Here is a 63946-nt window from a genome sequence, read left to right on the forward strand (position 1 = left end):
CTCCAAAAATAAATAAACTCTATATTTAAAAGAAAGAGAGAGAGAGAAAAAAAAGGACTCGCAAAAGAACGTTTTAAAAATGACACAAAATCGGATAAGAAATGAGGAAGATTTTACATTTGGAAATTTCACTTTTTTTGGAAAACATCTTGACCAGTCATTTCCATATGAATATTCTGAGCGAATTCATGGTGTCAGATCATGCCCTCACTATATTTTTTCATGCATGCTATATTATAGAAAATTCGAAAAAAAAACCGTTTATCACTTTTAGCTAAACAGGTAAAAGCATGATATTATTCCCATACCAAAATATATCAGATTAGTTCTTTTTCGTTTTGATTTTAATGCAAGTTTTATATCTCTACAGCTGAAATATGAGATTTTTGTAATTTCCGAACATAATAAAATGAATAAGAAATTGTGAGAGCAGGACATCATCAACTTGATGAATTGAATATTCATAACTGGTCAAGTTAGCGCTTGTTTTTTTTTTGTTTTTTTTTGAGGGGGGAGGAATTAAATTTCAAAATGTCGTAACCCCCTTCAGTTATTTCTTATCCAATTTGGATCATTTTTGCACTGTTCTGCAGGGTTTTTTCCCTATCTTGTGAAATTGATAAAATTCTGGAGCAGATTTCTTCTTTGAAGAGCGATTCCATGCCAAATTCCGGTCAGCTGTAATAAATAGAGATAAAACTGCAAAGGTTTCACCAAAATCAAACCAGTTGAAGTTTAAGGTTTCATGTGTTTTCGCATAGAAAAGTATAGGGCTTAATTGCCATCTCAGAGATATGTGTTCTTTAAAGAGTGGATGATCATCACGCAATGATACATGAATCAATTGTATTCCTTCTGTGAGGCAGATCCATTTTCGCACATCCTTCAAATATTTTTGACTGGCGGCATCGAATATGCGTGGGTTCGAATAGGGAATAAGACAGTTGTGATTCTAATCCCAGTGAACCTCATAGATAAAACGAAATCAGGTCAACCCAAAATACAAGTGATGTTTCAATAAAATCAGTGATGTTTAACTATATCTCTTCACAGGACGTTTTGCATGTTGTGATGGTTACAGTTCATTATTCCGATGGTTCGTTAGTCAAAAAATGAAAAAAAGGTTTGTTTTTCCGATTAAGGTTTCATATAGGCCTAATTCAGAAAATGAAATGAGGCTCGTTATTCAGAAGGTTGTTCACCCGAAATCAATAAGTACAGATTCGTTATTCTGAAACATCGTTAATCAATGAAACAAACAAACAAATTAACAATCATTTAGTGACAAAAGACGGTGCTATATAAGTTGTTATAAAACAGATAAGACATTACGCAATGAAAATTTTTGATGAAAAATACGCAATGATAAATACGCACACACACATCACACAAACACACAAATCATACGTACTTAGGCCTAAACCTTGTTGACGATCAGTACAATTGAAATCTGTCTTTATGGCGTTTTCAGTATGGTACTAAAAATTATTCCATTATCAATATCATGATTATTATCGTGATCATTAGTTTAAGAATGGTTTTCTCATAAACACTGAGAGGATGCAAGTATGGTTACACGGATCGAGGTGCTCACCTCTCTGTACACCTGACAATGCGAGAACAGTGTTACTTCTCTAACATTCGTTCGTTATTCCGAAGGTTCATTAATTCGAAATGAGTCATAAGGTTCGTTAATTCCAAAATGTAAAGACGGTGCCAGTCCTTTATACAACGAACTTTCGGAATTGCGAACCTTATTTCGTTTCCTGACCAACAAACCTTCGGAATAACATGACCCTGTTTACATTTTCGGATTAACGAACATTCGGAATATAAAACTGTAGGGCCTATGCCCGCCCGGAGAGCATCAAAACATTCCCTCGGCATGGATCCGCCACTGTATGCGACCCATCATGCAGCCTCCTCTTTTTGACTCCAAAACACACACACACACACACACACACACACACACACACACACACACACACACACACACACACACACAAACCAAGAAAAAAAAAGACTTTCCTTTCAATTTATAGTGATAATTCTGGTGGAGTTCAATGTTAATAGGAGACTTGTGAAGTGATGACATCATTGATCACCTCCGTATTAATTTGATTAGGCCTGTGAGGTAGCATGATCTTTGAAACATGCAAAATCATAAAATTATATTTTTCACTTTAGGTTAGATTTTCATGAAGCCTCTTCCACTTGCGTTCTTTTTCTTCTTCTTCTCCAGAAGTTCAATCGTTATTGTTCTTCTTCTTTAGAAATTCTTCTCCTCCTTCTTCTTTCCCTCCATTATTCTAGGCCTTATACAGTCGGTTGAGTCTATAGGCCTTCTCTTATCAAACCAAAGAGCTACTAGTACTTATAGCTCTTTGTTCAAACTATCTTCAACTGGGTATGGAGTTGCTCTTTAATTCTGCTGACATTTTGAACCCTTATCTGGTCGTTCGAGTCACACGGTAATAGTTGGAAAAAAATAGTGATGATGATAATGATACCGGGAAAACTTTAATGTGATCATTAAAACAAAGCGAAAAAAAAAAAAACTTTGAAAAAACCGCTTCATGACGTTATTATAGAATAGAAATGCACCCGGAAGCTATTCCTCGCGGCCAACTGACATACGTGTAGGTGTTCTCTGTGCATTGCATGCTTATCGCTTGGGTTCACCACAGAGCTCCGCGAGCAGCTCAACGTAAATGTGGCATGCCAAATTTCTCCTCGCGTAACAATATAGTTCTGCCACATCTATGAAAAGATATAGCAAAAGAGTTATTGTATTTCATAATTTATCGTATTACACAAGGAATTACATTGATATGGTTACTATCTACTCTAAATGTAGCCAGCTTTGCTTTATGAGATTATTATGCGATAGAAATTATTTTTCCCTAATCCGGAACTACTGCCGATTTCTCTTTACTCATGTCGGCCTGCTTCATCCTACTCGGCCGCTGCACCGTATCATAATTTCTGTATTAATTATCAATTTCTCCGCTCATAGAAATAAACAAACTCTTCTGGTTATCGGATAGCAAATCAGTGAAAGATGTCGCAAGTTTTGCCCATACGTTTTCAGGAGCATTTACAGGTGAGTTGTCTCGATTAACGGCTACCAATAATCACATTTCTCGAAAGTCTCATAGACTCTACGTGTAACGGGCATGGTCGTCGTGTGTAAGGAGTAAACTGGAGTGGATCCTGTGTGTGGAACATAAAGATATACGCCCTCCAAAGATAGTGGCCGATTATAGACCCTGATTATGCCGGTATCGAGACAAACACAACATATCGTGAATTTGTCAAAATAACAGGCAGGAAATCATACAGAATACATGTCTCCAGTATTATTTAACTCATCTTAGTCATTATGAGTGGGGGAAGTGTATTGTGAGTTTGTTATTCCAGGTTGTGAGTAAATAAGACAACTCGTGGTTGAAGCCATGATATGAAGGGGAGGTGTCTACTTGTCGGCCATAGGTCGGTCCCCACCGGATACTCGGTCGAGGGCTGTGTGGGGAATTTTGATTTTCATTTGTGGGTTATGTATCTTTCATAACACTGTTTCAAGCCACATGGCACTGATCTACCACTCATTCTCAATGTTATTCAGATGACATTTGGATGTAGTTGCCATCCCCATGCATAATTAAGTCATGCTGTTGTAAATTTGTAGTCTACAAAATGTGGAAATAAATTCCTTAAATATATGGTTTGTCAAGACTCTATTTCTCATTCATTGACATTGCTTCACCTCGGGAGGAAGGCAACACTAACGGTTATGAAAAACCCGCTCTAAAAGTTCGACCTCCTGTACCAAAATTTGATCGCTCACAAAGCCGAAAGGCATAGGTTTGTACATGTAGCAGGTGGTCAAATTTTTGATGGCGTTAGGGTCGATTTATGGGTAGAATCTAGCTTGCTTTAATTCCATGAGATATCTACGGGTTGTTACTGTACAGAGATTGGAACTCAAAAGGCACAAATGATCAATGAGGCATAGTAAATATAGACCTACTAACCCCTACTCAACTACAACTGTATTAAATGTATGAACATCCATGGACACCCTTTGTTAATTTTGAAGGTAGGCATGTTGAGTTTGTAGAAGTTTATTCAATTCTGAGTTTGTTTTATCATTAAAAATACACACAATGATTCACATGCTACTAAATAATTTTGCTAACCATCAATTTTGAATATGGGCAACTATCTCAATTTTTTTCCCCGCAATTTTCCACTCTAAATCAGGCATTTACAAAAGAAAAAAAAAAAGAAAAATTGAAGGATAAGTTTGTTTTCCATTATGCCCCTTGCTCGTGTGGTACTACTGTATAAGCATATATCACAAGATTTTGATATATAGTGAATGATAGAGGTGCGTGGTATAGAACAGAAATACTGCCACCTAAACTTGCTACAGACAGGGTCACCCCCAAAAATAGGTCACATGAAACAATTATACTCTACACTGTATTTATCTGGGACACTGGCTGTACAGTACATCAGGTCCCTGATTCACTACAAAATAATGGTACTGTTCCTCACCTTCCATTGTATCCACGTTCTAGCCCTTCTTTATCTAATCTGAACTCGTAACCATCCGACAACCATGTTGGTATGCCCTTTGCTCATCTCGAGGCACCATACCCCTTACTGAACTATCTGCCTCCGAAGATGCTATCCACACTTGGCGATAGAACATCACTCATAACTGTTGCTCCCAAAGTGTGGAATAACTTCCCAGATTTTTTTTTTTTGTTTTTGTTTTTGTTTTTGTGTTCTGTTGCTGTTGCTGTTGCAAACAACAGTTCCTCAATACCATAAAAAATTATCAAAACTCACCTCCTCTGTTAATTAATCATTGCAAAGTGCACTTGAACATGTATGTTAATAAGACTGAAAATACATTTATGATATACGAACATTTTAAATTTGTAATAAGCAGTATAAAGAGTCCATAGGGAGGACATCCAGTGTAGCAGCATTTTGGTCCTAGATTTGCTACACTTTATGAGAGTTTGTTTGGCTGGATTATTTGTGTCAACCTCTGTGTTGCAGGAGAGTCTGGTACAGTTGTAAGTGTTACATGTACATGTCTAGATGCTGTTGTAGGAAATTTGTTAAACCCACTGTTTATTGTCATACTACAAGTACCTGAGCCAAACTTACTTGGCCAGGTTATACAAACCACTGGATGGCGACATCCATAACTGGGCTAACATACATGTACATAGCAATCATGTTGACACTGTTAAAGTACAGGTTATCATAATGTGACTGGTTGCCGTCACATATGAAATTGCGTGTGCCATTACTTTCAGTTGCTTTTTACAAAGGCTGTCTGTGCCAGAAGATGAGGCTTGTGCAAATCTTGAAGCTTTGTACAGGTTTCATTATGATGTATCACGTAACTAAATGTTCTCAGGGATTTCTAAAGACAATGGTTTTTATGATAATTCTCAAAGAAATACATGTTATGTATGGGAGACTGTCAGTATCTCGAAGCCAACGCTTAACGGGTCCCATGGTCCCACGGTCCACAACTGATAAAAATCACTGTTGGGACTATAACTATTCAGGAATTGCCAAATTTACTAGCCTGACATGACCATTGAAAAATAAGATAATAACATCGTATACTGTGGACCAGCAACAAAGAGAGAGAAAAAAAAAGAAGAGGACCAGTAAATTTTTGGTTCAGACCAGTGTAAATGGAAAAACTGGGTAACGTACAAAACTGTCCGATAGGGATAGGTCGGACCAGTAGGAAAAATGGGTTAATGTGCAGCCCTGTCTTAGCTGTTTCAGATTCTGACACTGTCCAATTGCCCACCTGTGCCTTGCAACAATGCTTTCTGGGTATTTTGCCCTTGAAGTGGCAAGTCACAGTACTTTAAAGGACAAGTTCACCTTCACAGACATGTGGGTTGAGTGAATGCAGCAACAATAGTAGAACACATCAGTGAGAGTTTGAGGAAAATCGGACAATCGGTTCAAAAGTTATGATTTTTTTATGTTTCTGCTCAGTCACGGCTGGATGAGAAGACTATACCTTGTGATGTCACATGTGTACAATGATATAAAGAAAGAATAAAGAAAATTCAACATATTTCCACTTTTCTCGCATAACAAAAGAATACTCGACTTCTCTCTTTCAGAAGGCAGGGGGAATAATGCTACCCTTAACATACGTCAGTAACAAGTCGAAGAAATTTGCACTTCATTCAAAAAATAAAGTTTTGTGAAATTCTCTTTTTATTTTCCTTATATCATTGTACAGTGTATGCATGTGACATCATACACTGTAGTAGTCTTCTCATCCAGCAGTGACTGCGCAGATGTTTTAAAAATTCATAACTTTTGAATGGATTGTCCGATTTTCCCCAAACTTTCACTGATGTTTCTTAGTATTATCGTTGCATTCACTCATTCCACATGTATATGAAGGTGGACTTGTCCTTTAACCTGTTGAAGGCTAGTCCTGAGTCTTCTTGGGCTGGGGTGAGTGGAAAATGTGTGTGATACGAAAATCAGTCCATCTTCAAGGGGTTAATACACTGTATGAGTGAGAATGGTAAGGTTTTGGATTCCCCACCCCCCCCCCCCCCCCCCACCCACAAGAGACACTTGGTTTTGTAAGTTATAGCAGTTAATCTTTGAATGGTTGCCACCATGTATGCACATTGCATATCATATGTACATGTTTGTAGGCCTATACAAGCTGGCAGGAAACAGCCCAAGTTCATTGTATAAGCACAGTCTACCCGGAAAAGTTATCAAAGCTTTCGTTTCTAGGTTACAAAAAAAAAAATCACAGGGCTTCAAGGTAGAGTGAATAATGGGATTGATAATGATGTGGGAATAAGCGCTTTGTTTGGATGATTCTAATCATGATGATTACAATTTGTATACACTTTCTAAGAGTTAAAGAACATGTATGTGATGTACAGCAGATAGCATTTACAATGTACTTTTTATTTACTTCAAATAAACATGAATTCAATGAATGCAGAAGTACTTGTGTTAGTACAAATGTGGTACATAACACAGTGAAGTTTTGAGGAAAATCAGTGTTCAAAAGTTATGAATCTTGAATGTTTTAAATCCATGTGCCATCAATGGATGAGAAGACAACAATTTCTTATATCACAGTAGGTCAGTGATATATAAAAGATATAATGAGAATTCCACTAGTGTAACTTTTTAATGAAAAGTACAAATTATTATGATTTCTACTGATATCTGTTTGGTATAATATTCCCCCTGCCCTCTGAAAGATGTCAATAAAGTGCTGTTGCTTTATGCCAGAAAACTGTTGGGCCAGTTACCCTGCCTATGATATACATTTGTAAATTGGTCTGATAGAGACTTAGACACAGTGTACATCAACAATTTATATTGTGACCAAGTCATTATTAATTCAATGACACTGTCCAACTTCTTTTATATTAGAAAGAGAGAATACATTTAAAGAAAGTTATGACTTGACATGAATGAGGCCAATAAAAATTATTGTGAACCTCATCCTGGTCTGAAGTGAATGCATGAGGAAGAGATCACTGCAGTATCAGAGTGGAGCACCTGTGGTCTGAGCTCATTTATGCAGCTTGTTTCGAAGATATTCCATTTATTGTATTAAATTGTCTGATGTCGTGGCCAGTGGCTCGTCTGCCTAGTGGGCTGTATGCAAGATGCACGGAATGCTCAATGTTTAGCACATCTGGTATTTGAGAAGTTTGCAGCAACAAATTCAAACAAAAGTTGACAATTACATTGTACAACTAGAGAGGGGCCGTCAAAGGCGGCAGACCCACGCCTAAGTACAAAGTCGGGGTAAACATAATGTGCATTCGGTCATCTACCAGAATTCGGCCACTTAATTGCCAGTGTGCTTTATCACCAGCCAGTGAGTTCTACCAAAGATCGTACACTGAAGTGTACGATCTTTGGTTCTACAGTCACATCACACGCAAATCACATCATTACACATACGGTATTAACACTCATTCACGTACAGGAAAGTCTCTAAGTCTCCTCCAAAAATCCATCGAAAATCCCAAATTCCACCGTCAAAAGTGCAGAATCGGAACTTTTCCAAGCGTGCGCGAATTAAGTCCAGTTTTAAGAGTATTGTCTACGCGACGGGTCGCGGAAAAAGCGCTAAAAATCGAGAAATACGCCGTTTTCTTGCGGGATATTTTGATTATAGCAAGCCGAGAGTGTGATGATATCAAAGGTCGTATGAGTGTACGATCTTTGATGGTATCCACAAAAGCAAAAAAGAAAAACAAAATTTACGTACCCACTAGGCAATTACCCCTATGATTAGTGTCTACGGGAATTATTCAATGCAAGGGTTGAATGCAAATGTCTACTGCACCAGTATTCGGCCACCAACGAGCGCCGCAACGTCCCCGGTGCAATTTTGCACCAACAGTGTAGAGCGCGATGCATTTTCAGCGGCCTTGCACACGCATTGACATTGAGCACGCATATCGTGCAGTGTGACTGCGACCGAGCAAAATGCTCCTCCAACGAAAAAAACAATCAATGTTAATTTGAAAAATCATCAAATATCAAAGGTCGTATGAGTGTACGATCTTTGATGGTATCCACAAAAGCAAAAAAGAAAAACAAAATTTACGTACCCCCTAGGCAATTACCCCTATGATTAGTGTCTACGGGAATTATTCAATGCAAAGGTTGAATGCAAATGTCTACTGCACCAGTATTCGGCCACCAACGAGCGCCGCAACGTCCCCGGTGCAATTTTGCACCAACAGTGTAGAGCGCGATGCATTTTCAGCGGCCTTGCACACGCATTGACATTGAGCACGCATATCGTGCAGTGTGACTGCGACCGAGCAAAATGCTCCTCCAACGAAAAAAACAATCAATGTTAATTTGAAAAATCATCAAAATACGGGCCAGTTTGTGATGACGGAGAACGAACTTTCATAAATCTAGAAGGACATAGTCCCTCAAATAGGCCTAAACGTAAATTTCGGAATTCTTCCGAACATTTGAGCAGCGAAGTGGGATCGTTGGGGAGTTTATGTGTTCGTATGGTAGCAGAAAATCGCAAAGTGAGAAACGGGAAATTTTCGGAATGGTCACTATACCATGGGGTCAAAACTTCAAGGTCACACAGAATTTGCAAGGGTCAACCGATTATCACCAAAATCTAATCGATTCTTTCCTGTCATTATCCAAACATTCCCTGAACATTTCGTGCAAATCCGTTTACCCGTTCTCTTGTTATCTTGTACACAAACAAACAAACAAACAAACATACATACAAACAAACAAACAAACAAACAAACAAACAAACAAACATACGGAACCCTTTACATAACCCCCTGCCGATTTTCATCGGCGTGGGTAATTACACTTTACAGTCTGTCATATGCTGCATGATAGGCACACCTTTGCTGATGTGTGCACATTATAATGGGTGTCCTTCCATAAAGATCTTCATGCATCATGTCAAATACCATGTACAGGTTTTACTAACAGGAGATCGATGCCATATGTAGCTTCCATTCCATGTCTGCAAATCAAGCCAATCATTCATCAGCATAAGAAAACACCCTAATTACTGCTTGAATACATTGACTGTTGGTGACGTAGAACGTTAAGTTTTGCAAATGTACACAGTTGACTCTTGCTCAACTGTTTATGCTTGACACTTTCCAGCGCAAGAAATTCATTGCTGGCTGTAGGGATAATTGCCAGGACTTTAGACTGCTGTTATGATAGTCATAAATGTTGAAAAGGAGATTTGAATTACACACTATATAGATAGGTTCACGCATCCGATGAGAATCTCAGTTCAGGTGTGATTTGTTTTTAAAGGGATGGTTTAGTATTGGTGGAGATGAGGATTGGGCTTTAAACTTTTTGCGAGATACCAAGAAACCACTTATGAAATAATAGTAATACAGAGCATACAATTCTAAGAGGAATTCAAAGTTTTTTAGATGAAAATCAGTTTTGGAATGGCTGAGACTTCAAAAAAAAAGTAAAATAAACCAATCCTAATGAAAGGTGGGTCCCACCTTTTATTAGTATTGCTCTGTTTTGGAGATCTCAGCCATTTCAAAACCAAATTTCATCAAATCAACAATGAATCCCTCTGTTAGTCTTGGAATTACATATTCTTTCATATTTAGGTTTTTCATTATCTCACCAAAAATTGTGGCAAACTTGAAGTTGGGTCTCAACCAAAATTATATGAGTCCTTTAAAGTTACTTTTGTATGTATCACACACTCTAGTTCTACTCTGTCATTGCACATTTCCATGGGTGAAATGGCACACGGCTTCCTCTCTGTGCCCTTCCTAGTCAGACGCGAGGATGAGGTCATTTGTAGGTTTGCTGTTAGTCGGATATTTATGAAGTCAGTGCCTATTTATACCATGCGTCCTGGCCAACTCTCGTGGTGAAAGAACAGACTGTCTTCTTTCTCCCTTTCACAGCCTATCTTTGTGTGTGCTGTGGGAGCAGCTACTGTATGAGTTGCGTGGGATCAAATCTCTTTAAATCAGACAATTTAATCAACGCTGTCATGCATAACGTGCTAAAACTGTTTACATAACCGACATTGAGGGAGACATGAACTCTGCTCGCTTTCATGTTTGCCTTGCCCATAAAATAAGAAGGAATGAACTTGTGAACTAAATAAACTACAAAGATGGGCCTGTTCTAATAGCATCGTGACATATTTATGTCTGACATTATGGAAAATTGGTAATTTGAAATGGGTTACCGTATGTCACTCAGTAATCCCCTGTCATGAGTGTTGGCATCTACTGAAACCGTGATCATTTGATGTAGACAATCTGTATACAAGTCTTTCTACTCTCTGTGACCTGGTACATCTCCTTTGGGATAGGAAGGAACTGTCCAGAAACCCTGCTTTCCAAGCCATGAAGACCAATACAATGTTTCCTCTCCCAACATAAACATTGAGACCAGAAGGATATCCCATTGACAGAGTGTCCGCTCTCAGATATCAAGTGGCTTTGATCATTTGAAACACCTTGAGCAGAGTACTTTTTCTTACAATTCTTGTGATAAAAATTGACGAAAGGAAGCACGTACAGTAGCTTGTGAAATTTTCTTTCATTCAACTCAGAGAGAGAGAGAGAGAGAGAGAGAGAGAAAGTTGGGGGGGGGAGAAAGACAGACAAATATACAGACAGAAAAAGATGTGCACAAGTTCAGTTAAAGGGATCGTATAGTTTTGGTTGAGACCTAATTTCAGGTTTCTAACATTTTTTGATGAGATAATGAGAAACGTATCACGAGATATGAAAGAGCATGTAATTCTATGAGGAATTCAACGTTTATTTGATGAAAATTGGTTTTGAAATGGCTGAGATACCCAAAACAGAGCGATTCTAATAAGTGTGGGACCCACACTTTTTTATGATCGCATTGTTTTTCTTTGTTTTTGGATGTTTCAGTCATGCCAAACCCGATTTTCATCAAATAAACTTTGAATTCCTCTTAAAATGGTATGCTCTGTACTATTTCATAAGTGTTTTCTTGGTATCTCACAAAAAGTTAAAAGCCCAATTCTCATCTCCACCAATACTGTACCATCCCTTAAAACACACCAATTACAGTGTTTATGAACACATTTACTGTAACTGAGCTTTAGAAACATGAAAAATGTTACAGAGCACCACATAATTTGCCAACAATAGTATTACTCTGCCTGTACTCATGTCACTGTGCAGCTCCATTGTACAGTTTGACCTATGGAACAAAGATGTGTAGTTGGCAGTGGATGGTGTGAGCAGGTCCAAGCTATAAATGCATTTCAAAATGACTTTGGTTATATCCTCTCCACAGAAATGCGTTTCTGGCACAAACGCGTTTATGATCACACTTTTTTTGGCGTTTCAAAAACAGGTTTCTAACCCCAAAATCAAAACAGCTTTGTCTCCTAATATCAACTGCCCAAATCTCCCTGAAAGTTGTTCGGAAACTTTAATTTTGTGCCAGAAGTGATACGTATGAGTTGAATGTACCCATTGAGAAACCTCTTATGAAAAAAGAACATACAATTTGAAGAGGAATTGAAAGTTTATTCCATGAAAATCTGTTATGAAATCGCTGAGTTGTCCAAAAACAAAATGGTCCTGATAAAAATTAGGCCCCAACTTTTATAGGTGTTTGGATATCTCAGCCATTTCAAAACTGATTTTCATCAAATAAACTTTGAATTCCTGATAGATTTGTATGCTCTTTCATATTTCAGAAGCGGTTTCTCATTACTGTATCTCACAAAAAAGTTGAAATTTGAAGCCCCATCTCGTCTAATACTATACCATCCCTTTAATGCATATCATACAGCGTCATTTTTTAAAAACAAAACACAACAACTACTCATTGAAATGAGGCAAGGATTGCAAACTACATGGTTCTCGCAGCAATTCACACAATGAGTGTGCATGCCTTTTTAGTCACTCATTCACTTATGAAATGGAAGATACTCTTGTCATTTGCAGAGGGTATTCAGGCTTTTCTAAAGTCAATATTTGACCTCCTATGGTAGAATAAACATGAAATATCTGCATTTATAATTAGCAGATTTAATGTGCAATGTCACTCAGTCACCAGAATTAAAGTTTTGCTTTTTAAAGTTTTATTTTTTTATTGGAAAAATGTAAAAAAAAAAAACACACACACACACACACACCACGATTTCAAGTTATATCTAAGATAAAGTCTCTCCTTGCGAAGTGGGGTTATGATGTCGAACCCAAATAATCTTGGATGAGCATGATGTATATTGTAATTCATTTTATGACCACAGTGCATAGTCTTTTAAACGCACAGTCACTAAATTCATGACTGAGTCTTAAAATTTGCAGTGTAGGTACAATGTTGTAGGAGATAAGATTTCATGGTTTCCTCAAATTGGCAAACTTTTGTACTTTTTTCCCTAATTCTTGCAGGTTTAATCAATTCAACGCATTCAAACCTTTCATCTTCTTATGAAAGATATGCAGTGGAATTTAGTGGTTCATTTGTACCAATTTACTGTTATGATGACAAGATAATAACTACTGCAACAAAATGCTCCCATGACTGTATGGGTGAAATGCCATTTGAATTTCACTCATGACAATACAATGCGCACTGGGGAAAGCCTGACATCTTGTACCCTTACAGTGTAGCTTGTTTTGTTTGTTTATCTGTTATGACTTGTATTGTCTTGTAATGCTGAATAGTGGTAATAATGATGAAGATGATGATGATGATGATGATGATGATGATGATAATAATAATAATAATAATAATAATAATAATAATAATAATAATAATAATAATAATAGTTATTAGGCCCTATATTGTGTTAAAAGGCCTTTGTTCCCATGAAGATCTTAGCATGTGTATCTAAAAATGAAAATGCACCATAGACAGGGCTCAACATTAGCGGTGGCCCAGTGGCCCGGGGCCACTAATTGATGTGGGACCGCCAAAGTTCCAAAAGGATATCTACACTTGGTGGCCCGATTAGGCGGCCACTGGAAATTCAAAATTAATTGTTGTATTTCATTTTATTTCAGGCTACTACATTTCCCTTTCGGGCCAACAAAATGTCAAATTTATAGATTTTAGTGGCCCAAAGGTCCACCAGAGAAAGAATTTAGTGTCAAGCCCTGCTATACAATATAGGTTTATGGGTATACAGCTTGTACAATGCAAATTATCACAGCCAGGTCTCATTATTGGATCAGTAGGGGGGTTCACACGTACACCAATTAGCGGGATACAAATCTCGAGATTTGCATCGCGATACATGTAGGTATCTCGAGTTTTTTGCACGTGATGACAGAAAAAACCCGAAAATTAGCGCGATAAGCATCGCGATGCTAATCCCAAGAAATCTTGCGCTAGTTCCTCAATTAGCGGGATAATTCGCTCCGCGCTGGTACATGTACGTGTCAACGGTCAGGATTAGAATCTCGAGTTTTTATATCCCATCATGCAATGCGCACATCACAACAGCGAAGCCTCTGCGAAGAGGTCCTTCACCTCTTTGGCGCACCACAACAACAGCGCGCGAACCACACCACTGACACGTAAAAAACAAATGGGCAAAGAGTAGGGCGCGCAGGCAGTGATAGAGAAGGGCGCTGTGTGACCCAGTTTGCAGGCTTTGCTGTTATCTCGATCGGCAATGATAATTCTGTACGTGTGGACGCTTGCAAAAAACTCGAGATTCCGAGTGCGATCGCTATCAAGCTAATTCAGAGCATGTGAACGGTTGCAAAAAATCTCGAGATATGGAGCGCAATCGTCATCCCGCTATTTTGTATGTGTGAACCCGGCTAGTGATTCACAGTTCAATGTACAAAACCTTATTGATTTTATGTATCTGGATTTAGTGCTATATTTGTTGGTGATGTCATGTCATACACATCAGCTTTGTGTACATGGTGATTGTTTCTTGAATGACAAAGCCTTTATTTGTGCAGCATAAGTTGAGGAGGGTGTAAAACTCTGAACTTGAAACATTACATGTAGACCCTTGAACAGAAAATTGACTAGCAGTACTCAGTATACCTACAATTGTACATTGTAAAGAGCATTATAATTGAATACAAACAAACAGAAAAGGCCTGTTCAAAGTTGTTGAAGATGAAGCAGATGTGTCGACAGTTGCTGCTGGCTGCCATATTATCCCATGTTGATGCCAAAATGGCAAATTTTTTTCACAGAAGAAAAAAAAATGAAATTTCTGACTACCACTATTAAGTTGCTGTTCATTCTAATATCAACATGTAGTACATGTGTGTTTTATGTAGTGTAAGTCACAGCTTATTTTCTGGTGCCAGTAGGTGTCAACTTAAGTGTGGTATCTGTATGTACAATATACATTGTATATGTGTGTGTGGTGCCCTAAAGGTCCTGTTTGGGAGTAGTGATTATGTAGTACATGTGTGTTTTATGTAGTGTAAACTGTCACAGCTTATTTTCTGGTGCCAGTAGGTGTCAACTTAAGTATGGTATCTGTATGTACAATATACATTGTATATGTGTGTGTGGTGCCTTAAAGGTCCTGTTTGGGAGTAGTGATTTAAAGAATGTTTAAGATATCACATTTGATGCATATGTGTAGGTCTGTTATATCACAAAACATCCTACCATATGAAATTTTCCCAATAAATCCTAAAATATAAGGAGATATCAGTAGTTTTCTCAATAAACCATAACTGTAGACGATTTACAAAATTGTAGTCTGGAAACATTTTTATTATAATTATTGTTCACATTTTGTGTATTTTAACAATACTTAACATCGATTATACAGATTCAATTTTTTACAGTGGTTGTTTCTAGATCCCTAACTCATATTTTAGAACTATTTTAAAGCACTAATGCAGGGTTTTTGTTTCATCTGCAAATGGTAAATTGTGCCTTTAAGAGCCAGAGAGGGAGAGAGAGGTGATGGCAGGGAGAAAGACTGTCCCCCTCCCCCTTATCATTACAAAGCAAATAACCTTTTCTACAGGTCACTGTCTTATCATTCTACAAGATGTTTTGGGGTGTGATCATGACACTGTATCATGTGCTTGTGCTACAAAAAATCTGTAAGACTTGTTTTAAATTACTTGTTGCATTCCCAAAACAAATAATATGGTTGAAAAATTCTTTTAGATATACGGTCCTTTGAAATTGATTGATCAGTTAGAATGCTTTATGGATGAAATTCCTTGTGTTAATATTGTTTCTCTCTTACATTGTAATTGAACATTATTGAGCAACCAATATCAATCATCCAATTACCTTGATGAATAAGTGGCTCAATGCAAATTAATATTTGATAGCCTTTGGCAAATTGATCTTTTTATAGGCTTGATCTTTATGTACTCTCTGGGCCTCAAAATATTACAAGCAACATTCACTTCCTAATGTAGTAATGGCCTCCCAAATGCCTTTAGACTGACACCATGCCTTACAAAATTGCCTAGTAAACGTTGATGCTGTACAATGTTTATTGTCCCCGCCGAACGAGTTCGAGCAGGGGACTATGAAACGGGCTCCGTACGTGTGTGTGTCCGTGTGTCCGTCCGTCCGTCCGTGTGTCCGTCCGTCCGTCCGTCCGTGTGTCCGTGTGTGCGTCCGTGTGTGATCAAAATCTTCAATTTGCTACTTCTCTGTCATTTATGAGCCAAATTTGATTCTGTTTGCTTTATATGATAGCACTACATGGGAGCTTTGAAACTTGTACACAGAATTTCAGTCGTGACCTTTGACCTTGACCTTTGACCTTGACCTTTGACCTATATTGTACATTTTGCTACAAAATGCTACTCCTTCGCCATTTCTAACCCGATTTCGATTCTGTTTGCTTTATATGATGGCACTAGGTGAGGGCTTCAAAACTTCTACACAGAATTTTGACCTTTGACTTCTTTGACCTCTGACCTTGACTTTTGACCTATATTGTACATTTTGCTACAAAATGCTACTCCTTCGCCATTTCTAACCCGATTTCGATTCCGTCTGCTTTATGTGATGGCACTAGGTGAGGGCTTCAAAACTTCTACACAGAATTTTGACCTTTGCCTTCTTTGACCTTTGACCTTGATTTTTGACCTGTATTGTACATTGGCTACAAAATGCTACTCCTTCGCCATTTCTAACCCGATTTTGATTCCGTTTGCTTTATGTGATGGCACTAGGTGAGGGCTTCAAAACTTTTACACAAAATTTTGACCGTTGACTTCTTTGACCTTTGACCTTGATTTTTTACCTATATTGCACATTTTGCTACAAAATGCTACTTCCGGCGGGGACATATATTACGCACCGCGTAATTTCTACTTTTCCTTGTTCAAGTTGAAATGAATAAAGTGGACCTGCACCCTCTGTTATGACTGTTTGAAACTGAGTTTGTGTTGTTATACTGCTTATAATCTTTTGTGGATAATGTTTTCTTCTATGGTCAACACATGTGATTACAAATTGTGTATGTGTCACATGTGCATCAACTTGCCAACAGAGCCCAGGGGGAACAATTTGTAGAGCTAGAGCTGTAGTATGCTATATGCCCTATATTTTGAGAGGTTTTTATTTTTGGGGAATTTTGCAAGTCAGGTGCTATTTGCTAATTTAAAAACACACAAAATATTAACTCTAATGATCCCGACATTGATTTGATGTGCATACAATGTACATCCCATTTCTCCATTCATTGATGTACATCAAGATTGCGAATTGAACCTCTTGCAAAATTGTCGCAAAGTCATGATTTGCAAAAAAATTAGACTAAATAGTGTTTACAGTACAATATGTGTCCAGTGAGTCTATTTTTGTTCAACCCTTATCATGACATTTGAAAAGGATGCAACCATATCCACAATTCAATGCTTAAACTTCATACATTTACTCCAGTAAGATTTCTGTTTGTTTTATTATGAAATGTGTCCACTATCATTTACAAGATGTCATCTGCACATTGACTGTTTTGGAGCTACACAGCTCTTGTACTCATATCAGTTTTTTTCTTAGGCATCCTTGCAGTTCAGTATGTACTGTAAGCCTGTATGTACATTTTTGTACAGCACGATGCAGTAGGACGTGCACTAGCAAGGCTTCCGCACATAATGATGCGTACGCAGTGTTGCAGATGCCCCCATGCACCATCCATGTGTTTGTTAGTTGCATGTGTAAGTGGTGGAGGAGCTACAGTACTCTCCCTTCCCATTGCAAAATGCGTATTCATATTATTAGAGCTGTGTGTGTGTGTGTGTGTGTGTAATATATGATGCGGGGCTCATCACCGATTTGTATAGCATTTGCAGGTCTACACACGTGCTTTGAGGTATGCATGTGTGGGACATGGATAGTTGTCGTCAGGTTTCTGAATGAAAGGATTACAGTGTACAGTATCACTGCCTGCAAATGGCAGAGGAAGCTTCCATATGTTACGACCTCTCATTGTAAACCTCCTGTGTGTGGTTGAGACTACATGTAGGTGTGTGTCTTTGAATGTGCAGTAGTACAGGTGTTGATTAGAAGCGGTGTGCAGGGAGACAGCTTTGAAACATATGGGTCCCTAGATATTTAAACGTGTATGGTAGTGAGTCAAAATGTTGTGAAAATTGCACATTCCTTTGACCATGCACATACTCTAAATGTTCACATGTACAATCCGAGGGTTTTATTTTTGCAAACTTCATGAATTACTGTTACGCCCTGAATCTGACAACACGTGAAAATACCATGAACAGATAGGTATTAGTGCATTTCCTATAGCCTGGGTGACAAATCACAAAAAAAAAACAACATCTCCCAAACATTTCAGTGACCTCATTCACGAGAATATCTGTACACGAAAATTATTCCCCTTGCCTCCTGAAATAGGTAAATCAAGTCATAAGTGCTGTTTCATTATGCTAGAAAAAAAAAGAAAACATGTTGAATTCTCTTCATATTTTCTTGGTATCGTGTCCCTACTGTGGCATCACAAATTGTTGTAGTTTGCTTTAATATCCAATGATGATGGCATACGAATTTACAAATTTGTAGCCAAAACTCATTCCATTTAGGGTAAGGTTCACACCCTTTAAACTGAGTGTTTTTTGTTTTTTTTTGAATCAAGCTTCACCATTTGATGTGCATTCACTGAACCCACATACTGTATAAATTTTGTACTTATACAATGTATAATTTGGGGTAAGTTTTCCTTTGATACTGTGGGGGCCAGTAAAATGAGTGTGCACTTGCCTGAAAAGTACATCTGTACATCTGTATGACCCTCTTGAGAAAATGCCTTTTGGGGCAAGGGGGATAAAATGTGGTGTGTACTGCCCTGCTGTAGAGAGGGACATTATGCGTTCAGATCAGAAAAAAAAATGTTGACCATAGACAAGAATAAAAGCATGAAAGGTCAGTTCATGCAAACTGTCAAAAATAAAAAGAAGAAAAAAAAAAGAACTCAGGATGAGTTCAGATATTATTATATATATAGGTACATGTATAAAGTTTATTTGTTGCCCTTTTCTTGTGTTTGTAAAAGCATATTTTCATTTGGAAGTATTGGTATTCATTCCTGCAAATGACGTAATCATTATCACCTCTGTTGTTCTAATTGATTTATAAAAATCTTCTCTGCTGTCATGTGCTCTGGTACCTACAGCTCCAGAATCTGGGCATCAATGCCGCCAACATCGGGTTCAGCACACTGACCATGGAGTCGGACAAGTACATCTGTGTCCGCGAGAAGGTTGGCGACCAGGCCCAGGTGGTGATCATCGACCTCAATGACTCCGCCAACCCGATCCGGCGGCCCATTTCTGCAGACTCTGCCATCATGAATCCTGCCAGTAAAGTCATTGCGCTCAAAGGTACGATCAAACTTTGTCATAGAGTGCATCCATGTATTACACCAAACTTATGTTGTTGTTTTTTTCTTTTTTCTTTGTATATTGAAATTGATTTGAAATATTTGGTCATTCAGTTTAGTCCATGTTCATGAAAATTTCTGATGACTTGATCATCGGAGATCTCTCCATGTTTCCAGAGATTTTATGATGCTGTCATTGAATGTGAAAGCCAAAATGACATAGTTTCTTCAACCGTAGGGAGAGGAATGTGGGAATAACTGCCTTTCTTAGTTTATTTTTATGAATCCAAAATAGTGTAGACAGGGGAAGTAAAGATCTTGAATATCCAGAGGAACACAGTGTTTCCATAGAGCATCATGGTAGGCCAAAGAAAAGAGAAGACGGCTACATACATGATACAAACTAAATCTTACGTGAGCGGAAGTTGGATGGGGTACGGGTAGAAAAGAAACATTTGCATTTTACAAAAGTGCATGTGCCAGTCGCGCATGTGCGTCGTTGACAAATTCCTATGTGCCTCTGCACCGATATTCCGTGGTTTACGCCGGAATTCCGAATTGGAGAGGCATCGGATTTCATCGGATTTGCGCATCAAATGTTTGTGGGGGCTCTTCGCATTTCCTTTCTTGGCATTTCCCTCTGTGGGTGATGCTGTATTAGTCCCTTGCTACTAAAGCTGCTCCCGCTCAACCTACATGAAGATATGTACAGTACATATGCTAAAGCACTAGGTTTGCACTTGGCAAGTGATGGTGTTGAACGATGCTAGGAAGATCTTGAGTCAAAATTATAATAGTGTAAACATGTGTGAGAGTGTATGTGATGTGTGTGTATGTGTGTGTGGGTCTGTGTATGTTAGTGTTAGAGAGAGATAGAGCAAAACAGCACTTCCTAAGAGCACATGATGCAAGAACTGACCTTCTTAGAATAACTTGATGTAAGATTGACATGCGCAACTTCGTCACTGCCAACTTGGCCCGTGCACATGCTTAATGAATTGGGTTACTGTGCTGGCGAGCGATTCCTTTTCTCCTCCACACACTATAGGTAGCATGCCACTATTGTCACAGTCAAGAGTTGGATGTGACCTGACGATATCAAGGCCTATGGATGTGTCCACTGAAAGTTGTCTTTAAGTGAAATCTGTACTATCTTCACATTCCTTTAATGCATCTTATTATTTCCAAACTTAATGTCCAGAATTTCAAGCAAGGAAGAAATTGAGTTGATTGAAACAGTCTTCCATCAACATTTGCATCCTCATACTTGTATATATGATTTGATGACATTGAAGTACATTGTACTCCAATATAGGGTACATTGTAATTGATAAAAAGTGACTTTGGCGCAAAATTAATGAATGGAACTCCATTCATGGACCTCACTGCGCATACTCGTAGGGAAAAAGGAGGGAAACTGAAAAATCAATGTGGGGCAGAAAATCAATATATGGTCAGTGGTCAGTACAACCCATCAGCATGCGTGGCCACTATGACTGCAACACATTGTGGGCGCCGTCCGGTGAGGATTATTGGTATTATGCATACATACATGCAAGAGAGACGCTGCATCTCATTTAAACATATAGTAGATGCTCAATGTACAGCCTGCCTTGACTTTGCTGAGAGATTGAGGAGTAAAGTGGGTCGGGTTACATGCAGTTCAAGTGGCCCTCTCTTCACAGAGGCTGTACTTCTACTCTGGAACAAAAGAGAAGAAAAAAAAATGACAGATGAACTGATCAAGCTAGTATTGCACTTCTGATCTGTCATTTACAAATGTAGCATTCACAGTGTACAATGTAGTACCAGCAACCTACAAAATCACAACAAAATGAAACCAGACAATTACTGTAGAAGGGATTTGTGCTTGTTTCTACTAATGTTTACAAAACGCTACAACGAAATGCAACTGGAAAGCATTTAATTGACCTTGATTATGTTTGTCTGTCAGTTACACATGTCATACCATTTTTATACCCCCTGAATATGATACTCCTCATTAGACAGTTTTTGTTCTGTTTTGTTTTTTCTTGTGTTTTTTTTTTTGGGGGGGGGGGGAGGAGGGGAAGGGACACCTTATTCCTGTACAAGCTAATCATAGCGAATTAATACATATTGTATTAAATATACAATGTATGTATCTGAATGAAACTTAGCATTAATATGTTAGTTCAGTTCAGTTCAATGACAATCATTTCCAGCAATTTATACATGAGTACAATCAACAATGTGTTCTATTATAACTTGCTGGGGCACATCTCTAGAAGTAATGAACTTGTAATGAGTATGCCCTTAACATTTATGAATGCAGAAAAAGTGGAAATTTTTGCGGTATTGAAATTTTCGCGCAACTAGAAACAAGCGCGAAAATAAGCATGCAAAAATAAGCATGCGAATATAAGCACGTGAATACTTTTGCTCGCCATATGTTCCAGTAATTGATGTCTTGATTCCATGAAATTAAGAACACACGAAACTTGTCTTACACGGCCAAGTGCGAAAAATTAGTCGCGCGAAAATATCCACTTTTGCAGTACAATGTATGATATGTAGTAGTATACAAAATTATGATATTAAAATGGAGATACAAAACAGATACCCTTAGGAACAAGGACAAAGACAGAGATGAAGACAAATGTATGGCAATGAAGAACTGCCTTTGAAGTCAGTATATATCAAAATAAAAGCTCAAAATCTTAATTTCAGGTGATAGTACCTGAAATGGTGTAATACATATATTTGCAATTAATTTGTTATACTACTATGCTGCAGATACTCTGTAATAATGTTGTTGCAAAAGCAGTGAATGTGTATAATATTTGATTGTTGCTTAACTGAAATCATACAACTTCAGAAATTAAATAATAACTGAAAATCAAACATTTTTTATTCTGAAAATTTATAGCGCAAGTCAATGTCATTCATTTGAAAGATCATTATAAATGTTTAATTTGGAGCTCAAATGTACAGTGTACAGCTGTATAACTGTACATGCAGATACATTGTATACAGAGTCTACTTTTTTTTGTAGAAGAAAAAAAAAGAAATAATTCAGTCAAACTCGTACCAGCAAAAAATTCCGTCAGACTACTTGTGATGGCTTTGAGCTGCAGGTGCATAAAATTAGTGGTCAAAGATCAAGGCCAAAGTGTTGAATGACTTGATGGTAAAGATATGAATGTATTAACTTTCAGAACAATTTTGATCACACTTGTGTCAGGTGCAGTGACCCCGTTTACAGTGCGAGGCTCAGCCGCGGCTTGGCCGCGGCCGTGCCCAGCCCCGCTTGAGTGTAAACGTGCAAAAGGCCAAAATTGGCCTCGCATTTGGCCTCCCTCTGGAGGTAGTCTCGGCCGCGGCCGAGCCCGGCCTTTTCTTGGTGTAAACGCAAACTGGGCCAAATGCGCGGCCAATTGCGCGGCCAATTTTAGTCTGGCTTCCAAACCCTCTGCCCGTATCTTTTGCTATTCAGGATATTAACCCCCTCAACGTCGAAAACTATAGTATAGTTTAAGGTGGTTTTGTCCTGCAAAGGATTTTTTTCCTTCGGCAAAGGCCTTTGCCCGAATGGCGACTTCGTCGCCACGGACTTCATTTGGCAAAGGGTCTGAAAACCAGACAATAACAAATTGCATTTGTTTACAAGCAGAGCGCCACTACGACAAAATATTTAGAGGTTTGAATCAAAAGCGCGGCCGAGCCTGGCAGTGTAAACGGACAAAATTGCGGGGCCCGGCCTCGCAATTGAGGCTGGGCTCGGCCCAGCCCTGCACTGTAAACGGGGTCATAGATAATTGGTCACAAAACTGGTCAGAGATTTTACTCAAAGGTTGTTACTGCATTAGTTAAAGATTTCATGGCAGGTAATGAAATTTTATTAAGAAATACTTCTAGTTTGAGAGAAAAAAATTTTGAAAAAAAAGAAAGCAGATTAGTTGGTAAAAAAAAGATCTTTTTGTAAAAGACAGTTTCATCAGGAGGCATACAATTATAGCTAAAGCTGCATGCAAATTGTTATACTCTGCCTTAGTGTTTCTGATATCTGAGGTATTGGATTACGAGAGTTAATATGAACAACAGACGGTACTACAGTGTTGCAGTCTTGGCGACCATTTAAAACGCATCATGATAACCACTTTAAAAAAAAAACAAAAACAAAAATGGATAAATACACCTAGAAGAAAATATCATTGGCTTTGGGAATGTTTCATGTTACTTCAATATAAGTCACTATTAATCATTAGTAATGAAATGGAGTACTTTGTACTTTCGGAATCATTGATTTTATACCATTTATCATTATCTGGACTTCTGCTGCTTTTACACAAACTTCATGAATGTAACAGTAGATAGAAGTCCCTGTGTTCATGATAATTAGACAAATTTGTATAGCGCAGCTACTATGTACATATACTCTACTGCGCTGTGATGTAACAGAGCTCCTGTCTCTGATTAGACACACGAAAATAAATAACAAATTAATCAAAGGCTTCTGAAAAAAGATAAGTCTTCAATAAAGATTTGAAGACAACAAGTGATGATGCCTTCCTCAGTTTCTCAGGTAATGTATTCCAAAGTTTTGGAGCAGCACAGCTGAAGGCACAGTCCCCTAAAGTTACTTTCGTTTTTAAGTGAGATTGCTTTAGAAGCAACTTATCCTGTGTACTTTGTAAATTATGAGAATATGAGTGTGATTTCATTGATATCAATTCTGATAGATAACCAGGTGCTTGACCATACAATACTTTATAAACGAGTATCAAAATTTTAAATACAATTCTCTGTCTTACTGGCAACCAATGTAACTTCTTCAAAACAGGTGTAATATGTGAAAATTTTGACGAACTGAACACAAGTCTCGCACATGCATTCTGTACACGCTGAAGCTTGGTTATCTGTGAATCTGGTAAACCAAACAATAGCCCATTACAATAATCAAGCCTATTGCTAATGAATGCGTGAACAAGAGTTTCAGCGTCTTCCTGGCTCAAATATCTACGAATGTGACGCAAGTTATGCAACATATAAAAAGCAGACTTGCATGTGGTTGATATATGCTTCTCCATGTTTAAACGAGAATCAAGCCATACACCCAGGTTTTTCACAGAGCTCGATGGTTTAACTTCCAAATCTCCAACTGATATCTTACTAATATCCAGCTTTGCTACTTGTCTTGGTGTCCCCACAACAAGAAACTCAGTCTTTCCATCATTAAGCATTAACTTATGTTTGGACATCCAAGAACGGACATAACATATACAGAATTCTAAGTTTGAAATACTATCAATGTGTTGTTCACTATCAGGACTGAAGGAAATATACAACTGTGTATCGTCAGCATAACAATGACAAGAAATATTCGGGAAACAACATTGAATACCCTTGATCAGATTACTTGTATAAAGTGTAAAAAGAAGGGGCCCAAGGCGTGACCCCTGAGGCACCCCGTATGGAACATCAAAATTCTTTGACATTACATCCTCTATCATAATCTTTTGCTGTCTGTTAAAAAGATAAGACTCAATCCATGCAAGGACAGACTCACTCATGCCAAAAGATGAATGTAATATTTTCACTAATATCCCATGATCGATAGTATCAAATGCAGCACTTAGATCGAGCAATACCAAAAATGTTACCTTTTTATCATCCATTGCCAATAAAATATCATTCTTGATCTTAATTAAGGCCGTTTCTGTGCTATGAAACTGCCTGTATGCAGACTGCATACATGGAAGCAATTCATTACCCTGTAGGTGTTCTAAAATCTGCTGAGTAGCAGCTCCTTCAACCAGTTTTGATACATATTGTAGATTGCTAACTGGTCTTAGGTTGTCATAACTCACTTCCATACCACGTTTTTTGAGAAGTGGCCTAACTAGTGCCATTTTCCACTCAGATGGAAAGAGACCACTGGAGAGAGACACATTGATGAGTTTAGTAAAGACCGGGAGGAGTGATTCTGTGCAATGCAAAACAAGGTTTGTTGGCATGGGATCCAAGGAGCAGGACTTTTTGCTCAGACTAGAAACTAATTTCTCAACATCTCTTACAGATAACATTTTGAAATGATTGAAGTTTGCATTGTGTGAAATCTGAAAATCTATATCATCAAAAGGACAAATCCCATCATCTACAGAGGACTCAATCTGAGAATGAATTTTTACTATCTTATCACAGAAGAATTTTCCCAGATCATCAACAAATGTCCTCTTATCAATATGGTGAGGTATTACAACATGAAACTTTGTCATATTCAGCAGTGATTTAGTAACATTGAAGAGACACCTTTGATCTGAACTATTTTCTTTGATCATTTGAGAGTAATATGTACGACGTGCACTATTCATAACAAATAAAGTTCTATTACGGGCAGCTTTGAAATTCTCATAATCAAGAGGAGATTTCGTTCTCAACCATTTCTTCTCAGCTTTCCTTCTTATTCTTTTTTGTGTTCTTACATCATCTGTGAACCATGGTACCCGTGGATGAGATGACACAGTCTTGGTAATCAAAGGTGCATGTTTGTCCAAAATTGAACTAAGTGTATCATTGTATAGGATAACCAACTCTGAACTGATGTTGTGAACACATTGAAATAGAAGATTGAAAAACCATTGCCATTGTAGCATACAAAAATGTTGCACCATTGATATGCAGTGCAGGTAGTCACATGATACTGTAAGTCCAGGAATGTTTGTGTACGTTTTGATTTTGTGAGAGTGAAGATTTGTGAAATTAAAGTGCATGCGAAAGTTCTTGTCTACACTATGCATTGAATGCCAGTGGCAATTTGTGAAAATTTCATGCCACGAAAAAGGCATTCAGCTCCAATTCAAGAAAATTTCATGCAGTGAAAATATATTGCTTTATAGTACGTCATACAGCACTACATTTGGTATGTACAGTGGGTGTAGTCTTTACGCATCTACCCATCTAGACTATAAAAATCTCTGATCAGTCATTACAGTACCATGGAGATGTGCCATTAATACCAGCAATCAGGAGTTGTAGATGTGCACGGAGAGCCTGCAAATAGCGTCAGGCCATCAGCGGGGTGAGAGGATGCGTTTAATCACACAGGAGTGTCCCACACAACAGGGATTACTCATCGCTTTAAGTCCCCACTTGTGGGACAACCTGGCTTCCTGGTGCTTGTGTTGTAATTGACCTACATGTGTACTCTACTGCGTACATCTGCAAGGCAGGTTGCTCTTTGACAGCAACTCTATGATTTCCTCTTTTTTTTTCTCTCTCTCTTTCTCTTTATGCCATTGTGAAGTAGGCACTACTGGCGGTGGAATTCTGCTGCAGAAAACCTAGGGAAATATGATTCTTCAGGCCGTGATTGACAGCCTCATCGTGATAATTCTTGTTTTTATTATATTTTCAATGCTGCGCTAAGACTTTCCTATTTGCAGTTGATTAGTTAGCAGTGGGCTTAAAGAGAAAGTGTAATTTCCTTGAGTAGGAGTTAACTAAAAATAGAAAAGATTTGACTAGATAGAAAAGAGGTTTAATAGAATGATAAAAGTTTTCCGTAATTTGCGAAAATTGTACTGTTCCCTCTATCATACTGACAAATTTTAACTCAAGAGAGAGCATGGGAGGGTGAGAGAGAGAAAAGGAGAGAAATGTAATTTTGAATAAAATATAGAAAATAGTGAAAACACTTTCACCGTGACATTGGTAATCTAGCGGGCACGGGCAAGGCAGGTAAAAAAGCTGTGTGACTACATGGCCATGATGCCACATGCTTCTCAAATATTTTCTTTCATTGTGATGTAATGTCTCTAGATTTACACACAACCCCCCTCCCGAAAAAAGGGTTCTCCTTTGCCTTGATGTGACAATAGAGAGGACATTATGTCCTAACACCCACACCCACGTTAAGATAAAGTAAGTCAGCACCTTTCTGCGAATGCAAGATAATAATCATGGTTCTGATATTCGTGTTGAAAGCAAAAAAAATATATATAAAATGGTGCATAAAAGATAAATTAAAGCTGCATCATACCTGTATAGAATTTTTTTTTTTTTTCTGAATACCCCATAGGATACCATGGTTGTGATATAAGGATGGTTCAAGTGGACATGACTGCCAATATTTTGAATGTCTAAATTCTTGTCTGATTTTTACCACTCTATCTTTTCAAAGGTTTTGCATTCATTCAAAGAAGCCAACTTCGAGATGAATATTTTGGAAACTAAATGAATGCAAGAGAAATAGACAGTTTTGAGAGGGCACAGGAATCTAGCTCATTTCAGAAATGAAATGAATATTTATAGTGGTAGTTGATAATATTCAATATTTTCTGAAATTTTGTGTTTTTCGCCGCTTCTATTTTCTTCATTTTAATTGTATCAGGTGCTTTTAGTTGATAGGAGTTAATGTTTTACTCTTCATGTGGGAGGAAGTGCAGTATTAGCCATGTCCTTTTTCTGATGGTCATGACAGTTTCCTCTGATTAATCTTGAGCTGATTAATTATTGCTGACGTATCTCATGGCTTTTTCTATTAATTTTGTGCTACCTCTCAGCCCTCATTAGCATGAATTCTTGGGGTCTGGCTCAAACTTGACTCCAGCAAGTGTCTGTAATTTAGTATTGGGCCTTTGACATTGATAACAAATTTTGTGCCAAAGGATATCTGCTTCATGTCATTACTGTACACTTGATTGGGTATCGGTTAATCTGCACTGCTAATAGTCATAGAAGTCCCTTTGTCCCAGACCTATTCAAAGTGGTATGGTTGCATGGTGCCTTCCACTATTAGGCTCTTGGGTATATAGTGCTCTTTTTTGGTATTTGACAACTGAGAATGCCTTTTTGCTGTAAGATGATACATAATACAAAGCAATTTAGGCTAAAACTTCAAACCCTTCTGTTGCCAGTAAATTAGCATTATATGAATAGGGCTTTGTGTCCTGACTGTGACATGACACAAATGTGTTTGTATGTGGGCAGAGTTGTATCTAGTCGGACTTCAAATCAAAGGAAATAGTGCCACATGTGAAGCCCTGATTAAAGAAAGAAGAATAAGAAGGGGAGAAGGCACTTTGCTTCATTTAATGACCCGAACAGACAGAATGGCAAACTGCCATCACACGTTGTGCAGTGGATCCCTCTAACGTAGTATGCCTTTGATGCAAAACCCAGCAGAATCATATACAAGTAAGCGACATTTACATATAAAACGGCGTATGTAATCACATGCAACTCAATGCACTACACTGAAGCGATAGTACATGTTCTGGTTTACAATGGTCTTTGTACATACATGCGCTGTACATGTACAGAGGAAATCCCATTATCATGGACTGCATTTGTTTGATCAGTCTTCATGCACAGAAGCTGTGTCTACAAAGAAATTTTATCTAATTCATTCCATCGAGTATGACTGCACTTTAGCCCGATGTTTGATTCAGTTGCATTCATAATGACTTCTAGTCTAATGACTCTTTTGATATTGATGCAGTGTTGTCGAAATTTCCACTGATCAACTGTTCCCACGTGATAACGCTTTCAGAGCAATATTTTGCAATTTACGATTAATGTTTAGCACGCTTTTCCCATGGGGCTCAGAACACTACAATAAAATGAAAATTTATAAACACAATTTAGATTAATAAATGAAAACATTATGAGCAAGCTTCAGTCAATCATTTGGACATCACACAATAGGTTCATGTAGACAAGCAAAAAAAAAAATGATAAAATGAAAAAATGAATAAATAAAATTGTGTACAAAGCTGCATAGTGAATAATACATGACAGTGGGATAAAACAATTTCCCGTAGTAGTCCAAATACTTTATGTCTTAGAGTCACTGAAATGATTGAAAAGCTCATCATGTTTTTTCAGTTGTTATATCTTAAAGTGATTCAGGCAGACTTGACATTTTAGTGTAGGTCATGTACTGCATTTGAACAACAAATTTAAACTTTGCACATGTAAATCTGCATGTCATGCGATTAATCTTGTAAAATGTCGTGGCTCAGGACTGCATTGACAACATGTTATACTGGAGCCAACTCTCGGGAAGCTTTCACACTGCACAGATTTATCATAGTTTCTCTGCCCCTTTGTCGTGTGCAGCTGGACGCACCCTCCAGATCTTCAACATCGAGATGAAGAGCAAGATGAAGGCGCACACGATGACGGAGGAGGTGACCTTCTGGAAGTGGATCAACGTGAACACCATCGGCCTGGTGACGGACACCACCGTCTACCACTGGGGCATGGAGGGCGACTCGCAGCCCATCAAGGCCTTCGACCGCCACTCCAGCCTCGCTGGCTGCCAGATCATCAACTACCGAACGGACGCCAAAATGCATTGGCTCCTGCTCATTGGCATCTCAGCCCAGGTAAGGGCAGTCTTTAATCCATATTTGAGGATTGGGGCGGGGCAGGAGATGAAGGTGCCCCTATATCTTGTACATATATTCGTGTGATAATGTTAGAGTTGAGAAGAACATTTGTTAATTGATACAGTCAGTAGTGATTTAAATTAGATGGTGTACTGATGACAATGGCAAGGCCTCTCCTCTTAATAGGGTTTTGTGTTCTGGAAAAAATATCTAATACTGAGTAATCTCTTGGATTTATAAAACATCATTTGGGTCATGACATATTGTCATTAACCCGAAGTTCTTGCATTTGTAAGAAGTATTTTTTTTTTTCTGTCCAGAAGATTGATGCTCTAAAGCTCCAGGTATGGTTTGCCTTACAAATGTTAGATAAAAAAAGAAATAGTAAAAACTTTGTCATATTGTATTAACCACCATGGGCCTTGCATTATTTTTATCTTAGGCATGAAAGAAGTGTTGTTGGATGTTTGAATTAATACATAATGCAGTTTTCCTTGTACATGAAATATAATTTGCCTCCAATTTGATTTTCATAGTTCTGGCAATAAAGTGATCTTGCATAAAACTCCTATGGACCCAGATGTCAAATAATGAGCATCTGTCGCACAAGACTAAAAAGTCTAATATTACTGTAGTTTCTTTTTCACTTTTCCATAACTATGCTCAGGCTTTGAGCATGTAATTCAAGTTCAATGGGATAACAAGCACTCTCCTCTTATGAACAGTCCCAGTGAATAAGAAGAGTGTGTTTGCCATCTGCTCTTCATATTCTAGGCATGCTCTCTTGCCATGCCAACTCTAATCAGCAGCAGTCTTCACTGTAGTTACATTTACCATGTGCTTTTCCCTTGGTAATCATCTACGCAGCAAAACCGTGTCGTGGGCGCCATGCAGTTGTATTCCGTCGAGCGAAAGGTTAGCCAGCCCATTGAAGGCCACGCAGCCTGCTTCACCTCCTTCAAGATGGAAAACAACCCAGAACCATCCACCCTCTTCTGCTTTGGTGTCCGTGGTGCTGCTGGAGGAAAGGTAAGAGCCCTAAAGTGATCTTGATAATGTCACCATCCGTGTTGATAGGAGAAATAGATGATGAATCATGCTCTAGAATGGTGGTCTCAAGATATTTTTAGTCATGCGGTACATACTCTCAAGCAAAGTTAACTTGTGGAGTTACAAATTTTTGGCTTGCATGCAATTCAGTTGTTGCCATCGCTCATCGTCAGGTGTGGTTCTTGTGCCATATGTCGCACATCATTAATGAAGTTTTATTGCACATTCATTGTTGTCATGGAAACAGAAGATTTTATCGAAATTTACTTAGGATCATCCATTATAGTTAGGGGAATCTCACATAGTCCATATGCAAAGTAGGGATATTCAGGGGCCCTAGGGATAGGGTACCAGTTACAGTCCTTATGAAAATACCAGTGTAGTTTGAAAGGTCTCTTCTCTTCATTGCAAAGTTTGGTTCGTGTGGCAGCAAGGACCTTTTTTAAGGGCAGATAGTTATTACTGCGAATGGTTTCATAATGACTCCATCTGGTTCCAGTGGAGGCAAAATTTGATGTGTTTGGGGTCTAAAGTTTTTGACTGGCATGAGTTTATTGCATCATACAAAAATGATTAAAAGTGAAGTATATATTGGAAATCTGATTGAAGCATTATGAGCGTGATATAAACAGCACTTCAAGATCAGGTTATGGTTGTGGTTGCCCCTTAGTGCACATTCAGAATGACACCTTGATTGTTGAAATAATGTGAATTTGATGGACCTATAGAAGAGAGGTAAATGTTGCATGCTGTTAAAATAAGAAAACACACTTTTGGTAATTTTTGTTTAATCCGGATTGCATTCTAGCCATCTGTCTGTGTGGTTCCACTTCATCCATGTGAAAGTTTTTGTGTGTAGTCATGAGGTTTCTTGGACCCTCCCCCCTACAGCTGCACATCATTGAGGTTGGATCGCCAGCCTCTGGCAACCAGCCCTTTACCAAGAAAGCTGTGGACCTCTTTTTCCCACCGGAAGCCCAGAGTGATTTCCCTGTTGCCATGCAGGTGAGTGACTATTACCACAATCTGACACATGCCTCCCCCGTGTTCAAGCTGGGTCTCATTTCTTTAAAGTGAAAACATAGTTCTCATACGCCTGCAGAACTGTTGATTTTTGCTCTAGAATGGAGACCTGTGCATAAGAAATGTGTAAAATGATGCTGTAATAACAGGGTGGTGTAATTTCAGGTGGTTAAAGGACAAGTTCACCCTCATAAACATAAGGATTGGGAAAATGTAGCAATATTAGTAGAACACATCATTGAAAGTTTGAGGAAACTTGGACAATCCGTTCAAAAGTTATGAATTTTTGAAGTTTTTGTGCAGTTACCCCTGGATGAGAAGACTACTGCAGTGTACGATGTCACATGCGTACAACAATATAAGGAAAATATAAAGAGAATTTCACAAAATTTCATCTTTTGAAAAAAGTACACATTCCCTTGACTTGTTACCGACATATGTTAGGGTAATATTATTCCCCCTGCCTTTAGAAAGAGGCAAGTCAAATGCTCTTTTGTTGTGCGAAAAAAGTGAAAATATGTCGAATTTTCTTTACATTTTCTTTATACTTTTGTACTCATATGACATCGCAAGCTGTAGTAGTCTCCGCGTCCAGCAGTTCCAACACAAAAATTTCAAAAATTCATAACTTTTGCATCGATTGTCCAATTTTCCTTAAACTTTCACTGATGTGTTCTACTAATATTGCTGCATTCTCTAAATCCTTATGTTTATGAAGGTGAACTTGTCCTTTAATGATGAAAATGTGAAATATTACCAAAAAAAGTTGGCCGGAAGTACTACAATCTCAGAGCTTTACCCGATCATGGTTGCTACATACTGTATACGCTGTATATTTTGTATGGTTTCTTTTTTCACAAATTTTGTGAGTCAGGTGCTATTCGCCAATTTAAAAATGTGAAAATATGCGCTGATCCAAACATGAATATGTCCTGCACACATACATCTCTCCATTCAGTATTGTACTCCACGATCGCAAATTTAACCACTTGTGAAATTGTCGGGAAGTCGTGATTTGTGTAAAATTAGACTCGCTGAATGTATGGCGTATACAATAATTTCCCATTATCGATAATCGACAAATCGGGCCACAGCCGTACCAACTGATTTGCTGTGCTAGAGTGAAGCGCATGCAGCTTGTTGGAAAATACGATTGTTTGGGCACAGTCAATCTTCTTATAATGTTCTACCTACCTACTACTGAATGGGGAAGGCGCTTCAGGAATTAAAGTCTTGTACTACGATTGAAATTACAGTTTGACCACGATTATCCGGCCTCCTTTTATCCGGAAATTTTATTATCCGGACGCGTTCACGCAGTGAAAGACTTTTTTTTTTCATCCAAAAATTGAGAAAAAAACAGTGACTTTAAACTCAATTAAAATTTCTACAAAACTCACACGATTTACCTACAATATTCCCGACAGAACTAACATAAATTCACACCACATTTTCATCGTAAAAGTAAGCAGTCATCACCACCGTTGCGGGGTACGCTACCTGCCTAGCTGCCAGTGCACTGGGACGGCAGCTTGGACGGCAGCTTTATACATCAACATTGTGTCTCCCATATCCGGCCAATTCGCTTATCCGGATGAGCGCCGGTCCCGACATGGCCGGATAATCGAGGTTGAACTGTATTTTACACCTGTGATCTCAAAATATTCCAAAACAACTCAATATCCAGGCAAATCGCATCAGCCAGACCTGTTTCTCGGTGGACCCTTTCAACATATTGCAAGCAAATTTCAATTGGTGGAAGATGAATTTTGAGTCCTTCTGAGAAGTATGTTTGGGTTTAAAGCAGGGCTAGCATCAAGATATGCACATTGGTTTCCAGTGAACCAGGTACACATACATGCAATACTTTGCAACGTGTGCAAAAATGCACTTTGTCATTTTAATCGCTTCAAGAAAACGCACACACAATGAAAAATGTCTGCCTCAGAATGGTTTAGTCCTATTGTCAGATGCTTAGATTCATTCAGTGTTATTGGTTAAAAATCTCTGAGCAAACAGCTGTATTGAGTAAAATATGTTCCAAAAGCGGCTTTAATTCTAATGATGCCATACAGAGGTTCTTCAACACTAATTGTAATATTTCACTGTGACAAATCATAACTCTGTGACATGAATGCCTTACCATGAATACAGGTCAGCCCCAAGCACAATGTCATCTTCCTCATCACCAAGTATGGCTACGTCCACCTGTACGATGTCGAGACGGCCACCTGCATCTACATGAATCGCATCAGTGGTGACACCATCTTCGTCACGGCTGCCCACGAGTCCTCGGCTGGTATCATTGGGGTCAACAGAAAAGGACAGGTGCGTATGTGGTTGTGTGTATCGGCATGGGTGCATCGGCATGGTGCGAAACTTGTCACAGAGCTCAGAAATGAACTTGCTCTTCTCTTTAGCAAACCTCAATTTGTGCTCAGTCCTTTTTAACAATGAATATAGATTTGCACTACTTTGAATATTCAACACGTGCTCATTGTATGGAGCTTGTTATTGACATTTATTCACTTCAATACTCGCTTGCTGTTCTGCATTGCATAAAACAGAGAACACTGGGATTGTTTCGCATGGAAATGTAGTGAATGCAATCTGGCCTTCATTAAATCGTAGTGGTGTGTGCATGCAGGAACATCTCTGGACAAAGAAAGTGCAAAGTTTCATACAGCACTCTTGAATGTTTACTTATCTCACCAGGCAAACACATTATTACATGAGTGACTGTAAATTTTTGTTTGTGGACCACAAAACAACCACAAATTTTGAACATGAGATGGTGTATGTAACCTGTGCTTGGTGCTTCTTTGTGTCCATTGTGTTGGCTTTTGTTAATTAGTGAATTTGTATTATTTGTGAATTTTTGTTTTTGTAGCAGGTTAAACATACAATTATACTCAACTCATGTGCAGTGCCACTAGAAAATCTACTGGATGGGCAGTTTGGGGGAATATGAATTCATATTGCCTTTTGGCCGATACGATGGTCTGTGTTGATAGAGTGTTGCATCGTTCATGGAAATGTGGAGATTACTTGACAAGCTTCGTCAAGAGAAGACAGGTTGCCTCAATGTTCTCATGGATCATGTGCCATGGCAGATGATACTTCCTTGGGATGTAATCATTAGGCTTGTTAGCCTTTGAGCGTGTGCAGTCCCATAGCTCTATTCTCAGTGTATTGACTGCTATAGCAGGAAGTTGTTGATCCACTTTATTTCCCAGTCTAAATCGGCCAGTTATGTGGCAGTGACTGTGACTGTGACCGCCACTATTCATAGCATTGGGTAACGAAAAGTGGAGATCGTGTGAGGAAGCCAAGTGTATGGGTGTGTGTTCGTGTTTGTGTGTGTGTAGGAATGTGCACAGAAATATCATCGTGAATGATGTGGGATATTTCCCAGAAATGTAGGATGATTTTTCTTCCTTTTTTTTGGGGGGGGGGGGGAGGTGGTTGGAAAATTGTTGCCATGGACACTCCCTTTCCTGTTGATTGATCATATGTATAAATCTTGTGTTCATGGCATGTTTGAATGAGGAACATTGATGCGTGTAAGTTGTTTCATCTCTGTGGGATACAGCATACTTGAATAGCAAACACTTGACAATACTCCACAGAAACTGCTCAGTTTCGAGGCAGTTTGAATGTTTTTTTTTCCCATGTATTCTTTTTTTTTCCCATCTACATTAATATCGCTATTTTGAATTGATGCAATGTCAAATATTGACTGCTCAAATAAAGAGTTGACTGAAACAACAGAAATGAAGTGGATTATTAGCGAGGCTATGTCATTAACTCAACCAGAGTTTGATTGGTTATCTCATTAATGTAATTCTGGACACTCCCTCATTATCGTGATAAAGATGACTTTTTGAAATTTTCGAAACATTTCTCATTTGGTACTGATTACAGAGTGATCTTTGTAGATAACATCTGCTGCCGCATTTCTAGACATGACACCGTGAAACTTAGTGGTAAATATTGTCAACTATGATTCAGACACAAGAATGATGTTCTACATTACATAGAGAAGGCTGTGGCTGTGTTTTGGTTTTCTGAGTTGTCAAGTGTGCGTTCAGGGGTTCGAGGTTTGATAAGCAGAAGAGACGGTTTCGTCTTCAGCCAGGTGTAGAGGAATGATTATTGCTGCTCCTCTAACCAATGACTGAGTAGCTATGGTTGGTGTGGGTTCGTAGAATGTCGGCTCGCTGCCTTCGCCGCAGATCTTGCCGCTCTGTGGTGATGTCATGACCGTGCCCTTCTAGTCGATGGCAGCCGAAAATCTAGAAGCCGTCAATGGCACTGCGGGTGCAGGAGCAGCGCTCCGACATGGGGGTGTGCTGCGACTGTTGTGGATGTGCGTGTGTGGGGGCCAAGACAGGATGTGATGTGGTAATTTGATTAGTGGGTAGACTGGAGCGAGGCCTACCGTTAACACAGCAGCACGTGGGGGTGCTGGCTTCCCCCAAGTAATTGTCACTCCTGCGTGATGCATGAGTTTGCTTGTTTCTTGCTTCTTTTTCTTCTTCTTTTTTTCCATTTTAAGGGGGGTGGGGCTGGGAGCCATGTTTTGAATTGCTGCAGCGACTAGGCAATTCCCCCCCCCCCCCCCATCTGGATTCATTGTGACAAAAATGTTTTGATAAGATGACAAAAACACACATCAGAGTTATTTCTAGTTTGGCACATGGTGTGTGCAAGGACTGTGTTGTTTTTGGCATTACCACTCATAGTCATGTGGGCTTGTAGTACACGAGCGATATGTGATAACTGTTGGGACAAAGGCAATGCGGATCGTTTGCCAAAGCGGTGAATTTGAATATTGAAAATCTAGTGCACAAATCTCTTTGTCTCTTTAGAGCATAAAGAGCTTTAATGCTTTGTCAGATTGATGTATGGAATTAGAGTCCTGCTGCTACTATCCACCCGCATTCTTACATTGTACGTGTATTAAAGCTTGACAAATTCTGTTTGGTATAAATGTCATGCACACAGGAAACAGGATTTGTATCAGTCAAAAAAGAACAAAAAAAAAACCCAAAAAATGAATGGGTCCTCTGAATTGTTGCTGACAATAAAGCAGGTTGGTTTGGGACGTTTGAAAGACGCATACTTTCAAACACAGAGATCAGATATGTATAGGAACAGACATCTCTCAGTAGTGCTAAATTGAAATCTTGTTTGGACAGGTTATCACTGTGAAAATACACTGTGTCAACACATGTTAACTTTTGACGTGATACATAGTATCAAAGCATACCAGTGAGGTTAAGAGAAGTTGTGAAGGATTGTATTGCAAATTTTCAGTGAAGTAAAATGAAAGTGAAAGTCATATTGAATTTGCCCCCCCCCCAAAAAAAAGGTACAAATATTTGAACAATAAGAAGTCTCCTGAAAAAAGGGGAGGGAGACAGAACTCCAAGCAATGGTCTGAAGTCTTTCAGTCTGTATCCTTCTGTGACATTCCCTTAAAAGAATGCAAAATAAAACATTTACATCTGAATAATGGACTTTTTGTAAAGTATTGAAATTCACTATGTTTCTTTTTCTTCAGCCTAGTAGTGAACTAGTTCATTCACCTGCTCCCTCCAACAGACCATTTCTGCAATGCATTACAATTTATAGATTCTACAGCCCATTAATGAAACATTTCAGTCACCTACTCCCATTACTTTCCATAGGCAGGAATTTGCATAGTTGTTTGCCAGGTAGGACAAGCCTCTTGCAAGCATTGTGGTTGTAAAAGGGCAACTTTTGTGACTAAAGCATACATAAGATTTGAATGTATCTCAGAACCGATCTAGTAAGTTTCTTAGGCAGGAATTCACTCATCGTCCATCAGTTGCTGTTAGGCAGGGCAAGCCTCTGGCAAGCTTTTTGGTTGCCTAGGCAATCTTTTTGTGAACAAAGCATGTATTGAATTTAAACACATTACAAAAACGGTCTATTTAAACACGCAACGCTGTCACTTATCATGTGTCAGACATACTATTGATGCTGGTGTGTGTAGGTTGCATTCAGAATACAGTTTGTATATACACACATGAAACCTTGAATGAATAGGTGCAAGGTGGAGATAATAGTGCTGTGTGCATGATAACTTGGCTCTCCTGACATTTACACCTACACACGTCTATCCTTGCGTCAAGACGTAAGGAACTGGCAGGCCTTGTATAATGGATAGATGTTGACAGGTTGGCATTTGGCTGAAAGGGACATGTTGCATTTTATTTTCCAGACTCAAGGAGTAAAGCATGAAGTTTGTCCATTCTGTCGTGTGAAAATGTCATTGTACTGTAGGTTAAATGAGACCGATGTTCTATTCATCATATGATTGCACAAATTGCACAGAGATGGTCATCTTCTCTTCTCTTTTCTTTCTTTTTTAAAAATTTAGATTATTACTGTAGCCCACATTGTTTATTTGAATGTGGTAATTCTCAAGTATCTGATGTTGGCATTTTGTGACAACCCATGGAAACAATCTGAAGAGATTTCAGATAATGTTGGTTAGGGATGGTTTAGAGCAATGTGCAAAGACAGTGATTTATCATGTTTACTTATCTTTTCATATTGTTGCAGATCCCCACTCTCCCTGCCCCCTCCAAAAAAAAAAAAAAGATCAACAGAAACAAACCAAATCAAACTATCAAAAATCAAACTCTATGCTTAAGTGTCATCGCTGTGGGTTTTTTTTTTTTTCTCCTTTCACACAGGTATTTTCCCCTGCATAATGTGGGGTTAATCAAAACAAATCCAAATTGTGTGTATGTTGTAATATTAACACAAAAAACATTCCATTCTGTTTGTCATAAGTATATCATTGAGGGAAATCAACTAAAATATTTTCCAATGAAAAGTTTCTTTTGTTCGAGTGAAATGTAGAGGCTCATTGCTGTCACTCATTGACATTTTTTTTCCCCCTGCTGTCAAATGCTGCTGCCCACAGGTTCTGACGGTCAGTGTGGACGATGAGAACATCGTGCCCTACATCACCAACAACCTCCAGAATCCAGACCTTGCCCTCCGCATCGCTGTCCGCAACAACCTGTCTGGCGCTGAGGACCTCTTCGTCCGCAAGTTCAACGCCCTCTTCCAGCAGGGCAACTACTCTGAGGCTGCCAAGGTCGCGGCCAATGCTCCTAAGGTCAGTTTTCACAATGTCAGGGTAATAGAACATTCTGAGATGATATTTTCAGGGTTTACTGCTGAAGTCCTTCTTTTATGAAGTTTCATTTACATTGCAAATGAATCACGTTCATTTTTGTAGACATTTCTTTCCCACTTTATTTCATTGGTAAAGTGGAATTCAAGGCAAATTTATGAGCATCAATCATACCATTTTTAATAGCCCCGTCATAGTTGATACTACGGTACTATTTGTTATCACTCAAGAAGACAGTATATGCACCCCTACTTAGCTGTGAACTTTCTTGAAAGAAAAGTTATTCGTGATATTGACATAATTTTTGTCTACTTTCCTTGGTCCTGGATGCAATTTTCATGACCCATTTCATGCTCACATTCAATGAATGATCTTTTGTCGTATTGAATTTTGTATGAAACTTTGATGTTGCCCACCATTCATTACTCTTCTAAATGTTCTGTAACCTAACAGCTAACGTTCTACCTGTTATCTTACCCCTTCCCCTCGTCCTCGATCTCCCACCCCCACAGGGCATCCTGAGGACCCCCCAGACCATCCAGCGGTTCCAGCAGGTGCCCACCCAGCCGGGCCAGACCTCGCCCCTCCTCCAATACTTTGGGATCCTGCTGGACCAGGGCCAGCTCAACAAGTATGAGTCCCTGGAGCTCTGCCGCCCTGTGCTGCAGCAGGGCCGTAAGCAGCTCCTGGAGAAGTGGCTCAAGGAGGACAAGGTGAGCCGTCAATCCCTTCTCATTCTTCTCGACTCTCAAAATATGTTGGGTTTTTTTCGACAGGGAGAATGTATATGTGTGTGGTTAAAATTTCTGAAATTGTATGAAATGCCATGCTGTGTAGTACCATTTATATGGATATGTCATAATGTTTGCTGATATTGCTGAAAACTGATGGAATTGTAAAGCAGTGCCATACAGAGAATAAATAAATAAATCAAATGAAATCACATCAAATCAAATGGTGAACCTCTTGGCTCTTGGAAGATTATGCACCATTTGCTCATTTTTGTCTTTGAAGTGTGAAGGTATTTTGTGGTACTTGTAAGTGAAATGTGTGTCTCTTAGCCAACCTATTCTAAGTTCCATAGGATATTTTGATTTAAAGCCAATAAATGCAATTTGGTTAATCACAGCAAGTGTAGAAATATATGTGCCGTATAAGTAGAGGCTTATGTAAACTGTTGCAAGTTGGAAAAGTGTTAATTTTTTTTGCTTTATATTTAATTTGATTTAGAGATTTTCATGAAGATCAGTGGTTATCACTTATGTTGATTAATTGAACAATGAGATCACTTTATGGACATTGGTTTTTATGACTGTGAAATTTGTAAGACATGTATTAAAATGAAGTTGGAGGTCACCAGAGACTCAAGAGATGACTGAACTGAGATGCCATCAACTTCTCCAAATTTTTTATTGTTATTTTTGTGAATCAGCAGGATTTACTCTGTGCAGGGGTGCAGACGTGGCATCATTTGTTGTTAGCTTGTAGGGAATGAAAAATGTATTGCAGATGTGTTTTACCCGTGGGTATTGCCTTTCAATTGTGTTTTTGTCCTTACTTTGACAGCTGGAATGCAGCGAAGAACTTGGTGATCTGGTGAAGGCCCATGACCCGACACTGGCTCTGTCTGTCTACCTGCGTGCCAGTGTTCCAAACAAGGTAATCATCACTTTACAAAGCAATGAGTGATTACCCCAGAATCACTCATTGTTGGGTGACACATCAGAAATATGCCATGTTTTATGGTTTATAGAGTAAAGTGATTTTACATATATGGGACTTTTCACTGCCAAAGGAGCCATAAGTCACGGACACCATAACCAAGAATAAGATGCAAGTTTAGTTTAGTCGAGTTACCAAGAAAAACTCTTATTTTGATATTTGGCTCATGGTGTAATTTCTTCAAAAACAGCAACATAATGAAGACCTAGACGAAGATGACCCTAGTATAGCCAGGCATGGTATTCTGTAGATTTAAATCTGATTTCCGATTTTTTTTCTTCTCAAGTCTATACACATTTTGCTTTTTTGCATGTATCAAAATCACCTGAAAATTTTGATTTCTGATTTTTTTTTCAACAAACCTCAGTATTATCCCTGTATAGCAGACATTGACAAATTTGTCTCCAGCAAGTTCAAATGGTAGTGGTTGGACTAATTAGTTGATCTCCCATCTTCAAATCAGTAGACTGATTGGGTCCTGTGCCTGCTAGAATAAAGTCTGCTCTTGGGATTCAATGAGGTTGTACAATATTCTAGCAATTCTTCACCTGGTCTGCGTGTGCTATTTGTGGACTGTACCTTGCCCACATACTGGAAGCTGTGTATGGACTTATTGAAAGACAACAATGCTGAGCTGGATGTATCTTCAGCTGATTTTTTAATTTTTTTTTAATGTGTGTATAATTCATGAAATTACTCCAGCAAGACTTCACCTAGTCTGCATAAGCTTGTATGGACTTATTTTTGAGTTGGTATAACAGGTCATAAATGTTTTGTTTTCTTTTAAATTTCTGATATAGGTTAACCTTTGGAATACAATAAATGTTGATTGTATGATGTGTTAAGTTGGGATTTTTCATACCTTTAATGCTAATAGTCTCCACAGTTGCAACCTAGTATTAAACCCATGTCTTTCTTCGTCTCCATTTCCCCAAATCAGGTGATCCAGTGCTTTGCCGAGACTGGCCAGTTCCAGAAGATCGTGCTGTACGCCAAGAAGGTGAACTTCACCCCCGACTACATTTTCCTCCTACGCAACGTGATGCGCGTCAACCCGGACCAGGGGGCGGGCTTCGCTCAGATGATGGTTCAGGATGAGGAGCCACTGGCTGACATCAGCATGGTAAGAAGCTCTAATAATAATAATAATAGTAGACATTTATAGAGCGCCTTTTCCACTGGATACAAAGCGCTATGAGATGTCATCCCTGGTCGCCATAGGAGATAAAATGTATACAAAATACTGTAAAAGTGGTTTCTTTCGCGGTGGTGTTATTTTCGCGCTTTGAGGTTGAACCGCGAATTTAACATCACGTGAAAATGTTTTGAACTCGCCACTTGTTACAACGCTATTATTGCACACATGCTCACACGAAGATTTCGCGCATTGAGTGTGTTGATGGTCAACCAACACAGCGATACCGCGCAATTCAGGTACAAGCATGTTATAAAATACTCAAGATATGGGATTTTAGGTAAGCCTGCATTCAATTGTAATTTGTATTTAATAAATAAAAGAATAATCTGATAATAGTTTGGGTTTTCATGTGCAAAATGAAACAGTTTTTGCCGACTGTGAATTCACAGATTTTGCCGACCGCGAATTTAAACGCACGCGAAAAAGTCGGCACTGATAGAAACCGCGAAAGTATCTGTACGCGAAAGAAACCACTTTTACAGTACCAGGCAGCGACAGTACAAGTCCAGTGCACATATAGGGACATCAAAATAAGTAAGTCTTCAAGTTTTGTTTGAAATGATCAAGTGTTGGTGATGATTTCAGAAGAGGAGGGAGCTTATTCCACAGCCTAGGAGGAGAAGAAGAGAAAGCTGCATCGCCAGCTAGTTTTTTCGTGTGTGGTTGAGTGAAGGTAACGGATGATGAAAGACGAGTGCGCCTAGAGTGAGAATGTCGTACCAGACTTTCCCCAATGTACTCTGGAGCTCTATTGTTGACTACTTTGTAGACCAGTAGGAGAAGCTTGAAGGATATTCTTGCTTTGACTGGCAGCCAGTGGAGTTAACGTATAAGAGGAGTGGCATGAGAACGTGAACAAACATGGTACACAAGTCTAGAGGCAGCATTCTGTACTCTCTGTAAGCGAGTAATACTGTCTTTTACAGTTTCCAATGCCATTTAAGTACACAGGAAGTTCTATCTTGCAAGGGTATTTGCGTCGCAGTTGTATATTAAGTAAGATTATGTAATATGATATGTATGTTTATATAGTTTGTGCTATGTAATTGTATTAAATACATGTGATATTAAATGTAAGACAAACTCACCCACGTGAGACACCATTACAGTAACCCTCAGTGGTCAAGAATATACTGTAGAATAGTGTTTGTAAGTGTTAACATGACCCGTGTTAATGGACAATGAGTTTAACAACATCTGTGCCACAATTGGTGAATGAAGCATGCCAGGATGTACTGATGAGTCCAAAAGTAGTTCATGCCATGGTCAATGTAATGTTATGTAGTCAATGTAAAAAGTCAGTAAGAACATCATCTGTTATCTGTTGCTGACTTTTGTGGCTATTTTGAGTGTGCAGCGCAATGATTACCTTGTCTCTGTTGTGCCCCCAGATCGTGGATGTGTTCATGGAGCAGAACCTGGTGCAGCCGTGCACCTCCTTCCTGCTGGATGCCCTGAAGAACAACCGCCCCTCGGAGGGCCACCTGCAGACCCGCCTCCTGGAGATGAACCTCCTCTCCGCCCCCCAGGTGGCCGATGCCATCCTTGGCAACCAGATGTTCACCCACTACGACCGCGCCCACATCGCCCAGCTCTGTGAGAAGGCAGGACTTCTGCAGAGGGTAAGGCGATTTATTTGTTGTCATTTTTAACCATCTCTTGATAGTGCATCAGCTAGAATGACACCTTGTATTTGAGTGCTTCTAGATTGGTGGCCTTAGCGTTTTGCCTTTTCCAGACTTTTGTTGAAATTTGAGTGTAAAATGCAATGATTACACAGATGCCAACTTTTGTATGCATCTCTACCATGTCCCCAATCATTTGACCCTCATCATGAGGTAGGCAGTCAAGAACAGCATTTGGGTTAAAAATGATACATCATTGACTAATTCTATCAAGAGTTCCTTTGTCTGTTCACATGGATAAACCACCTATTCTCTGTGTGAAAAGAACTTTCTATGTCAGTGGAGCTTAGCTTTGCGAATTCCAATATTTGAGCATGGCAAAGAAAAGTATGTGAGCAGAATTTCCCCTACATACCTTTGTTACAGTATGCTGACCAAAAATGTCAGTACCATTACCTGCCTTTTTTATTTGTTCTTGTGTGTCATCAGGTAATCTTTTCAACAGATCGGATGAAACATGCATTGTTATTTCTTCATGCATACAAACATCCCATTAAACATTGAATCCTCATTATCATTTCTCCCTCTTCAGGCTCTGGAGCATTACACAGATCTGTATGACATCAAGCGAGCTGTCGTCCACACTCACCTCCTGAACCCAGATGTAAGTGATGAATATGGCAGACAACCCCATCGTCTTTGGAATTTGTTTGATATTATTCATAGTGTCTAATCAATGAGTATCAAAATCTGAAAAAAAAAAATGGAAATTCTTTCTTTTTTCTACGTATGTGTGTGCATCTTTATTGTGTGCATATCCGTTTATGATGTTGACATTCAAAGGGGAAGGCACTCTTCCTGAATAAGAGAGTTGAATTTATAAATTACACAACTGCTATATTTGACAGTAATGGGGAGGTTTATTGCAGTGAAGCAACTGGGTCAAATGATATGACAGGCTGATGGGTTTTGCCTGCTGAAGTGACTTGCCTAAAGCAAATAATGACGATTAAAAAAGAACCTAAAATAAGATAAAATTGCTTTGTGGCAGTATATTAAGATTTGAAACCTACTGTGAGTTTCCTGGTAACTCAAGTGATCATCCTTGCCTTGTTTTCCTCCCATTCCCACCCAGTGGTTGGTGAACTACTTTGGCTCCCTGTCCGTCGAGGACTCCCTGGAGTGTATCAAGGCCATGCTGACTGCCAACATCCGCCAGAACCTCCAGATCTGCGTGCAGGTGGCCACCAAGTACCACGAGCAGCTCACCACCACGGCCCTCATCGACATCTTCGAGGTCTTCAAGAGCTATGAGGGCCTCTTCTACTTCCTGGGCTCCATCGTCAACTTCAGCCAGGATTCCGATGTCCACTTCAAGTACATCCAGGTGAGTGGGCGGGGTGGTGACACGACATTTGCTTCTGCGACAATTGCTCCGATATTATTTTCTCCAAGGACTTAGGGTTAGGGTTTTGATAGGGTTTTAGGTTTAGTTTGATGTGAGGATTAGGATTTGGATTAGGGTTACGTTCGTCGGTAGAAGTTATGTATGGCTTTAGCGGGCAGATATTTCATGGGAGCAATTGTCGCAGGAGCAAATGCCATTGAACCGGGTGTGGCATCTCTGATGTGTTTAACCCATCAGCTCTTCTCATACCCGCTCACACTTGCTCGTACAATAGATATCTGCTATCCCTGTAAGTAACGGGTAAAGGAGAGAGTAATTTTGCATTCAAATCTTGTCTCATGAGGACCTTGTGGATTATAGAGTTGTAATTCAATGGAGATGTTGCACATTACGCCTTCTCTACTATGTCCATGTGAGAGAGGCAGCCGTAGATCTCCAGAGAGTAACCCCATGGTGTGACAGACAAGTGCTGGTCAGTGGCTTTCAGTGGGCCAGTGCTTCGTAATCATTTCCAACATGTCCACTTTATCTCTTTCCCAATATCAGCTCAAGAACTTGGCAAGTCTTCAAGATGTAGCATAAAAGTTTTCTTGTTGATCACTTTGCTTATCGGTGTGAAAAGAAGAAAGAACTGTATATCGCACTTCATCTTAGTTTTTATTCCCGTGAAGTGCACTCTTATTTGATATAGTAGGTATAGTTTATAAATGATCGTAGTTTCAGTTTTGTGTATGCTCCTTAAATAGTTTGTTTATACTTTCACTTTTCTCCCCTTTGAGTTGACCTAAAGATGGCAGTCATCAATTTCTGATTGTATATAAGAATCCTTCAGTTATGAAATGGCATATATAGATATCAACCTTTTTGTTTCATACATTTCCTTTGCCTGTGCAAAGTGCAAGCAGGGCATCATGCTAAGAGTGTTTGTCTCTTTAAATGGGGAGATTCTTATATAGAGATGTGTAGACAATAATTCAATGTACTTGACATTGGGTGCAGTCCCTTTATATTGGGAAGCAGATAATAACTTGTGGATGTCAATTCATTAAAGGGGCATTCCAGACAATTTTCATAATTTCACTTCATGTAGTACATAAATCAACAGCTCCATGTATAGATTTGTGGAATTTATTGTGGTCCTTGAGCAGAGAATACTCTGAAAAATCTTAAACAGATTACACTGAACTGTGTTCATGACATAGGAGCCTCACATACTTCAGAAATGCAGCAGTGTAATTCCATTACAATACCACTTGCTTAACAAGATCACCTGTGTGGAATGTATGCATGCCATTCATTATGCATTCTTATGGTGAGGCTGCCATGTCATCATCCTTATTCATTGCAATTTGTTGTAAATTTTGAAAACACTCTTATTCCTCAACCCAATCACTATAGATTCTGAAAGTCTGCATTCTGTCTAACTAATTCATAGTTGTTCAAATGTAAAAGTCTGAAAATTATCCGGAGGTCTCCTTTAAGAGTTTGGGTATTCTGTTATAAAAATTTGGGAGTCATCTGCCCTTGTCTAAAGTCCTGTCTCTTCACCCCCGCTACCAAACAGTCTGCCTGCAAGACCGGCCAGATCAAGGAGGTGGAGCGCATCTGTCGTGAGAGCAACTGCTACGACCCCGAGCGGGTCAAGAACTTCCTGAAGGAGGCCAAACTGACTGACCAGCTGCCCCTCATCATTGTCTGCGACCGCTTCGACTTCGTCCACGACCTGGTTCTTTATCTCTACCGCAACAACCTGCAGAAGTACATTGAGATCTACGTTCAAAAGGTCAGCCAAAAAAGAGATAAGAAGAAAACCACAACCCTGGAGAATCTTTTTTGGTTTTAGTATACATATGCATTCTGAATTTTAAAGACATTTACTTGTGTTTTTGAATAAAGGCATTTCAAATGTGACAGACATTAACATTTCCATGCTGCTTTTTGTGTTGCATCTGCATGTGATGAGAATCATTCCTTGACTGAAACCATTAAATGTTATCTGAAGGTCTAATATGTTTCTGTAATAATTGACTGTATCTTTGAGATTGACAAATGACGTGACATGAAACTGATTTTATCCCTGTGGTTTCTATTTGTCTCTGCTGTCATTACAAATGAGACATAATGTGATATCCACAGTGTAGTTGTGGTTGTATGTTTATCAATGCCGATGCATGATAATTTGTTTGGACATTTATGCGATGATTGATTTGGTTATTGAGTAGTTTGTGCACTTTTGTTTTTGTTTTTCTCTGGACATCAGGTCAACCCCTCTCGTCTGCCGGTGGTCATCGGCGGTCTGCTGGACGTCGACTGCTCCGAGGACATCATCAAGAGCCTGATCATGGTGGTGCGCGGCCAGTTCTCCACCGACGAGCTGGTGGAGGAGGTGGAGAAGCGCAACCGCCTCAAGCTCCTCCTGCCCTGGCTAGAGACCCGCATCCACGAGGGCAGCACAGAGCCTGCCACCCACAATGCCCTGGCCAAGATCTACATCGACTCAAACAACAACCCAGAACGCTTCCTCAGGTTAGTGAGAAAACTGGTGGTAATGATGTATACAGTAGTGACAAAGACAGTGACAATGCCATGGCCAAGATCTACATAGATTGGAAAAACAACCCCAAACATTTCCTCATGTCAACAGAAAAATCCCATCACAACTTAATGACACTGAACATAACATGTACAGCAGTGACAAAGACAATGACAATGCAATGGTGTATGCAGCTACAAAAACTCCATCAACAAAAGTGATAATGGTAATTACAAACAGTAGCAAGCACAGCTACAACTACTACAGATACAACTACAACTACTACTATAAATCACTACAATTTAGGTTGTGGTTGAATAGTTTGCCTCGTAGGTTAAGTTGATTTCAGGCTACATTGAAAATACTGTTCTTCCCCTTAAAAATGCATGTTCAGCCCTCAGAATAATGCACTGTTGTGTATAAGGTTGGCATGCACGTATCATGAAGTCCAAACTCTTTGTTCACTGCAGAGAAAACCAGTTCTACGACAGCCGTGTTGTTGGCAAGTACTGCGAGAAGCGCGATCCTCACCTGGCCTGTGTGGCCTACGAGCGCGGCCAGTGCGACCGCGAGCTCATCAACGTCTGCAACGAGAATTCCCTCTTCAAGAGCGAGGCACGCTACCTGGTGCGGCGACGCGACCAGGAACTCTGGGCCGAGGTGCTGCAGGAAGACAACCCATACCGAAGGCCGCTCATCGACCAGGTTGGTAGTGGCTTGTCGTCTTCATCTACCTGTGTCTCTACACATGTTTGTTGCTGGAGGCATCATTATTGAACCATATGTCCTGAGTCTGTGTGACACGTTAATGTTGTAGCCCTGCCAATAATGACAATGTGTTTATATTTTTGAAAGTAGAGCATATTTTGAGATTGATGTTTATTCATTGTTTGCTGATCTCACTTAGAAACATCAGCTACTCGAGTATTTGGGCTTTTGTAATCATCCTTTCTAATTCATCATTCTAATCATCCTTGCACTATTGCCAAGAGTTAATACTCTTGTGAAAGATTATGCTTGTGTGAGGTGGTAGTTGGCTCATTCCACTCCTGTTGAATGTCTGTCCAGCTTAACAAGCTCATTAGTTCTCAAGATGAATGGGCACACCATGTATTTCCTTTTCTGAAGGATAAAGAAGCCCACTTGTTACGCACACTGTTTTTGTCATTGGCCAAGCAAGAAATATTTATGTTCTTCATGCCAGACTAATTTACAGCTCTCTCCCTTCTCTCTGTCGATTTAGATCGTACAAACTGCACTGTCTGAGACACAAGATCCAGAGGACATCTCGGTGACCGTCAAGGCCTTCATGACTGCCGACCTGCCCAACGAGCTCATCGAGCTCCTGGAGAAGATTGTGCTGGAGAACTCGGTCTTCAGCGACCACAGGTACGTTCCTCACTCCTTTTGTGAGGCTGAAATGATGCATGTGTGATGTTATAATGGTATCAGGGGACAGCAGATTGCACCTGCATGCTCCGGTGCCATATATTGTAATCCCCCATTTGTGTAAGTTGCCTTAGATGTGATGTGCCAATATTCCATGTGAATGGTGTGTTACTGTTATTTTCAATGATTCAGTGAATGTCTCGTGCGGATGTTCCTGATATGTAGAACCACGGACCATGTTTGTATTTGATGTTTCCGACATGTGAGCTCTCCGGTAGGGTAAATATTCTAGGCGATCACTGCACTGTATGAGTAATTGCTCCTCTTTCCCTATTTCAACATGAGAGGTGCATCTGTATCTGTGATCAAAACATGTTATTGGCGTCACTCCTCTCTCCCCTGCTGTAGATATGATATGCTGTAAGAACTTCACTGTCACTGTAGTTGAATATAGCTTATTTGTGCCAGAAACTTAGCAGCTCCTCTTGAATAAGTATGAGTGCTCTGTAGGTTGGAGCCAGTTGTCTTCTTAGTGAAACGAGTTGTCTTATTTCATAAGTCGCTAGCTGTGAGCATCATAACATTGTGAAATGGCTGTACAGTATGTGAAAACTGACTGATGGTGTTTCAGGCCTATTAAACCTTATTCCAGTCAATGTATTCACAGCTGTGTAAGGGCTCCGTGACATGACTGTCATGTTTTTCCCTTCCCCTGTCCCATCACTTTACTAGGAACCTGCAGAATCTGCTGATTCTGACGGCCATCAAGGCCGACCGCACCCGCGTCATGGAGTACATCAACCGCCTGGACAACTACGACGCCCCCGACATCGCAAACATTGCTATTGATAGCGAGCTCTTCGAGGAGGCCTTCGCCATCTTTAGGAAGTTTGACGTCAACACATCTGCCATTCAGGTAATTTTCGTCATGCTGCTTGAATCAGGGATTAATAAGTTAATGAGGGAGGACTTGTGTGATGTGCTGGTAGCCAGTTCATTGAATGTACATGACTTATTGCATTCAGACAGCAGTTTTGTGTGTGTTTTTGTAACACTGAGCAACATTTTCACCTGTTCCTTGTTAACAAGTCTATGTAGGGTTACCTTTTTGTACAGAAATACAGACATTTGCAAAAGATATGGGTTGAACCTTGGGGTCATGCTGAATGAAAACTTGTGGAGGCTGTGAATCTAAAAGGCAATTAAAAATTTGTCTCAATGTTTTAGAGTTACAGTTTATGCCATACCTGTTGTATATGAAAATACCCTATGTGTTCAGTATTTTGTGTCGTTTTTAAGACAGGTGTAGTACCAATTAGATATGGAGTGCCAGTTATGACACATATATGGCACGTAATCTCTACGAGTCTACATGACCTCATGAACTGACCTCAAAATTGTAACCTCTGCCCTCTGATCCCTAGGTCCTGATTGAGCACATAAAGAACCTGGACCGTGCCTACGAGTTTGCGGAGCGGTGCAACGAGCCCGACGTGTGGAGTCAACTGGCTGCTGCCCAGATCAAAGCCAGTATGGTCAAGGAGGCAATTGACTCGTACATCAAGGCCAACGATCCGTCCACATACCTCGAGGTGGTTGAAGCCGCATCGGGATCAGGTCAGTCGAAGGTCACTTTTCCGTCTCTTGAGATGAATGTATCTTTTCTTTTGGCCTGTCCTCTTCTTACAGTACTAGATGTCGCTACAAAGGAGATAAATCTTCTTATCACAACGAAAGCTTAGATTAGATCTTTATCATTATTCAAAGATATTTCATTGTCTTTGGTCTGAACTGAATGTATGTATGTTATTTCACTAGTCGGATAATCGAGTAGGTCATTCAATTTTAGCTGATATTACCAGTTAGATTTGTATTTAGAAATCGACCTCTGTTGAAGTTTTGACTGTTTTTGCTCTGTGTCATGGTCGCATTTCAAACTGTCAGCCCTTGAAAGACATCTAAGTGCGTACTCTAGCCTGAATGAGACAGCTTTTGCTTTCAGATTAGCCTCAGTGAAGCGGTGAAGATGCTGGTATCTTACTGCATGGCTTTGGTTTATGGGGTTTGATTTATCGACACCACTTTTGATGGGGTCTCTCTCTCCTCCACACCCCCCTGCAGGCAACTGGGAAGACCTGGTGCGCTACCTCCAGATGGCCCGCAAGAAGGCCCGCGACGCCTACGTGGAGACGGAGCTCATCTTCGCTTTCGCCAAGACCAACCGCCTGGCAGACCTGGAAGAGTTCATCTCGGGACCAAACCATGCCCAGATCCAGCAGGTATGGTCCTCGTCAATAATGTGTGTGTGCTTGTTTGTATGTGTGTCTGCATTTTATGGTGATGTTGGATGAAGAGGACACAAGTTTTTTCGGAGGGATGAAGTTTCTCTTATCACACAATCTTATGCCTTTCATAACTGTTTTAGACTTTGTGTAGTTTTCCTGTGTAAGTAATTGAAGATGAATTGCAATATGTGTGTGATTCAATTTGTGCAAATGAAGGCTTTCCCTCAAATTTCTTGTCTAGAGTATAGTCAACTCCCATTACATTGAAGTCTTCACAACCGGTAGTTTTCTTTTGTTATATGGACATTTAGTTTAAACTAGATCGATGAAATATTCGTGTTATAATTTTGAGACCTGAATTTGTACTTCACTTAAAGGAAATTTTGTTATAATTATATGCGATGTAAGGAGAGTGCCCTATGCTGCTCTATTCTCATATTTGCTTTAGAGTAGCTAAGTAGTCCGGAAGGTCTGAGTATTGCTTGATGTGAAGTTCTTACAACGAATATCCCATACTGTGCAGGTTGGTGACCGGTGTTACAATGAAGGAATGTACGAGGCTGCCAAGCTTCTCTTCAACAACGTCTCCAACTTCGCCCGTCTGGCATCCACCCTGGTGCATCTCGGTGAATACCAGGCAGCCGTGGACAGTGCCCGCAAGGCCAACAGCACTCGCACGTGGAAGGAGGTGAGACCGTAGTGTCGCTCGTTGTCTAGTAATGGTGGACGTACTGCTCTTACCGCCTGTTGCATAAGTTATACACTTCATGCTTGAATGTATAGAGTTATGGGTTATCACCCATGGATTATGACACATTAGGAAGTGTTATTTATAGATGAGTACCAAAGGATTTGCTATGTTAAGCCATAGGGCCTGTTTCGCTAAGCTCTAAAATTAATCCTAGGTTCACCTCACCTGATCTTAAAAACAGTTTTGAGATCAATCAGTCCTCAGAAGTTAGGGACTGTCTCACTAAGCCCTTTGGGAATCATGTCTTGCGCCCACCTTGCCGTTTTCTGGAATACATTTTGAATGCCTGTGTATTCTTCCCAACTAGATCCGATCTCGAATCTGTCTTAACTTCGGTTCATTGTTTGACTCGATATGGTTTCCATGTTAGAAACAGGGCTCTGATCAATTTTATTGTTGAATGTTGCTCAATTGGGTACATCGCAGATTGAAAATGATATCTGTCACTATAGTTTCATATCACAGTTTTGCATTGTCATGGAATGGCAATTACTTTCATTGCCTACTGCCTTTGAGATCTAACCATTGACCAAAGAGACAATGCATGACATGCCTTGTTTCCGGAAGCAAAAAGGGGTTAATTCTTGCTACCCAACTCACTTGTTACCCCCGTAGGTCTGCTTCTCCTGTGTGGATGGCGAGGAGTTCCGCCTGGCCCAGATGTGCGGTCTCCACATCGTGGTGCATGCCGACGAGCTGGAGGAACTCATCAACTACTACCAAGACAGGGGCTACTTTGAGGAGCTGATTCAGCTGCTGGAGGCGGCCCTGGGCCTGGAGCGGGCCCACATGGGCATGTTCACTGAGCTGGCCATCCTCTACTCCAAGTACAAGCCCTCCAAGATGCGGGAGCACCTGGAGCTCTTCTGGTCTCGCGTCAACATTCCAAAGGTGAGGGAGGATGGATTGATGGGATGGAGGAAAGTAAAGGAGGGATGGAAAGAAGAAGTGAAATTATTGGGAGTAAATGAAGAAGGGGGATACTGATGGAATGGAGGGAGTGATGGAAGGACGGAAAGAAAGATGCTGAGAGGGATGGTGGGAGTGAATGAACGAGGAAGATAATGATGGAATGGAGGGAAGGAAAAGATGCATGCAGAGAGAGATGGATGGGAGTGTATAAAGAAAGGAGATCTTGATGGAATGGAGGGAGGGATGGAAAGAAAGAAGAGATGGAGGTGGAGGATTGGGAATGATTGAAGAAGGGAGAGAGGAATAAGATGGAGGGAAGGAAAGATGGTTAGAGAGATCGATAGATTGGAGTGAATGAAGCATGGAGAGAAGGATGGGATTTAGGGAGGGATGGAATGGATTGAGGGATGGAAGAGGAACAGGATTGGACTGAGGGCAGGAGGTAGGTGAAGGAGAGCTAGAGGAAGGGATGGGAGGATAGAGGAAATGTACTTGGAGGGAGGGTGGGAATAGAAGGAAAAGAGTGACTTAGGGAGGGATGGACAGAAGGAAAAAACAGTTATGGGAGGAGATGGAAGATATTGAGGGATGTATGTAGGTAAGGAATGCAGAAGGTGTTAATGAGAAAGTATGGAAAAGTTGAGGGAGGAATGTAAGGAAGATATGAAATGAGGAAAGGAGTTATTTCTAGAGGAATAGGGCAAGATGCAGTGTTAATATGTTATACCCTGCTTTCAATCTTGAACATGTCATGACTTATACTATGTGGTGGATGAGATGTTCAAGACACCCACATTTATATTAATGCATCATTTTTTTCCCCAAATGACAGAGGTAATCCTAGCCACTTCTGTGGTATGCTGGTCTTGTTCGCTTTCCTCCGAATGTATGGCAAAGTGAAGGTGCTTGATATATCTCTAATCCTTGTTCTTAACGTGTGTATTTGGAAATGTAGGTCTTGCGGGCTGCAGAGCAGGCACATCTATGGGCAGAACTTGTATTCCTGTATGACAAGTATGAGGAGTATGACAACGCCATAGTAACCATGATGGCGCACCCTACCGATGCCTGGAGAGAAAGCCACTTCAAGGATGTCATCACTAAGGTGAGGAATGACCATCAGTTTGATGACCATCAATACGATGACCAACACTTTCCAGAGTACTGTTCTTTATATCTGTTTGCAGAAGTTGTTGGTTATATTTTGCACAGTTGGAAAAAAAAAAAATGAGATGTTCGTGTTGATTTTTTACCTGTATCTAAAGGTTAGCAAAGTTTCTCCAGAAAACATGAAATATATGAAATACCAGTTTGAATAATATGAATGGGACATTTGATTCCAGATAAAGCGATTGATCTTTGCTTTGGCAATTTAGTGTAAAGAAGAGATCAAAAACTGTCAAATGAGTGACTTCTTGCTCGGACTGTTAGTCATCGATGACATTCTTGACCGGCATATTCAGCAAGTGTTTGCACAACCCAGAGTTGATTAAAGGATACAGTGTATCTAGGTCATTCTAATATGAGTAAGTCATCCAAGAATACTAATTATGTCCCTCAAACCCAGAGTCCTTTCATTTTGAGACAGTAGTATGTTACCAGCTACAAAACGAGTGAAAATTATCTACCATTAGTTCTAAGAATATATGTATATACATTGGCAAGATATTTTTCACACCATTTTCAAGTGGAGCGAAAGTGGAGCATGTTTTTTCTTCCTATACCACAAAGTGTTACACATTAACAGTCTCATTATTCCATGTTATAGCTTTGTCCTGGGCCAAACCTAAGTCTTGTGTGTCATCTGCCTCCCGTCACAGGTTGCCAACATAGAGCTGTACTACAAGGCCATCCAGTTCTACCTGGACTACAAACCCATGCTGCTCAACGACCTGCTGGTGGTCCTCATACCTCGCATGGACCACACCCGCGCCGTCGGACTCTTCTCCAAGCTCAACCAGCTGCCATTGGTCAAACCATACCTCAGACAAGTACAGAACCACAACAACAAGGTGAGCCTCGCCTCTTGCTCTGGCCACTTGGCCAAGATGACATGCCTTGTGTGTAATCTGTAACTAGAGCTGTATGTTTAACTCATATGTTTTGAGGATAATGTGTAATGTAAGACTGCATGTAAATGCTGAGCATTGTGATATTTGATAGGTAACACACGTTGTATAAGAGGAAGAGTTGCTGAGAACAGACTTGACTTTGTGATTTATTGTGACAACTCGATCAAAGTTCACAGATTGCAATGCACTGTAACATTATCGATAGAGGCGATTCCTGTTATAACAAAATCCTTGGTACAAACGGTTTCTTTCCCTTTGTCAAAATTTTGTTATAGCCAAACAAAGTATGAACAGATACATGTCTAATAATTTTCAGACATGAATTTTACTTTGTTTTACTGAGATTTTCATCATAACCTTGTGCATTGTTATGAGCATGCACTGTAATAAAGTGAGTGTCAATTTAAATGAGGGGTTCAGTATGTGAAGAAGTCGCATTATCACGTGCCTCTCACTTCATCCACAGGCGATCAACGATTCCCTCAACAACCTGCTGATCGAGGAGGAAGACTACCAGGGACTCCGTGCGTCCATCGACGCCTTCGACAACTTCGACAACATCGCCCTGGCTCAGACGCTGGAGAAGCACGAGCTGATCGAGTTCCGCCGCATCGCCGCGTACCTCTACAAGCGCAACAACCGCTGGAAGCAGGCCGTGGAGCTCTGCAAGAAGGATAAGCTGTTCAAGGTGCGTGCAGCTCTCTAACCCTTTAAGTGCTCTGAGGGCCAATTTGTGTAGGAAACCCCATAGCATTGTACAGTGTCCTAAGTCCCTGGCACAGATAGGATTAAAATGTGTAGGTGGATAAGCTGAAACAATAACGATTCCCTTTACAGCAGGTTCAGTGAGAGGGGATTTCATAGGTAGATTATTGTTACCGTAAAGTTCCGTGTATAAGACGCACCCCTAATTTCGGACCTAAAATTAAAAAAAAAAAGAAGCACGAAAATGTCCACGCAAATATTGCGTGTGTCATACATATTATTTCAGCTCAAAATTTCCCTAGAATGCAGCATGTATTTGCTCTATTTTTCGTTTCCTTTTATATTTTCTTTTAACGGTATTCATCGGACATCAACAAAATATGGAAGACGCAAAATGCGAGACTTGTCTCGGTACTCACTTGCTATTGTTTCACCTTTCAATCGTGGTACCTGTGTCATGCACATCGTACTCATGAGTGTACAGTACGATCTTTGCTGTCATACATAGCAGAGGGTGTCTCGCATATTGACGCATGTCAGACTGGAAGGTTCATTACGAAAAATAAGAAAAACATCAACAAGTGTAGCAGAGGGATCATACGGCAAGACGTACGGTGCGTACGGTAATTACACTCATGCACTGTTACCAGTAACATGTGTGTCTCTTGTACCATGCTTGTATGCACAGTGCTAGCCTTTTGCAAAAGGCAGCTCGCTATAATATCAGCACACGCACACAGAGAGCAATGGACTTGCACACACAGCGCGCAACGGGCAAGCGCGCTTCGATCCGATCGCTGTGTGCACGCGAGTCCATTGCAAAAGCCTCTCTGCAACTGCTGCCTTTGCCAAAGGCTTGCTAGCTAGCTAGCTAGCTACAGTGTAGCTATGCTATCCTAGCTAGCTGGCCTCGCACTCGTGAAATGAAGAGCAAACGAACGACATGGATATGCATGCATGCTTCACACATCGTTCATATTTACGGTGACATAGTGTCGATCCTACTCCGTATTTCACAGCTTTTGTCTATGGCCATATTGATACTAGTACATTGATAAGTTTTACGGTATCGGTAATTCAGTAATGATACCTGTACATCGCGTATTCCAGCTACTAGGTTGGCTGTTGGTAGCTTGGTAGACTGACATCGGTAGCATGTACAGCAGTGCTGTTACAGCTGTTGTCTATGGCCAGATTGATACATCGTTACTGCTCAAGGCCGATGTAAGTTTATCTCGTATTTGCAGCTTTTGTGTGTGTCCAGATTGAAAGATCGCTCTTTTATCCGTAAGTTTTAGTGATTGCTTACCTTCCAAATGTCGATGGGCATACATGACCCCAAGTTGGCCTTATAAAATTGGGTGTACATGACGAATTTTTTTCCGTGATTCGACTGAACCCGTGTATACGATGCACCCCCGATTTTCAACGTTTTCTGACGAAAAAATAGTGCGTCTTATACACGGAACTTTATGGTAATTTGTCGGACAAAATGTGTAAGCTCATGTTGCGGGCATTTCACAAGAGTAGGGCTGGTTGTAGAACTGTTACTCTAGGTTGTTAGATTCTTTGTGTGTTTTATTCTGATATGATATGGCAATATGTTAAAGAGATTATTCACTTAGCTTGTGCAGTGTGCTGTACTAGTATTTTTCGTGGTTAGTTATGTTTCCTTTATGAAAGAAAAAGAAGATGGCATTACACTTGAAGAGTTTGTTCGCAAAAACCGATAAGTCCATTTTTGAAGATTTTAAAGTACGATCTCTGTCATAAAGTACAAAATAATACCTTTTAAATGATATATTGGTCACTACATATGAATTTACATTTTTAAAGTTATGGTCAAAAGAAGCAAAAATTTTCTTATTATTCTCTTTATTTTTCTTGACCTTTAATCGCAAATATCTCCATTTGGCAAATATGGACTTATCGGTTTTTGCGAACAAACTCTTCACTTGTTTGTATGTTTAGTAAATGTAAAATGTGTGAATGCTTACTGAGGGAATGAATATTTGTGTCAATTGTAGTGCCGCTTCAGTCACGGTTGTGTGTCACTGGAATTTGCTAAGCATGTATTAGCTCTCTCAAGCCAAACTTCCAACGTTGCTCACGTCTAAGGTTACTAAGAAAGAAGAATGAAGGAAGGTGCATTGAATTATGTCTTGTAGACTTAATATTGTGACGTTGCAAAATGCTTTGGTGAAGACAGATATCATTGGGTGTGTACCATTCTCACACTTTCACTGCTGGCTCTGCCCATTAATTACCCAGGATGCCATGCAGTACGCCAGCGAGTCGCGGGAGATCGACATCGCCGAGGAGCTGGTCAACTGGTTCCTGGAGGCCGGCAACCACGAGTGCTTCAGCGCCTCGCTCTTCAACTGCTACGACCTCCTGCGCCCGGACGTCATCCTTGAGCTGGCGTGGCGGCACAACATCATGAACTTCGCCATGCCCTACATGGTCCAGGTCATGCGGGAGTACCTGGCAAAGGTTAGCCAATGGACATTACATAAAACATCCCTGTGGTGGTGACGAAGACCGTGTATCTCCAGAATCATGAATTTTTAGGAGAGCAAGAAGCTTCTTCATTTTCACCAAAAAAAATCAGTGTTGACATCAAATTATATAGAAACATAGTTTTTCTATTACAGTAATAATTAAAGTGATTTGATAATCAGATCAGTATTTGTGATGTTCAAAATTGAGTTAGGATGATTTTCAATGCATATATATATACACACAAACTGAGAAATGAGGTCTTGTCACCCCAGGTGATAAGTAGGAAATCGCTTTTAGATATGCCTGGATGGATCATTTCATATATGTATAGTGTTGATGAGAAGTATCTGCAGATTATCAGTCATAACATTAAAATTAAGTAATTCCTGAGGGTCATATTGATATAAACTGGTACGGATAACGACAAAATTATATTTTATCTGTATGTTATCTCCTGAAGAAGAAAAACATGTTTGTACATAAAAGCTGTACTGTATTGACCCCAGCCTAGGTAAGCTGTAGTGATCCTGTTCTTAAATAGAATGATTTATAAAGCTATAATATGTCTGACCATGAAAGGGTCGTACGTAGTAATGTCACAGATATTAGGAAAGGCAGACATTATAAAATGTGAGACAATTACTGCAAAACCAGAAATATTTGCGGCATGAAACTGTGAACTGGAACCAACAGCCGTTTTCTCGGCATTAACTTTTTCATGATTTTCCACTAGCACCCAATGCATTGTGTAGAAAAAAAAAACGACTTCCATTTGCATTTTCTTTCGCCAATCTTGGCTCTTCACAAATTCTTGACAGTAATAACAACAAAGTGCTGTTTTTTCTCCCATGCCCAGGTTGACAAGCTTGCAGAGTCAGAGAAGGAGAGGAAAGAGGAAGAACAGTCAAATGAGAACCAACCTCTTGTATATAGTAAGTCTGACAAGATCTCATACATCACTAACAATTCCTTGAATACAAGATTGTAAAATGAGAACCAACCTCTTGTATATAGTAAGTCTGACAAGATCTCAATACATCACTAATAATAATTGCTTAAATACAAGATTGTAAAATGAGAACCAACCCCTTGTATATTGTAAGTCTAACAAGATCTCAATTCATCACTAATAATTGCTTAAATACAAGATTGTAAAATGAGAACCAACCTCTTGTATATTGTAGGTCTGGGATTGAGGATTGAGGATTGAGAGAAGGAAGGGGAAAGATCTCATACGTCACTCATAATTGCTTGAATACAAGATTGTCAAATGAGAACAAACCTCTTGTATATTGTAAGTCTGGCAAGATCTCATACAATCACTAATAATTGCTTGAACACAAGACGTTTTCAAGTTTTCACTGACATAATGATAGGATAGATTATTTTGACTGCATGTTTTCTGTTCAGTTGCGAGAAATTTTCATTTGTATGTTTGGATTCCACATATGATTTTTTGCCCTCAACGATAGTGTTTGACATTGTTGTAGTCTGTAATATGTGTACACAAGTTCTGTATGCAATCTTTTGCTAGTGCCAAGGGAAGTAATATCACTACTACAATATGAAATAATTATATTACTTCCCTTTGTCTGTGCAAAGATTTGTTTGCACCACTTGGAAGCACATGAAGACCTTTTCAACCTTGTGTAAAGAGAGCTGTCTATATACATGTACATATATATATATATATATATATATATATGTGTGTGTGTGTATATATATATATATATATCTATGACTGTGCATCTGACACTTAATAACTGTTGAAATCACTTTCATGTCTGTTTATTTTCTCGTAGATGAGCCACAGCTCATGATCACCGCAGGTCCAGGCATGGCGCCAGGGATGCCGCCCGGCGCCATGCCCCCCGGCGCCATGCCCGGCATGGTACCACAGCCCGGTATGATGCCTGGCATGGCACCGAGTATGCCTAACATGATGCCCGGCGCACAGCCAGGCTACTACGGTATGTAAATTGCATTGGCAGTCTGCGTCTGCAGGTGGTGCGGCACATCGTGGGAGGCGACCGACGGTACCCGCCCCAAACAAACAGTTGTACCCTAACTCCAATATTTTACCTTTTTTGCTGGGATTGAGAGAAGGAAGGGGAGAAAAAAAGCACACCAAAATGATTATGTCATCAAAAAAACATTCAGGCGGCAAGTGCATCTCTTTCGAATCGATATTTACAGGATTTTCTGATTAATCTGATGAAATGAGAGAGAGAGAGTGAGAGAGAGAGAGTGTGAGGAGAGAAAAGAATTTATATATATATGTACACAAAGATGTCAGATGAATGTAGTTGAGTAAAAGCTAAAAAAACTGGCCAGAACGGTACCATGTGTGAGAATGACGGGATGAAATAGAATGGCGCTTCACAAACTTGGTACCTGTGCTAGTGATATATATATAGTCGTATAAACTGTGCAAGTCATTTACACATAAAAAAAAATTTTGCAGATTGTGAAGTGATGAAGAGATAACTATAGACTTGGCAGGAAAAAGAGAAAACAACAAAAGAGACATGGACTTACAAGATTTTGAGCTTTCCTCCGTGAAATTCTATATGTGGTCCAAAGCTACTTAGGAATTTTTTTCTAGATAGGATTTAGTTCGTGAATTAGTTTTTAACTTTGTTATTCCTATATTTTTTTTGTATTAGTGGAATAAAGGAAAAGTTATTCACTTTTCAGTCAATGGTATATGTAGTGCTCTAGTTACATATTGTATTTTTTATGTCATTGATAATATATTTGTGTTTTTGAAACTTTTGAGTAGGAAAGATGAGAGGGAAGTGGCAGCCATGCCAGTCGAATCTGTGAGATGTGGAAGTATTTGCGCTATTTTTTTGATTTCCAGCCACATTTATAAAATGTACCATAAAAAGAAAAATTAATGTCTGTGCTTATTTCTGAGGAAAATGACACATGGAAAATTCCAGTATAAGTCTGTAGCAGCCTAGATTGATTCCACAGTTGAAGAAGGAACTTCATACGTTGAAAACAATTCAGATTTTTTTTTTAATTGTTACTACTAATAGGGGTGTGGATACAAAGCAGGAAGATATAACTTTAGATTCATTGTTTTGTGTTTTATATGTCAAGTGAATGTTGTGCTCTTTGTAGTATGTCTGCATATTGCTCGCCCAGCTCCTGTGATGTGAAATCATACGTGATTGTCCAAATGATTAACAGAAAACAAAGCCAGGTATATATTCAAATCTTTTTGTTTGAAGCCCAGCTTAAATTCCCAGAGTATAAATCAATTTGCATATATTATACGTTGTCAGCATTCAGAAATTTGCGATGAGCGTGGAACTTCAGGTGAATGGTTTGTAGCGAGGAATTGACTGGAATCGGAAGAATTTGTGACCGATGTCTGAAATTTGCGCAGGGAGAAGTGTTTCTTTTTTCAACTGAGATGAATTGTGTGAAAAATACCTGAATGGAATGGTTCTTTCAAGCCAGACCACTGCTGCCCACAAAATGAGAGGTATGTTTATCAAAGACTGTAGAAGGTGTATGTGATGCGAGGAGAAATTTGTAAATGATGTAGATTGGTTTAGGATCCTGGTATCCCAATTGAGATGTGGTAATCACAATCATGTAAAACATGCTTATTATCTATTCATTATTGTCAATATTAACATTGCATTTATCAAGGTATGGAACAATTTGAATATCTCTTTCTGCTGTTATTTTCAATTATTTCTGTATTGTTTGTTGTTATTTTTTTTTTCCCCAACATGAGATTTATACGTTGTGAACCTGTCGTGAACATGAGTTGGAAGAAGTGTGAAGAAGTGTATTGATCGATCATTCCGGAGTAAATGTAGAATCGACAGCTTGAAGTAAGAAGATGGTTTGTTTTTTTGGTGTATGTGTAGTAAAATGGGAAAAGGTATGGACCAATGCTCAAACAGGAATTGAAACTGTGAGTTTGATGGCACTTCCGGCAACACGCAATCGGTGATTAGAAAGTTTTGACTTTTCAATCCCGAGTTCAAATTACGACCCTGTTTTTCGCAGAAATGGCAGACAAAAAGCCAGCCTGGCGACATCTGGTTGAAATATGGAGACTTTTATGTCGATATTAGTGGCTTTCATGTTTACAAAAGTACAATTATTTGACCCTATTTCTGTTACAGTTTCATAGCAGAGAATGGAAAACAGTAGCATGGAAGAAAAAAAGTAAATCATGTGATCTTTGTGCTAAAAGGCAGGCAAGTGGGAAGGAAAATGAAAAGACAGCAAATTAGTGAGAGAAAAATAGAATGAACTCAAACAGATTAGATAACCTTATAATTACAGAGGCAATTATACAGTTAGTAACAGTACAGCAGTTGGGATTACACGCAGTGTATCTGTTGAAGTGTGCATGTTCTTTTTTTTCTTTCTTTCTTTTCATATTAGGGTTATTTGCAATAGTGGTTGCAGATGGCCACTATTAATACACCCACTGGTTGTGTTGCCGATTTGTTTCTGGTGTACGAGATGTGTTCAAACCTTTTTACCCGTATAGACCATAACTTGCTGGCAGCCCCCCAGAGAGAAATGTGTGTTCTTTTCTCTCCCCGTTTCACCTCCTCCCCCTACTGTTGTGATGTGAGGAGGGGCGGGAGCGACAGTGGTACAAAATAAATGTGATAAACCCAGTAATTCAAACAATCTCAAGCGTTATACACTGTCTTGTCTTTATTTGTGTGTCCTGTGTATCAACATTCCTTGTGTTATGTAATATGATTGAGAATCAAGCTACATCATTCACTCTTAGTATGAACAACATGTACATGTATGTAGTATGTTTGTATATGTGTTCTATTTATATATTATAATGATGTGTATGTTTATATATATACAAATATACACACATTACACACACACATATTGAAATGTATATATATGTATATATATATATATATATATATATATATATATGACAAAGGATGTCATAGGGGGCATATTTTTTTGGGATAAGCTTGTGTCAATGTCTTCTCTTCAATGTATATGTCGTACACACAGGTGAAACAAATTAGGGAGGTATATGGAATAGAAATAAGCAACAGCATGAATATGTGTATATATATATATATATATATATATATATATATATATATATATATATATATATATACACGTATATACACACATATGTACACATAGTTTAGACATATGTATATACATTATGTGTTTATATATACATATATACACAAAGTTTTAACATTCGCTTATGCTTGTGAGTTGCTACAGCTCTTCCGTGCGAAAAAAATAAAAGTAACAGTTAATCGCGTGTATGCGTTTTGTGGAATGTAAAATTTTGCAATTTTTAGATGAGGGCATTGACTCGGGATGGGTTCGGTGACTCTTGTATTCACTCAAAAATGTACCAATATTGAGAGAAAATTGTTGAGGTTTACCTGAGGGCTTCTGCATGAATTTACCTACCTTGTGATGTTGAAATGTTATTTCCCTCAGCCGTTCATCGGCCAAGGTATCCAGATATCAATTGGCGTTCGTTAGCATATATTGCCATCCTGATACATACGTGATGTTTTGTTTGTTTGTTTTGCTTATTTTTATTTGATCACGGGGTTAAAATATACCACATAATAATGATGTAATATATTTATTGTGTGGTATTAGTTTCGTATTATGCAGCATTGGGAAATCTCTACACACCGGTCAGTTCGACATAACAGCGCAGTTACATGTACATTGTACTTGCATTTTATCACCTTCACGTACCACCTTTAGAGCAAGAATTACACGCAGCGCCATATGACATTATTAACGGAATAGCGTGCATGGAATTATGGGGAATATGAGACTTT

General features: G+C 39.4%; 1 protein-coding gene across 1 annotated transcript; it reads left to right on the forward strand.

The window, feature by feature from the left end:
* The first annotated feature begins 2936 nt into the window (after positions 1-2936).
* LOC139741400 (clathrin heavy chain 1) lies at positions 2937-60693 on the forward strand. The gene is made up of 28 exons (XM_071651980.1): positions 2937-3103; positions 19181-19388; positions 29489-29757; positions 30628-30789; positions 31702-31815; positions 33988-34161; positions 38795-38992; positions 39523-39723; positions 40577-40669; positions 41673-41855; positions 43322-43552; positions 44148-44219; positions 44691-44942; positions 46528-46746; positions 47224-47489; positions 47967-48201; positions 48740-48885; positions 49618-49801; positions 50310-50502; positions 51007-51164; positions 51694-51858; positions 52537-52812; positions 53789-53938; positions 54654-54845; positions 55372-55593; positions 57882-58103; positions 58969-59044; positions 59915-60693. The coding sequence occupies exons 1-28, from the start codon at positions 3062-3064 to the stop codon at positions 60088-60090; spliced, it is 5079 nt and encodes a 1692-aa protein (XP_071508081.1). The 5' UTR covers positions 2937-3061; the 3' UTR covers positions 60091-60693.
* Positions 60694-63946: the final 3253 nt, after the last annotated feature.

The sequence above is a fragment of the Diadema antillarum genome, unplaced genomic scaffold (genome assembly GCF_040938485.1).
Source record: "Diadema antillarum isolate AM-2024a unplaced genomic scaffold, OU_Dant_1.0 seq00000927_RagTag, whole genome shotgun sequence".
NCBI classification, from domain to species: Eukaryota; Metazoa; Echinodermata; class Echinoidea; order Diadematoida; family Diadematidae; genus Diadema; species Diadema antillarum.

Bases quoted from the DNA above. Each gene is read 5' to 3' on its own strand.
- LOC139741400 (XM_071651980.1), top strand. From the start codon at position 3,062: ATGTCGCAAGTTTTGCCCATACGTTTTCAGGAGCATTTACAG. The intron at 53,939-54,653 runs GTGAGGAATGAC...CTCCCGTCACAG, and splicing joins TCAAGGATGTCATCACTAAG to GTTGCCAACATAGAGCTGTA. The intron at 55,594-57,881 runs GTGCGTGCAGCT...TTAATTACCCAG, and splicing joins AGAAGGATAAGCTGTTCAAG to GATGCCATGCAGTACGCCAG.